The sequence below is a fragment of the Salvia hispanica genome, chromosome 2, assembly GCF_029641045.1.
Source record: "Salvia hispanica isolate PSC_SH4W2 chromosome 2, Shi_PSC_v1, whole genome shotgun sequence".
Classification (NCBI taxonomy): Eukaryota; Viridiplantae; Streptophyta; class Magnoliopsida; order Lamiales; family Lamiaceae; genus Salvia; species Salvia hispanica.
Window position 1 is genome coordinate 3,520,718 of NC_142693.1, and position 71,282 is coordinate 3,591,999.

Genomic DNA, 71,282 nt, shown 5'->3' on the forward strand with positions numbered 1-71,282 from the left:
CGTCACCTCTATGCGGGTCATTGACACCCTCATATGGGTTATCATTAGTAGATTGTCTAAGTATTTATGATTTGAGATAGAGTAATATGGTTGTTTATGATAAATGTGTGATGGTTCATGATATTATTGATTATAAAATTTTTTTTGACAATAAATGTGATGAAGTGAGTTTTGTGATAAAAATTTTCATTAGGCTCTTGTTTTGTGATATTTCTAATTGGATTGATCTCAATTCTTGGTTGGGGTGTTACATGATGTGTTACTCTACCGTAGAGGATCCGCACCCCAAAATTCCAATGATACATACTTCATCTTTTCACTGATTACCAATAATTTTCTTTTTCACTTATAACTATTGAATTTGAAATAATTATTATTAATTAGAATTAGGAAGACTGATTCAAATGAAACCTAATTGATAGCTAACAAACTCATTTAATAAATAAATCAATGGACTCCTTTCAACAACCTGCCCTAACCCTCCTCTATAGATTATGCTTACAAGGCTAGCCAAGTTTTTACCTTGTTATATTCATCTAGACTTGTTTGCATAAATGGCCGGAAAGGGGGAAGGACGGGCAATCGGGATCGATTTGGGCACGACGTATTCGTGCGTGGCAGCATGGCAACACAACCGCGTCGAGATCATAGTGAATGATCAGGGAAACCGCACCACACCCTCTTACGTCGCTTTCACCGATGACGAGCTTCTCATCGGAGAAGCTGCCAAGAATCAAGTCTCTAATGCTCCTTTATCTAACACTGTTTTTGGTCAGTTTTTGGATTTAGGGTTTTTTTAGAAATATAGGAAAATACAAGTTGTATACGAGTGATATTCTAATTATTATTTCCTAATTTGCTTCTCAGATGCAAAGAGGCTGATTGGCCGTGAATTCAATGATCCAATGGTTCAAAGTGACATAAAACTATGGCCATTCAAGGTCATTCCTCACACCACCGACAACAACAAGCCTATGATAGTAGTGACCTACAAAGGAGAGGAGAAACATTTTTCAGCTGAGGAGATCTCTTCAATGGTGCTCTCCAAGATGAAGGATATCGCCGAGGCTTATCTTGGGTCACCTGTCAAGATTGCTGTCGTGACTGTACCTGCTTATTTCAACGACTCTCAGCGTCAGGCAACCAAGGATGCTGGAACTATTGCTGGCATAAATGTTGTTAGGATCATCGATGAGCCTACTGCTGCAGCCATGGCATACGGTCTAGATAAAGGTGGTAACGTTGCTAAGAATGTGCTGATTTTCGACCTTGGTGGTGGCACGTTTGATGTGTCTGTGGCCACGATTGAGGCGGGTAACATTGAAGCGAAGGCTATAGCTGGAGATACTCATCTCGGGGGGCAAGACTTTGACAGTAGGATGGTTGATCATTTTGTGAAAGAGTTTGAAACGAAGAATGGTAAGGATATTAGTGGGAATCCGAGAGCTATGAGGAGATTGAGGAGTGCTTGTGAAAGAGCCAAGAGGATGCTTTCCTCCACTTCCCAAACTAATATTGAGATTGAGTCTTTGTTCGAGGGGATTGATCTGTTTTCGACCATCACTCGTGCTAGATTTAATGAGCTCAACATGGATTTGTTCAACAAGTGTATGGAACTGGTTGAGAAATGCCTGAGTGATGCAAAGATGGAGAAGAGCAACGTGGACGAGGTGGTGCTGGTGGGCGGGTCGAGTAGGATTCCAAAGGTGCAGGAGATGCTGAGGGAGTTTTTCAACGGGAAGGAGGCGTGCAAGAGCATTAATCCAGACGAAGCCGTGGCGTATGGTGCTGCAGTGCTGGCTGCCAAGTTGAGCGGCGAAGGCAATGAGAATGTGCAAAACGTCATTCTCTCTGATGTTACTCCGCTGTCACTTGGTCTTATACGTTCTAAAGATGTGATGGAAGTATATATTCCACGGAATACACCAATCCCAACAAGGGTGGAGCGTATTTACACGACGCCCCGTGACAATCTGACGAGTTTAGTGGTTATGGTGTGCGAGGGCGAAAGAAGCAGGTCCCTCGATAACAATCGGCTAGGTACATTCTTGCTCGACGGCTTTCCAGCTGCGCCCAGAGGTGTTGCTAAGTTCAAAATATGCTTCGACATCGACAAGAACGGGATCTTGAAAGTGTCGGTAGAGCACGTTGGATCCGGGTTGAAAAAGGAGATAACCATCGACAAGGACAAGGGGGGTAGGCTGTCCAAGAATCGAATTCGCAAGATGGTGAGAGATGCGGAGTTGCACAAGTTGGAGGACGCGGAGGTTTGGGATAAGGCTGACGCGGAGAGGGCTTTGGAGAGCTACGCCTACGACATGAGGGACGCCACCAGACGTGCAGCCGGGATGAGATCAGCCGACAAGAAGAAGGTGGAGAAGGCCTTCGAGTCTACTGTTGAATGGTTGAGTTCAAGCTTATTTGAAAATTCTTATGCTTTCAAAAAGAAGTTGGAGGAGCTCAAGGGGATTTACGAACCAATCGAAGCCAGGATGGCCCACAACGCCGAAAACATTTCAGAATATAAGCCTCGACTTGCTCACCTTTCAGAATATGCGATCAAGGCACGCGAATTTTTTTACAGCATGAGAGTTTTTTGGTTTTTTCTCTTTTTTTCTATCTTTTTCTTATTGTTTCCCTTGCAAAATATACGAATTGACCAAACTATCCCGCAGAAAATTCGAAATTCCAATTCTGAATTCTGAAGAGAATGCCTCGCGTATCAGATAAATAATTTGAAGGCATAGTTGTTTTGTTTTCTTGACGATGGTTTAAGTATTTATTCAATTTGTTGTACCTAATGATTATTAGCTATAGTGATGGCCATTTTATCCATCCCTATTGCCATTATTCTATACTAAAACGGTTTTTTTTTTTAATTGTGGAATGAAATGTTGTTTTTCTTTAAAACATATATTTACAACCTAATAGTATTCATGATTGAGGTTTTATTTGCTAGATTAGTTAAATCAAATAGTAATTTATTTGGAAGTGCAGTACTAGAATCAACATGGTAAAATAGAAGTGGGATGACCCTCTGAAACTGCATTCAGATGCCTAAATTTCCATTACAAGTTGGAGATATGTGACTTAAACTAAATATTGTTTTGGAGATTTAAATACACTCATATGGCTTATTTTTAAATATATTTCACAAATGAGTAGTTTGGTCCATTTATATATTTAGTGAGGAAAATAATAACAAAAAAAAAAGAGAAAAAGCCTTAAATAGTACTACCTCCGTCCCCCAAATTTTGACATGCTTTGACCCGGCATGAGTTTTAAGAAATGTAATGGAAAGTGAGTTGAAAAAGTTGGTGGGATGTAAGTCCTACTTTTAAAGTAGTTTTATAGTAAAATGTGAGTATGAATGAATTAGTGGAATATGAGGTCCACTACCAAATATGGTAAAAAGAAAAGTGTGTCAAAATTTAGGGACGGACCGAAATAATAAACTGTGTCAAAATTTGGGGGACGGAGATAGTAAAAATCCTTATTTTGAAAAATTCGGTTCTCTTGATCCTATCTTATGAAAGATCACTAAATTGAAACCTATATTTTGAAATTGATCGCGGCACCATGCCTAATCCACTATGGGTGAAGTGGATTTATTAAAATCATATCATACATGCTGTCGCAGCACATGTACCCTTCAATTCAATATATAAATTTTGTAGTTCCCATTTAATCTAAACGAAAGAATTAGTATTTGGCAAGTCGATCGTATAATGTTGCGACACTTTAACTTAATAAAGAGAGAAAGTAAAGAATACAAAAAATAGTAGTATAAAACAAAAAATTGTTATATGTTCAAAATAATTTAAATAGTTAGTCCGTCCTAATAAATAAAGAGAGTAAAATAAGAGGGAGAAAAAAATAGAAAGAGCGCATCACGTCAACAACATATTACAAATAAATAACTGAAATATTTCATAGAATAAAACAAATTATAAAATGTTAAATTCATGATTTATGAAAAGCAGAGACGAGAGACCGAGAGAGAATACTTAAATGTCATTTAATCCAATCTTTTAAGTACGGACAAAGTTTGATCAACATTTCTAAATTATTCATTGATATTGACTCCTAATATTATGGAACTTTTAAAAATTTGGGTTTTTCCCATGAAGTTTATATTTGACAAATATAATTTCACGAAAATTATCCGAGTTCGTTATTATTCATTAGCAAAAAAATTCCAGTTATATAAATAGATTGAAGAACAATTTTCGAGGATGTACTTTAAGAAAATCTATCCTCAAAGATTGAATAACTTGAAGCTCTTGAATTTATTGTCGAGAAATTACGAAAAAAAAAGTCCCCATCACGATACTCAATTGGACGCGTGCAATATCTAAATTGCATTTACTAACTTTTTATCAAATTAGATGAATCACCGACGATATAGTGTAATTTTGGAGGTTGCTTTTGAGGGGAAAAGAAAAACAAATTTATAAGCTGGCAAAGCAAGTATTAATCGATGATAAATATGCATATTTTTCGTCTCTCAATCAAACGAATCTCCCATTCCTTCATAAAAAATAAAACAAATTTAATAATTGACCAACTTATGTATAAAAAGCCAAAAAAGGACATATAAAGAAAAATTCGCAAGACCTTCATGTTTCATTTTTAGTTTTCTGATTAGAATTATAAACTTTTGTGCGTTATATACCAGTCCTATATGTTATTCATACATTCATTTACAATAAAATCATAGGAGTAAACAAAAACTAATTATACACAAACATGTACTTTTGTAAAAACTAATTAAAAGCAAGATTCAAAGCACATTATCACCTCAAATTACACACATTTGATTAAATACAAGGTAATTGGTTGAAAAAAAAAATATAAACTGTTGCTGAAATTTAGTATATTCCACGACTTTTAAAATTGGTAGAAAATATCACAAACTTTAACAACCGTGCGAATTTCCCATAGCGATTATTAATTGAAAATTAGGCCAAATAATATGGATTGTTACTTGGAAATTAATAATCTCACATGAGATTTGTTAATAAACATCTATTTTAGAATTGACAATGCCGCCACATGAGATTAATTAATTCACGTCAATATTAGTCATGACCGAAAATAGTTATTGTTGGAAATTCGCACAGTTGTAAAAGTTCGTGATCTATCCGACCAACTTTAAAGGATGTGGGAAATATCAAATTTCGCAATAGTTCATGATTTATCTGACTTATTACCCTTAAATATAACATCATTTTTTCCTCATTATAATTTGTCTTATTTTATTCTTATCCCCTCAATTCCTCATTTGATAATCCATCTTGTTCTATATATGGTATGCTAGTCCATCTTGTTCTATACATTTTTTTCTATATTTTATTTGGAATTAAGTACTCCACTAAATATTTTATTTTACTCCTGCTGTTCCATGGCAGTGGATGCATTTCTTTTCGGCATACTATTTAAGAAAAAATTTGTTAAATAAGTTAAGTAAGGATGAATAGAGTAAGAGATGAAAGAGGTAGAAAGATAAAAAGAGAATTGAGTAAGAGAAAGTAAAGTAAGAGAAAAGTATGTTGACTATTACTACAAAAGGGAATGGCTCAACTATTATGGAATATAACAAAATAGCAAAATGACTCCACTACTATGAGACGGAGGGAGTAGAAAGCAATACACAAACAATGCTAGTAAAAGGCAACCTCACACAATCACTCAAATGGATAGAATTATTTAATACACCCAAGGATGAACCTAAAAGCTAACAAACACTTTCTCTCTTGTGATTGTGGTTTTTGTCTCTTTTGGTGTTTTGATTCTATCTCACCCCACCAATCTCTCTTACATTTTTCACTTCAAATTCTAGCATTTTCTCACTCTCTTAGTTTTTACGCTCATTTTAATTCTCAAGTTTTTTTTCTCTCTCTTGCTCTCTGTACATTTCTTTCTTCCAATTGAAAAAGTCATGCACAATAATTTATAAGAAGTCTAAGATAAATGTGGTGTTAAACATCATGTTGCATTATTTATGTCCTTACTTGTTATCTTTTTAATATATAGTTATGCTTTCTCCATTTTATTTACATATTTATTTAAAATCTTAAAAAATTTATTTTAATCTCTTTTTGAGTTTCAATTTATGCCAAAAATTTCTTTATTTAAAATTAAGTATTTTCTATTTGTCTAATGTCATAGAATCATAATCTAGAGAAAACTAAAACCTTAAAATTGAAGTTTAAACTTTTAATAATAGTCAATACATAATTTTTAATAATTTCTATTCTCATCTCAATAGAATTTATATAAATAGAATAATTTTGAAATATAATAATTTTGGGTTTACGACTACCTGATCAGTTGGGTGCGAGTACCCATATCGAGTATTAGGGTACCCGAATTCACATACAGGTCAGGTATTGAGTATGATATTTTTGAGATTTCATGTTTGCTTACTTGAATTTTTTGGTTTGGCTACTCGCGAATACCTGAATTTGCAGGCCTACAGTTGATAGACACTCATACCTAGAATTAAATAAATAAACTTTCTCCATTTCCTATTTAAAGACTCCTTTTGATTTGAGACAGATTTTAAAAAATTGTTTGACTTTGTGAAACAAATAAAGGCAGAAAGTGACTGGAATGTAGGACCCAATTGTAATACTCCCTCTATCCCACTACAAGTGATCATGCGTTTCTTTTATATCACCGCTTTGCAAAAATGATACTAATAAATAGTTAAAGTGAAGAAAAAGTAAAGTAAGAGAGAGAATAATATAGAAGATAGTCGTAATAGGATGGAAGGAGTATTAGTTTTATAATAGATTGTGAGTGTAAAAAATTAGTGGAATATGTGGTCCATATATAAAAAATGGAATAGAGTAAATAATTTTATACTATAAATAATGGATAAACCAAAATGACTCGTTATATATAAACTTATGTCCCTTTTGAAGAAGATAACAGTTTAATTTAATTGAAGGAAATGTTTCCAAATTTCCCACCGGTCTACTTGGGCCACCGGATCCATGTTGTCTTTCGAGCCCATATACGTCCACCCCGGCCCATAGATATTTGGGCTTTCATATCCCCCACTCCTTGTTAGAAAGATGAGTGAAATATGCATTTAACCCCCAACTTTTTGAGTTCTATCACCAAAGAGTCTAGCAAAACCGATAACTCCTATCATTATATTTATTCATGAATGAAATCATTTTTCCACCTTTTCGAACATTTTTAGGACCTAAGAACATTTATATTTAAGTCAATCAAGTTTAATATATTATTTTGATTAATTGTCATTTGGGTTCATACTAAAATATAAATGAAAGTAATTATATTTCTATCATTTATAGTTTATCTCTTTCATAGTTACTAAATTTATTGTACAAGATTCATAAATTAGTAGTATGTAATCAATCCTAAAGTAATGGTTAGTTAAAACGGTTAAATTTTGAAATTGGTAATATATTTTTCAATTGATTAAAACAATTTAGTTTTGGTTAGCAAAAAAGAGTAAAATTTGGAAATATAATTTTGAAACTATCAGTATATAATAGGAGTATTAGGATTGATTATATACTAACACCAAACGGGTAAATTCTAAACCTTATAAACGTATAATACTCCTATATAATAAAAGTTTCATTTGGATTAAAAATAGTGTGTGCATTGTAAAATAAAACTACGAATTGATACTAACATATACATGTGGCATCGATTATTTAATACTCCTAAGTGTAAAACAAAAACGAGAAATGATACAGAAGAAATGTGTTACTCTACATACTTCATCTTCTTCACTGATTACCAATAAAATTTCTTTTTCACTTATAACTATTGAATTTGAAATAATTATTCTTAATTAGAATTAGGAAGACTGATTCAAATAAAACCTAATTGATAGCTAACAAACTCTGTCTATCCCATAATTAAGTAATAAATAAATCAATGGACTCCTTTCAACAAGGCTAGCTAAGTTTTTACCTTGTTATACGTATCGTGAATTCTAGTTCATCTAGACTTGTTTGCATAAATGGCCGGAAAGGGGGAAGGACGGGCGATCGGGATCGATTTGGGCACGACGTATTCGTGCGTGGCAGCATGGCAACACAACCGCGTCGAGATCATAGTCAATGATCAGGGCAACCGCACCACACCCTCTTACGTCGCTTTCACCGACGACGAGCGTCTCATCGGAGAAGCTGCCAAGAATCAAGTCTCTAATGCTCCATCTAACACTGTTTTTGGTCAGTTTTTGGATTTAGGGCTTTTTTAGAAATATAGGAAAATACAAGTTGTATACGAGTGATATTCTAATTAATTATTATTTCCTAATTTGCTTCTCAGATGCAAAGAGGCTGATTGGCCGTGAATTCAATGATCCAATGGTTCAAAGTGACATAAAACTATGGCCATTCAAGGTCATTCCTCACACCACCGACAACAACAAGCCTATGATAGTAGTGACCTACAAAGGAGAGGAGAAACATTTTTCAGCTGAGGAGATCTCTTCAATGGTGCTCTCCAAGATGAAGGATATCGCCGAGGCTTATCTTGGATCACCTGTCAAGATTGCTGTCGTGACTGTACCTGCTTATTTCAACGACTCTCAGCGTCAGGCAACCAAGGATGCTGGAACTATTGCTGGCATAAATGTTGTTAGGATCATCAATGAGCCTACTGCTGCAGCCATCGCATACGGTCTAGATAAAGGTGGTAATGTGCCTAAGAATGTGCTGATTTTCGACCTTGGTGGTGGCACGTTTGATGTGTCTGTGGCCACGATTGAGGCGGGTAACATTGAAGCGAAGGCTATAGCTGGAGATACTCATCTCGGGGGGCAAGACTTTGACAGTAGGATGGTTGATCATTTTGTGAAAGAGTTTGAAACGAAGAATGGTAAGGATATTAGTGGGAATCCGAGAGCTATGAGGAGATTGAGGAGTGCTTGTGAAAGAGCCAAGAGGATGCTTTCCTCCACTTCCCAAACTAATATTGAGATTGAGTCTTTGTTCGAGGGGATTGATCTGTTTTCGACCATCACTCGTGCTAGATTTAATGAGCTCAACATGGATTTGTTCAACAAGTGTATGGAACTGGTTGAGAAATGCCTGAGTGATGCAAAGATGGAGAAGAGCAACGTGGACGAGGTGGTGCTGGTGGGCGGGTCGAGTAGGATTCCAAAGGTGCAGGAGATGCTGAGGGAGTTTTTCAACGGGAAGGAGGCGTGCAAGAGCATTAATCCAGACGAAGCCGTGGCGTATGGTGCTGCAGTGCTGGCTGCCAAGTCGAGCGGTGAAGGCAATGAGAATGTGCAAAACCTCATTCTCTCAGATGTTACTCCGCTGTCACTTGGTCTTATAAATTCAAGAGATGTGATGGAAGTTTACATTCCACGGAATACACCAATCCCAACAAGGGTGGAGCGTATTGGCACGACGCCCCGTGACAATCTGACGAGTTTAGACTTTACGGTGTGCGAGGGCGAAAGAAGCAGGTCCCTTGATAACAATCGGCTAGGTAACTTCTTGCTCGACGGCTTTCCAGCTGCGCCCAGAGGCGTTGCTAAGTTCAAAATATGCTTCGACATCGATAAGAACGGGATCTTGAAAGTGTCGGTAGAGCACATTGGATCCGGGTTGAAAAAGGAGATAACCATCGACAAGGACAAGGGCGGTAGGCGGTCCAAGAATCGAATTCGCAAGATGGTGAGAGATGCGGAGTTGCACAAGTCGGAGGACGCGGAGGTTCGGGATAAGGCTGACGCGGAGAAGGCTTTGGAGAGCTACGCCTACAACATGAGGGACGCCACCAGACGTGCAGCCGGGATGAGATCAGCCGACAAGAAGAAGGTAGAGAAGGCCTTCGAGTCTACTAAGAAATGGTTGAGTTCAAGCTTATTTGAAAATTCTTATGCTTTCAAAATGAAGTTGGAGGAGCTCAAGGGGATTTACGAACCAATCGAAGCCAGGATGGCCCACAACGCCGAAAACATTTCAGAATATAAGCCTCGACTCGCTCACCTTTCAGAATATGCGATCAAGGCACGCGAATTTTTTTACAGCATGAGAGTTTTTTGGTTTTTTCTCTTTTTTTCTATCTTTTTCTTATTGTTTCCCTTGCAAAATATACGAATTGACCAAACTATCCCGCAGAAAATTCGAAATTCCAATTCTGAATTCTGAAGAGAATGCCTCGCGTATCAGATAAATAATTTGAAGGCATAGTTGTTTTGTTTTCTTGACGATGGTTTTAGTATTTATTCAATTTGTTGTACCTAATGATTATTAGCTATAGTGATGGCCATTTTATCCATCCCTATTGCCATTATTCTATACAAAATCGATTTTTTTTTAATTGTGGAATGAAATGTTGTTTCTCTTTAAAACATACTATATTACAGCCTAGTTTTCAAGATTGAGGTTTTATTTGTTAGATTAGTTAAATCAAATAGTAATTTATTTGGAAGTGCAGTACTAGAATCAACATGGTAAAATACACTACAAAAAAAAGTCAGTTTAGCGACGGAAAGTTTTCGCTACGAATTACCGACGAAATATTTTCGCTACGAATTACCGACGGAAAATAGATTAATTAAAAAAGGAATTAAATTACCAACGGAAAATTCAGTCGGTAATTACTAGCGAAAATTTTCCATCGGTAATCTGACATTTTTTTGTAGTGATATAAGTGGGATGACCCTCTGAAACTGCATTCAGATGCCTAAATTTCCATTACAAGTTGGAGATATGTGACTGAAATTAAATTTTGTTCTTTCAGATTTAAATACACTCATGTGGCTTGTTTTAAATAGATTTCACTAATGGAAGACCCGATGAGGCTGCTGGAACTGGTGAGGCAGCCGAGAGGAAGGGAGGCGGCGCATTTGGTGGTATCCGATTAGAGTTGTCAAACTCTAATCCCCAATTTAATTTGCACTTTAGCCCCTCTAAAACTCTAGATGCCCAAAATAAAACCCATTGCATGAATATATTAAAATCCAACCCCTGTGTTTCTAAGCATGTTCAAATAAGACCCTAAAATAAGAAAAATTGAAATAGGGCCCCTAAAGTTTCTGAAAAATCCTTTGTGAGCCCAAATCGTTTTGCACCTCTAGAACGGATCCCGATTGCTTGTGTTGCCCAAAGTAAAACTGACCCTAAGGAGAGTGGGTGGATTTTTGACTGTGGGGCAACTGATACTATGTCATATGATATGAAAGATTTTTCTGAATTTAATGGGGCAACTAAAAGCCAAATTCAAACTCCCGATGGAGAGTTGACCACTGTGGGTGGGAGTGGAACCATTAAAATTATCCCCAACCCTAAAACTTACAAATTGTCTCTATGTGCCCAAATTATCTCATAAACTCATGTCTATTAGTCACGTGATGAAATAATTAAACTGTACGTTACTGATGTATCCAAATTTTTGTGTATTACAGGATATCAGGACGAGGATAATTGGGCGTGGCACTGAGCGTCAAGATCTTTATTATGTGGATGAGATTACTCAACAAGGTGGCACCGCAATGCTTGCTCACGGATCTGCAAATCGGGAAGCTTGGCTGTGGCACCGCAGATTGGGGCATCCATCATCGGGTTATTTAAAATTGCTTTTTCCAAAGTTTTCTCATTTTAAGGATATTACATGCGAATCTTGTGTTTTGGCGAAAAACCACCGACAATCCTTTAGATCAAGTGATACTCGTGTTAAGACTATTTTTTCTCTAGTGCATGCCGATGTTTGGGGTCCGACTCCTATTGTTGGTGATCATGGTTTTAAATATTTTCTTATTTTTGTGGATAATTGCACTAGATTGACTTGGGTATATTTTTTGAAGCATAAATCTGAAGTTTTTGAAAAATTTACATGTTACTTTACAATGATCCAAACACAATTCCAAACCACAGTCAAAATTCTTAGATCTGATAATGGTAGGGAATTTGTCAACAAAGACATGACCGATTTTTTTAAAGAAAAAGGGTTAATTCATCGAACTACTTGTCCTTACACTCCCGAACAAAATGGGGTAGTTGAACGAAAGAATAGGATAATCCTAGAGGTCACGAGAGCCCTTTTTTTTTACTCCAGTGTTCCTAAATTTTTATGGCCCGAAGCTGTTGCCACTGCTGTCTACCTTATTAATCATTTGCCTACAAAAATTTTGGGTATGAAAACTCCTTTGCAGAATCTCGCATCCCTTACTGATATTCCCCCACCTCTCACACTTCCGCTCAAAATCTTTGGTTGTTCCGTTTATGTACATGTGCCGAAACACGAAGAGGAAAATTTTCTGCATGTGCAATAAAATGTGTTTTTTTTGGGTATGGGATAAATCAAAAGGTCTATCGATGCTATCACCCGGGGTCTAGGAAGGTTATAACAACCATGAATTGTAATTTTCTAGAAAGTGAATATTTCTATCACACCCAACCTCGGGGTCAGGGGGAGAGTGCTGTTCAGGGGGGGTATGATAAAATTCGACCCCTCAGTTTTTCGATGCCACATCCAAGTATCTCGACCGTGGAACCAACAGAACAATCTAGTGTCATCGCCGAGTCAATCACATCTGCTGTAGAGCCTCCTTAACCGCCTATGCCTTAATCTAGTCCTCCTCCAGTGATATCTGAGGTAATTCCTGAAACTAGCTCAGATAATACACTTATTACCCCTGACACTTCTGGTGTAGACAAGAATGAGAATGCAGCAATTGATGGTGATACCGGCCGCTATATACTCCCCAATAGAACTACTCGTGGGATCCCAGCTAAGAGATACAGTCCTGAGAGGATTAGTAAAAGACGATATTCTATGGCGAATCTAGCTAAAGCAAATCTGACAGAGATGGCTAGGGCTTTTGAAGCTGCACTTTACGAAGAAGAAGAAATCCCATATACGGCCGAGGAGGCTATGAAAATTCCTCACTGGCGAGAAGCAATGCTAGTAGAAATGCGGGCTCTGATGAAGAACAATACCTGGGAAGTATGCCTTAAACCTGATGGAGTTCGAACTGTGGGATGCAGATGGGTCTTCACTATTAAACGGAGGTCGGATGGTTCGATTGAAAGGTATAAGGCGAGACTTGTGGCCAAGGGATACACTCAGACTTATGGAGTTGATTATGCTGAAACATTCTCACCGGTGGCAAAGATGAGTACTATTCGAGTGCTCTTCTCAGTAGCGGCAGTCAGGAAATGACCACTACATTAGTTCGACGTGACAAACGCGTTCTTACATGGGGAACTGAAGAATCCCATTTACATGGAGCCACCACCTGGATTTGTTGGGGAATTCGAAGGAGGAAAGATTTGCAAATTAAAATGAACACTATATGGGCTAAAGCAGTCACCTAGAGCTTGGTTTGGGAGATTCTCTGAAGTAATGAAGAAGTACGGGTATGAACAAAGCAATTCTGATCACACATTATTCTTGAAGAAAAGAGAAGGAAAGATCACATGCCTCATCATCTATGTAGATGATATGATTCTCACGGGGGATGATGAAGAGGAAATAAGCAAGCTGAGGAAGAATTTATTTGCAGAGTTTGAAATGAAAGACTTGAGATTACTGAAGTACTTTCTGGGTATAGAAGTGCTAAGGTCAAAGAAGGGGATCTTCATCAGTCAGAGAAAATATGTACTTGACTTGTTAACCGAGACAGGACTACTGGACTTTAAGCCAGCAGATACTCCTATGGTTCAGAATCATGGTCTGCAGATAGTTGAAGGGGTCGAAGCCGTTTAGTTGGGAAATTGATATACTTGTCCCACACTAGACCCGACATAGCTTATGCAGTTGGAGTAGTTAGTCAGTTCATGCATGCACCTCAAGTAGCTCACTGGGAAGCAACACTGAGGATTGTTCGATATTTGAAAGGGACGGTGGGCCATGGGATTCTATTCGAGAATCATGGACATTTAGAGATTCATGGGTTCACAGAAGCTGATTGGGAAGGGAACCCAAATGACAGAAAATCGACTGCTGGATATTTTACCTTCGTGGGAGGAAATCTTTTCACCTGGAGAAGCAACAAACAGAAAGTGGTAGCCTTGTCAAGTGCAGAAGCTGAATTTCGAGGGATTAAGAGTGGGTTGACAGAGATCCTATGGCTGAGGAAATTGATGACTGAGTTGAACTTAAACTCACAGAAGTCATGTAAGTTGTTTTGTGATAATAAGGCAGCAATCAGAAAATCCAGTTCAGCATGATCGGACAAAACATGTCGAGGTGGATCGGCATTTCATCAAGGACAATATAGAGGCCAAGACAGTAGAACTTCCCTTTGTGAGATCTGAAGATCAGTTGGCGGATATACTCACGAAAGCTGTCGATGCAAGAACCTTCCATGAGGTATTGGGCAAGTTCAGTGTGGGTAATCCCATTACTTAACTTGAGGGGGAGTGTTAGAAAGGAAAATATGTAAGCAAGGAAAAAATTAATTAGGGGTGAAGAGATTGTGTATAATCACGTTAATTAGGGAATGATTATTAGGGAAAATCCTGCCATATTTATGTAATCCTTGGCCTATTTAACAGAGGCATGAACATTGTAATTCTTAGACAAGTTGAATGAATATAATACCAATCTTCAACAGAAATGACAAAATGCATACTATGATTTTATTAGATATTTGCAAAGATTGTTGACATATTTTGTTATATCTATTAGAATAATGGAGATAAAGGTTGAAGTAGTTATGGTAAACAATGGTATAAGGAGTCTACATAATTAAATTAAGAATTATTAAAAGTTATATGGTGGTTGTGTGTGAATTGAGTATGTGATACAAGTGGTGGTACGAAAAATATGGTATAAAATCATATGATACAAGTAGCATTTTGATAATTTGAAGTGATATGAGAACAATAATCTTACTAGTAATGTGTACTAATTATATGATCTTATAAGCTCTTATGTGTGACATTTATGTTTATGTGGTAAAGTATATGATTAATAAAGGATATATTGCAAATCTGAAGTATGGGTAAAAGTGATGATCGTGCACCATATATGGGTTTCGTCATCCCTATGTGGGTTATCGGCACTCTATATGGGTTATCGTCACCCCTATGCGGGTCATTGACACCATCGTATGGGTTATCGTCACCTCTATGCGGGTCATTGACACCCTCATATGGGTTATCATTAGTAGATTGTCTAAGTATTTATGATTTGAGATAGAGTAATATGGTTGTTTATGATAAATGTGTGATGGTTCATGATATTATTGATTATAAAATTTTTTTTGACAATAAATGTGATGAAGTGAGTTTTGTGATAAAAATTTTCATTAGGCTCTTGTTTTGTGATATTTCTAATTGGATTGATCTCAATTCTTGGTTGGGGTGTTACATGATGTGTTACTCTACCGTAGAGGATCCGCACCCCAAAATTCCAATGATACATACTTCATCTTTTCACTGATTACCAATAATTTTCTTTTTCACTTATAACTATTGAATTTGAAATAATTATTATTAATTAGAATTAGGAAGACTGATTCAAATGAAACCTAATTGATAGCTAACAAACTCATTTAATAAATAAATCAATGGACTCCTTTCAACAACCTGCCCTAACCCTCCTCTATAGATTATGCTTACAAGGCTAGCCAAGTTTTTACCTTGTTATATTCATCTAGACTTGTTTGCATAAATGGCCGGAAAGGGGGAAGGACGGGCAATCGGGATCGATTTGGGCACGACGTATTCGTGCGTGGCAGCATGGCAACACAACCGCGTCGAGATCATAGTGAATGATCAGGGAAACCGCACCACACCCTCTTACGTCGCTTTCACCGATGACGAGCTTCTCATCGGAGAAGCTGCCAAGAATCAAGTCTCTAATGCTCCTTTATCTAACACTGTTTTTGGTCAGTTTTTGGATTTAGGGTTTTTTTAGAAATATAGGAAAATACAAGTTGTATACGAGTGATATTCTAATTATTATTTCCTAATTTGCTTCTCAGATGCAAAGAGGCTGATTGGCCGTGAATTCAATGATCCAATGGTTCAAAGTGACATAAAACTATGGCCATTCAAGGTCATTCCTCACACCACCGACAACAACAAGCCTATGATAGTAGTGACCTACAAAGGAGAGGAGAAACATTTTTCAGCTGAGGAGATCTCTTCAATGGTGCTCTCCAAGATGAAGGATATCGCCGAGGCTTATCTTGGGTCACCTGTCAAGATTGCTGTCGTGACTGTACCTGCTTATTTCAACGACTCTCAGCGTCAGGCAACCAAGGATGCTGGAACTATTGCTGGCATAAATGTTGTTAGGATCATCGATGAGCCTACTGCTGCAGCCATGGCATACGGTCTAGATAAAGGTGGTAACGTTGCTAAGAATGTGCTGATTTTCGACCTTGGTGGTGGCACGTTTGATGTGTCTGTGGCCACGATTGAGGCGGGTAACATTGAAGCGAAGGCTATAGCTGGAGATACTCATCTCGGGGGGCAAGACTTTGACAGTAGGATGGTTGATCATTTTGTGAAAGAGTTTGAAACGAAGAATGGTAAGGATATTAGTGGGAATCCGAGAGCTATGAGGAGATTGAGGAGTGCTTGTGAAAGAGCCAAGAGGATGCTTTCCTCCACTTCCCAAACTAATATTGAGATTGAGTCTTTGTTCGAGGGGATTGATCTGTTTTCGACCATCACTCGTGCTAGATTTAATGAGCTCAACATGGATTTGTTCAACAAGTGTATGGAACTGGTTGAGAAATGCCTGAGTGATGCAAAGATGGAGAAGAGCAACGTGGACGAGGTGGTGCTGGTGGGCGGGTCGAGTAGGATTCCAAAGGTGCAGGAGATGCTGAGGGAGTTTTTCAACGGGAAGGAGGCGTGCAAGAGCATTAATCCAGACGAAGCCGTGGCGTATGGTGCTGCAGTGCTGGCTGCCAAGTCGAGCGGTGAAGGCAATGAGAATGTGCAAAACCTCATTCTCTCAGATGTTACTCCGCTGTCACTTGGTCTTATAAATTCAAGAGATGTGATGGAAGTTTACATTCCACGGAATACACCAATCCCAACAAGGGTGGAGCGTATTTACACGACGCCCCGTGACAATCTGACGAGTTTAGTGGTTATGGTGTGCGAGGGCGAAAGAAGCAGGTCCCTCGATAACAATCGGCTAGGTACATTCTTGCTCGACGGCTTTCCAGCTGCGCCCAGAGGTGTTGCTAAGTTCAAAATATGCTTCGACATCGACAAGAACGGGATCTTGAAAGTGTCGGTAGAGCACGTTGGATCCGGGTTGAAAAAGGAGATAACCATCGACAAGGACAAGGGGGTAGGCTGTCCAAGAATCGAATTCGCAAGATGGTGAGAGATGCGGAGTTGCACAAGTTGGAGGACGCGGAGGTTTGGGATAAGGCTGACGCGGAGAGGGCTTTGGAGAGCTACGCCTACGACATGAGGGACGCCACCAGACGTGCAGCCGGGATGAGATCAGCCGACAAGAAGAAGGTGGAGAAGGCCTTCGAGTCTACTGTTGAATGGTTGAGTTCAAGCTTATTTGAAAATTCTTATGCTTTCAAAAAGAAGTTGGAGGAGCTCAAGGGGATTTACGAACCAATCGAAGCCAGGATGGCCCACAACGCCGAAAACATTTCAGAATATAAGCCTCGACTTGCTCACCTTTCAGAATATGCGATCAAGGCACGCGAATTTTTTTACAGCATGAGAGTTTTTTGGTTTTTTCTCTTTTTTTCTATCTTTTTCTTATTGTTTCCCTTGCAAAATATACGAATTGACCAAACTATCCCGCAGAAAATTCGAAATTCCAATTCTGAATTCTGAAGAGAATGCCTCGCGTATCAGATAAATAATTTGAAGGCATAGTTGTTTTGTTTTCTTGACGATGGTTTAAGTATTTATTCAATTTGTTGTACCTAATGATTATTAGCTATAGTGATGGCCATTTTATCCATCCCTATTGCCATTATTCTATACTAAAACGGTTTTTTTTTTTAATTGTGGAATGAAATGTTGTTTTTCTTTAAAACATATATTTACAACCTAATAGTATTCATGATTGAGGTTTTATTTGCTAGATTAGTTAAATCAAATAGTAATTTATTTGGAAGTGCAGTACTAGAATCAACATGGTAAAATAGAAGTGGGATGACCCTCTGAAACTGCATTCAGATGCCTAAATTTCCATTACAAGTTGGAGATATGTGACTTAAACTAAATATTGTTTTGGAGATTTAAATACACTCATATGGCTTATTTTTAAATATATTTCACAAATGAGTAGTTTGGTCCATTTATATATTTAGTGAGGAAAATAATAACAAAAAAAAAAGAGAAAAAGCCTTAAATAGTACTACCTCCGTCCCCCAAATTTTGACATGCTTTGACCCGGCATGAGTTTTAAGAAATGTAATGGAAAGTGAGTTGAAAAAGTTGGTGGGATGTAAGTCCTACTTTTAAAGTAGTTTTATAGTAAAATGTGAGTATGAATGAATTAGTGGAATATGAGGTCCACTACCAAATATGGTAAAAAGAAAAGTGTGTCAAAATTTAGGGACGGACCGAAATAATAAACTGTGTCAAAATTTGGGGGACGGAGATAGTAAAAATCCTTATTTTGAAAAATTCGGTTCTCTTGATCCTATCTTATGAAAGATCACTAAATTGAAACCTATATTTTGAAATTGATCGCGGCACCATGCCTAATCCACTATGGGTGAAGTGGATTTATTAAAATCATATCATACATGCTGTCGCAGCACATGTACCCTTCAATTCAATATATAAATTTTGTAGTTCCCATTTAATCTAAACGAAAGAATTAGTATTTGGCAAGTCGATCGTATAATGTTGCGACACTTTAACTTAATAAAGAGAGAAAGTAAAGAATACAAAAAATAGTAGTATAAAACAAAAAATTGTTATATGTTCAAAATAATTTAAATAGTTAGTCCGTCCTAATAAATAAAGAGAGTAAAATAAGAGGGAGAAAAAAATAGAAAGAGCGCATCACGTCAACAACATATTACAAATAAATAACTGAAATATTTCATAGAATAAAACAAATTATAAAATGTTAAATTCATGATTTATGAAAAGCAGAGACGAGAGACCGAGAGAGAATACTTAAATGTCATTTAATCCAATCTTTTAAGTACGGACAAAGTTTGATCAACATTTCTAAATTATTCATTGATATTGACTCCTAATATTATGGAACTTTTAAAAATTTGGGTTTTTCCCATGAAGTTTATATTTGACAAATATAATTTCACGAAAATTATCCGAGTTCGTTATTATTCATTAGCAAAAAAATTCCAGTTATATAAATAGATTGAAGAACAATTTTCGAGGATGTACTTTAAGAAAATCTATCCTCAAAGATTGAATAACTTGAAGCTCTTGAATTTATTGTCGAGAAATTACGAAAAAAAAAGTCCCCATCACGATACTCAATTGGACGCGTGCAATATCTAAATTGCATTTACTAACTTTTTATCAAATTAGATGAATCACCGACGATATAGTGTAATTTTGGAGGTTGCTTTTGAGGGGAAAAGAAAAACAAATTTATAAGCTGGCAAAGCAAGTATTAATCGATGATAAATATGCATATTTTTCGTCTCTCAATCAAACGAATCTCCCATTCCTTCATAAAAAATAAAACAAATTTAATAATTGACCAACTTATGTATAAAAAGCCAAAAAAGGACATATAAAGAAAAATTCGCAAGACCTTCATGTTTCATTTTTAGTTTTCTGATTAGAATTATAAACTTTTGTGCGTTATATACCAGTCCTATATGTTATTCATACATTCATTTACAATAAAATCATAGGAGTAAACAAAAACTAATTATACACAAACATGTACTTTTGTAAAAACTAATTAAAAGCAAGATTCAAAGCACATTATCACCTCAAATTACACACATTTGATTAAATACAAGGTAATTGGTTGAAAAAAAAAATATAAACTGTTGCTGAAATTTAGTATATTCCACGACTTTTAAAATTGGTAGAAAATATCACAAACTTTAACAACCGTGCGAATTTCCCATAGCGATTATTAATTGAAAATTAGGCCAAATAATATGGATTGTTACTTGGAAATTAATAATCTCACATGAGATTTGTTAATAAACATCTATTTTAGAATTGACAATGCCGCCACATGAGATTAATTAATTCACGTCAATATTAGTCATGACCGAAAATAGTTATTGTTGGAAATTCGCACAGTTGTAAAAGTTCGTGATCTATCCGACCAACTTTAAAGGATGTGGGAAATATCAAATTTCGCAATAGTTCATGATTTATCTGACTTATTACCCTTAAATATAACATCATTTTTTCCTCATTATAATTTGTCTTATTTTATTCTTATCCCCTCAATTCCTCATTTGATAATCCATCTTGTTCTATATATGGTATGCTAGTCCATCTTGTTCTATACATTTTTTTCTATATTTTATTTGGAATTAAGTACTCCACTAAATATTTTATTTTACTCCTGCTGTTCCATGGCAGTGGATGCATTTCTTTTCGGCATACTATTTAAGAAAAAATTTGTTAAATAAGTTAAGTAAGGATGAATAGAGTAAGAGATGAAAGAGGTAGAAAGATAAAAAGAGAATTGAGTAAGAGAAAGTAAAGTAAGAGAAAAGTATGTTGACTATTACTACAAAAGGGAATGGCTCAACTATTATGGAATATAACAAAATAGCAAAATGACTCCACTACTATGAGACGGAGGGAGTAGAAAGCAATACACAAACAATGCTAGTAAAAGGCAACCTCACACAATCACTCAAATGGATAGAATTATTTAATACACCCAAGGATGAACCTAAAAGCTAACAAACACTTTCTCTCTTGTGATTGTGGTTTTTGTCTCTTTTGGTGTTTTGATTCTATCTCACCCCACCAATCTCTCTTACATTTTTCACTTCAAATTCTAGCATTTTCTCACTCTCTTAGTTTTTACGCTCATTTTAATTCTCAAGTTTTTTTTCTCTCTCTTGCTCTCTGTACATTTCTTTCTTCCAATTGAAAAAGTCATGCACAATAATTTATAAGAAGTCTAAGATAAATGTGGTGTTAAACATCATGTTGCATTATTTATGTCCTTACTTGTTATCTTTTTAATATATAGTTATGCTTTCTCCATTTTATTTACATATTTATTTAAAATCTTAAAAAATTTATTTTAATCTCTTTTTGAGTTTCAATTTATGCCAAAAATTTCTTTATTTAAAATTAAGTATTTTCTATTTGTCTAATGTCATAGAATCATAATCTAGAGAAAACTAAAACCTTAAAATTGAAGTTTAAACTTTTAATAATAGTCAATACATAATTTTTAATAATTTCTATTCTCATCTCAATAGAATTTATATAAATAGAATAATTTTGAAATATAATAATTTTGGGTTTACGACTACCTGATCAGTTGGGTGCGAGTACCCATATCGAGTATTAGGGTACCCGAATTCACATACAGGTCAGGTATTGAGTATGATATTTTTGAGATTTCATGTTTGCTTACTTGAATTTTTTGGTTTGGCTACTCGCGAATACCTGAATTTGCAGGCCTACAGTTGATAGACACTCATACCTAGAATTAAATAAATAAACTTTCTCCATTTCCTATTTAAAGACTCCTTTTGATTTGAGACAGATTTTAAAAAATTGTTTGACTTTGTGAAACAAATAAAGGCAGAAAGTGACTGGAATGTAGGACCCAATTGTAATACTCCCTCTATCCCACTACAAGTGATCATGCGTTTCTTTTATATCACCGCTTTGCAAAAATGATACTAATAAATAGTTAAAGTGAAGAAAAAGTAAAGTAAGAGAGAGAATAATATAGAAGATAGTCGTAATAGGATGGAAGGAGTATTAGTTTTATAATAGATTGTGAGTGTAAAAAATTAGTGGAATATGTGGTCCATATATAAAAAATGGAATAGAGTAAATAATTTTATACTATAAATAATGGATAAACCAAAATGACTCGTTATATATAAACTTATGTCCCTTTTGAAGAAGATAACAGTTTAATTTAATTGAAGGAAATGTTTCCAAATTTCCCACCGGTCTACTTGGGCCACCGGATCCATGTTGTCTTTCGAGCCCATATACGTCCACCCCGGCCCATAGATATTTGGGCTTTCATATCCCCCACTCCTTGTTAGAAAGATGAGTGAAATATGCATTTAACCCCCAACTTTTTGAGTTCTATCACCAAAGAGTCTAGCAAAACCGATAACTCCTATCATTATATTTATTCATGAATGAAATCATTTTTCCACCTTTTCGAACATTTTTAGGACCTAAGAACATTTATATTTAAGTCAATCAAGTTTAATATATTATTTTGATTAATTGTCATTTGGGTTCATACTAAAATATAAATGAAAGTAATTATATTTCTATCATTTATAGTTTATCTCTTTCATAGTTACTAAATTTATTGTACAAGATTCATAAATTAGTAGTATGTAATCAATCCTAAAGTAATGGTTAGTTAAAACGGTTAAATTTTGAAATTGGTAATATATTTTTCAATTGATTAAAACAATTTAGTTTTGGTTAGCAAAAAAGAGTAAAATTTGGAAATATAATTTTGAAACTATCAGTATATAATAGGAGTATTAGGATTGATTATATACTAACACCAAACGGGTAAATTCTAAACCTTATAAACGTATAATACTCCTATATAATAAAAGTTTCATTTGGATTAAAAATAGTGTGTGCATTGTAAAATAAAACTACGAATTGATACTAACATATACATGTGGCATCGATTATTTAATACTCCTAAGTGTAAAACAAAAACGAGAAATGATACAGAAGAAATGTGTTACTCTACATACTTCATCTTCTTCACTGATTACCAATAAAATTTCTTTTTCACTTATAACTATTGAATTTGAAATAATTATTCTTAATTAGAATTAGGAAGACTGATTCAAATAAAACCTAATTGATAGCTAACAAACTCTGTCTATCCCATAATTAAGTAATAAATAAATCAATGGACTCCTTTCAACAAGGCTAGCTAAGTTTTTACCTTGTTATACGTATCGTGAATTCTAGTTCATCTAGACTTGTTTGCATAAATGGCCGGAAAGGGGGAAGGACGGGCGATCGGGATCGATTTGGGCACGACGTATTCGTGCGTGGCAGCATGGCAACACAACCGCGTCGAGATCATAGTCAATGATCAGGGCAACCGCACCACACCCTCTTACGTCGCTTTCACCGACGACGAGCGTCTCATCGGAGAAGCTGCCAAGAATCAAGTCTCTAATGCTCCATCTAACACTGTTTTTGGTCAGTTTTTGGATTTAGGGCTTTTTTAGAAATATAGGAAAATACAAGTTGTATACGAGTGATATTCTAATTAATTATTATTTCCTAATTTGCTTCTCAGATGCAAAGAGGCTGATTGGCCGTGAATTCAATGATCCAATGGTTCAAAGTGACATAAAACTATGGCCATTCAAGGTCATTCCTCACACCACCGACAACAACAAGCCTATGATAGTAGTGACCTACAAAGGAGAGGAGAAACATTTTTCAGCTGAGGAGATCTCTTCAATGGTGCTCTCCAAGATGAAGGATATCGCCGAGGCTTATCTTGGATCACCTGTCAAGATTGCTGTCGTGACTGTACCTGCTTATTTCAACGACTCTCAGCGTCAGGCAACCAAGGATGCTGGAACTATTGCTGGCATAAATGTTGTTAGGATCATCAATGAGCCTACTGCTGCAGCCATCGCATACGGTCTAGATAAAGGTGGTAATGTGCCTAAGAATGTGCTGATTTTCGACCTTGGTGGTGGCACGTTTGATGTGTCTGTGGCCACGATTGAGGCGGGTAACATTGAAGCGAAGGCTATAGCTGGAGATACTCATCTCGGGGGGCAAGACTTTGACAGTAGGATGGTTGATCATTTTGTGAAAGAGTTTGAAACGAAGAATGGTAAGGATATTAGTGGGAATCCGAGAGCTATGAGGAGATTGAGGAGTGCTTGTGAAAGAGCCAAGAGGATGCTTTCCTCCACTTCCCAAACTAATATTGAGATTGAGTCTTTGTTCGAGGGGATTGATCTGTTTTCGACCATCACTCGTGCTAGATTTAATGAGCTCAACATGGATTTGTTCAACAAGTGTATGGAACTGGTTGAGAAATGCCTGAGTGATGCAAAGATGGAGAAGAGCAACGTGGACGAGGTGGTGCTGGTGGGCGGGTCGAGTAGGATTCCAAAGGTGCAGGAGATGCTGAGGGAGTTTTTCAACGGGAAGGAGGCGTGCAAGAGCATTAATCCAGACGAAGCCGTGGCGTATGGTGCTGCAGTGCTGGCTGCCAAGTCGAGCGGTGAAGGCAATGAGAATGTGCAAAACCTCATTCTCTCAGATGTTACTCCGCTGTCACTTGGTCTTATAAATTCAAGAGATGTGATGGAAGTTTACATTCCACGGAATACACCAATCCCAACAAGGGTGGAGCGTATTGGCACGACGCCCCGTGACAATCTGACGAGTTTAGACTTTACGGTGTGCGAGGGCGAAAGAAGCAGGTCCCTTGATAACAATCGGCTAGGTAACTTCTTGCTCGACGGCTTTCCAGCTGCGCCCAGAGGCGTTGCTAAGTTCAAAATATGCTTCGACATCGATAAGAACGGGATCTTGAAAGTGTCGGTAGAGCACATTGGATCCGGGTTGAAAAAGGAGATAACCATCGACAAGGACAAGGGCGGTAGGCGGTCCAAGAATCGAATTCGCAAGATGGTGAGAGATGCGGAGTTGCACAAGTCGGAGGACGCGGAGGTTCGGGATAAGGCTGACGCGGAGAAGGCTTTGGAGAGCTACGCCTACAACATGAGGGACGCCACCAGACGTGCAGCCGGGATGAGATCAGCCGACAAGAAGAAGGTAGAGAAGGCCTTCGAGTCTACTAAGAAATGGTTGAGTTCAAGCTTATTTGAAAATTCTTATGCTTTCAAAATGAAGTTGGAGGAGCTCAAGGGGATTTACGAACCAATCGAAGCCAGGATGGCCCACAACGCCGAAAACATTTCAGAATATAAGCCTCGACTCGCTCACCTTTCAGAATATGCGATCAAGGCACGCGAATTTTTTTACAGCATGAGAGTTTTTTGGTTTTTTCTCTTTTTTTCTATCTTTTTCTTATTGTTTCCCTTGCAAAATATACGAATTGACCAAACTATCCCGCAGAAAATTCGAAATTCCAATTCTGAATTCTGAAGAGAATGCCTCGCGTATCAGATAAATAATTTGAAGGCATAGTTGTTTTGTTTTCTTGACGATGGTTTTAGTATTTATTCAATTTGTTGTACCTAATGATTATTAGCTATAGTGATGGCCATTTTATCCATCCCTATTGCCATTATTCTATACAAAATCGATTTTTTTTTAATTGTGGAATGAAATGTTGTTTCTCTTTAAAACATACTATATTACAGCCTAGTTTTCAAGATTGAGGTTTTATTTGTTAGATTAGTTAAATCAAATAGTAATTTATTTGGAAGTGCAGTACTAGAATCAACATGGTAAAATACACTACAAAAAAAAGTCAGTTTAGCGACGGAAAGTTTTCGCTACGAATTACCGACGAAATATTTTCGCTACGAATTACCGACGGAAAATAGATTAATTAAAAAAGGAATTAAATTACCAACGGAAAATTCAGTCGGTAATTACTAGCGAAAATTTTCCATCGGTAATCTGACATTTTTTTGTAGTGATATAAGTGGGATGACCCTCTGAAACTGCATTCAGATGCCTAAATTTCCATTACAAGTTGGAGATATGTGACTGAAATTAAATTTTGTTCTTTCAGATTTAAATACACTCATGTGGCTTGTTTTAAATAGATTTCACTAATGGAAGACCCGATGAGGCTGCTGGAACTGGTGAGGCAGCCGAGAGGAAGGGAGGCGGCGCATTTGGTGGTATCCGATTAGAGTTGTCAAACTCTAATCCCCAATTTAATTTGCACTTTAGCCCCTCTAAAACTCTAGATGCCCAAAATAAAACCCATTGCATGAATATATTAAAATCCAACCCCTGTGTTTCTAAGCATGTTCAAATAAGACCCTAAAATAAGAAAAATTGAAATAGGGCCCCTAAAGTTTCTGAAAAATCCTTTGTGAGCCCAAATCGTTTTGCACCTCTAGAACGGATCCCGATTGCTTGTGTTGCCCAAAGTAAAACTGACCCTAAGGAGAGTGGGTGGATTTTTGACTGTGGGGCAACTGATACTATGTCATATGATATGAAAGATTTTTCTGAATTTAATGGGGCAACTAAAAGCCAAATTCAAACTCCCGATGGAGAGTTGACCACTGTGGGTGGGAGTGGAACCATTAAAATTATCCCCAACCCTAAAACTTACAAATTGTCTCTATGTGCCCAAATTATCTCATAAACTCATGTCTATTAGTCACGTGATGAAATAATTAAACTGTACGTTACTGATGTATCCAAATTTTTGTGTATTACAGGATATCAGGACGAGGATAATTGGGCGTGGCACTGAGCGTCAAGATCTTTATTATGTGGATGAGATTACTCAACAAGGTGGCACCGCAATGCTTGCTCACGGATCTGCAAATCGGGAAGCTTGGCTGTGGCACCGCAGATTGGGGCATCCATCATCGGGTTATTTAAAATTGCTTTTTCCAAAGTTTTCTCATTTTAAGGATATTACATGCGAATCTTGTGTTTTGGCGAAAAACCACCGACAATCCTTTAGATCAAGTGATACTCGTGTTAAGACTATTTTTTCTCTAGTGCATGCCGATGTTTGGGGTCCGACTCCTATTGTTGGTGATCATGGTTTTAAATATTTTCTTATTTTTGTGGATAATTGCACTAGATTGACTTGGGTATATTTTTTGAAGCATAAATCTGAAGTTTTTGAAAAATTTACATGTTACTTTACAATGATCCAAACACAATTCCAAACCACAGTCAAAATTCTTAGATCTGATAATGGTAGGGAATTTGTCAACAAAGACATGACCGATTTTTTTAAAGAAAAAGGGTTAATTCATCGAACTACTTGTCCTTACACTCCCGAACAAAATGGGGTAGTTGAACGAAAGAATAGGATAATCCTAGAGGTCACGAGAGCCCTTTTTTTTTACTCCAGTGTTCCTAAATTTTTATGGCCCGAAGCTGTTGCCACTGCTGTCTACCTTATTAATCATTTGCCTACAAAAATTTTGGGTATGAAAACTCCTTTGCAGAATCTCGCATCCCTTACTGATATTCCCCCACCTCTCACACTTCCGCTCAAAATCTTTGGTTGTTCCGTTTATGTACATGTGCCGAAACACGAAGAGGAAAATTTTCTGCATGTGCAATAAAATGTGTTTTTTTTGGGTATGGGATAAATCAAAAGGTCTATCGATGCTATCACCCGGGGTCTAGGAAGGTTATAACAACCATGAATTGTAATTTTCTAGAAAGTGAATATTTCTATCACACCCAACCTCGGGGTCAGGGGGAGAGTGCTGTTCAGGGGGGGTATGATAAAATTCGACCCCTCAGTTTTTCGATGCCACATCCAAGTATCTCGACCGTGGAACCAACAGAACAATCTAGTGTCATCGCCGAGTCAATCACATCTGCTGTAGAGCCTCCTTAACCGCCTATGCCTTAATCTAGTCCTCCTCCAGTGATATCTGAGGTAATTCCTGAAACTAGCTCAGATAATACACTTATTACCCCTGACACTTCTGGTGTAGACAAGAATGAGAATGCAGCAATTGATGGTGATACCGGCCGCTATATACTCCCCAATAGAACTACTCGTGGGATCCCAGCTAAGAGATACAGTCCTGAGAGGATTAGTAAAAGACGATATTCTATGGCGAATCTAGCTAAAGCAAATCTGACAGAGATGGCTAGGGCTTTTGAAGCTGCACTTTACGAAGAAGAAGAAATCCCATATACGGCCGAGGAGGCTATGAAAATTCCTCACTGGCGAGAAGCAATGCTAGTAGAAATGCGGGCTCTGATGAAGAACAATACCTGGGAAGTATGCCTTAAACCTGATGGAGTTCGAACTGTGGGATGCAGATGGGTCTTCACTATTAAACGGAGGTCGGATGGTTCGATTGAAAGGTATAAGGCGAGACTTGTGGCCAAGGGATACACTCAGACTTATGGAGTTGATTATGCTGAAACATTCTCACCGGTGGCAAAGATGAGTACTATTCGAGTGCTCTTCTCAGTAGCGGCAGTCAGGAAATGACCACTACATTAGTTCGACGTGACAAACGCGTTCTTACATGGGGAACTGAAGAATCCCATTTACATGGAGCCACCACCTGGATTTGTTGGGGAATTCGAAGGAGGAAAGATTTGCAAATTAAAATGAACACTATATGGGCTAAAGCAGTCACCTAGAGCTTGGTTTGGGAGATTCTCTGAAGTAATGAAGAAGTACGGGTATGAACAAAGCAATTCTGATCACACATTATTCTTGAAGAAAAGAGAAGGAAAGATCACATGCCTCATCATCTATGTAGATGATATGATTCTCACGGGGGATGATGAAGAGGAAATAAGCAAGCTGAGGAAGAATTTATTTGCAGAGTTTGAAATGAAAGACTTGAGATTACTGAAGTACTTTCTGGGTATAGAAGTGCTAAGGTCAAAGAAGGGGATCTTCATCAGTCAGAGAAAATATGTACTTGACTTGTTAACCGAGACAGGACTACTGGACTTTAAGCCAGCAGATACTCCTATGGTTCAGAATCATGGTCTGCAGATAGTTGAAGGGGTCGAAGCCGTTTAGTTGGGAAATTGATATACTTGTCCCACACTAGACCCGACATAGCTTATGCAGTTGGAGTAGTTAGTCAGTTCATGCATGCACCTCAAGTAGCTCACTGGGAAGCAACACTGAGGATTGTTCGATATTTGAAAGGGACGGTGGGCCATGGGATTCTATTCGAGAATCATGGACATTTAGAGATTCATGGGTTCACAGAAGCTGATTGGGAAGGGAACCCAAATGACAGAAAATCGACTGCTGGATATTTTACCTTCGTGGGAGGAAATCTTTTCACCTGGAGAAGCAACAAACAGAAAGTGGTAGCCTTGTCAAGTGCAGAAGCTGAATTTCGAGGGATTAAGAGTGGGTTGACAGAGATCCTATGGCTGAGGAAATTGATGACTGAGTTGAACTTAAACTCACAGAAGTCATGTAAGTTGTTTTGTGATAATAAGGCAGCAATCAGAAAATCCAGTTCAGCATGATCGGACAAAACATGTCGAGGTGGATCGGCATTTCATCAAGGACAATATAGAGGCCAAGACAGTAGAACTTCCCTTTGTGAGATCTGAAGATCAGTTGGCGGATATACTCACGAAAGCTGTCGATGCAAGAACCTTCCATGAGGTATTGGGCAAGTTCAGTGTGGGTAATCCCATTACTTAACTTGAGGGGGAGTGTTAGAAAGGAAAATATGTAAGCAAGGAAAAAATTAATTAGGGGTGAAGAGATTGTGTATAATCACGTTAATTAGGGAATGATTATTAGGGAAAATCCTGCCATATTTATGTAATCCTTGGCCTATTTAACAGAGGCATGAACATTGTAATTCTTAGACAAGTTGAATGAATATAATACCAATCTTCAACAGAAATGACAAAATGCATACTATGATTTTATTAGATATTTGCAAAGATTGTTGACATATTTTGTTATATCTATTAGAATAATGGAGATAAAGGTTGAAGTAGTTATGGTAAACAATGGTATAAGGAGTCTACATAATTAAATTAAGAATTATTAAAAGTTATATGGTGGTTGTGTGTGAATTGAGTATGTGATACAAGTGGTGGTACGAAAAATATGGTATAAAATCATATGATACAAGTAGCATTTTGATAATTTGAAGTGATATGAGAACAATAATCTTACTAGTAATGTGTACTAATTATATGATCTTATAAGCTCTTATGTGTGACATTTATGTTTATGTGGTAAAGTATATGATTAATAAAGGATATATTGCAAATCTGAAGTATGGGTAAAAGTGATGATCGTGCACCATATATGGGTTTCGTCATCCCTATGTGGGTTATCGGCACTCTATATGGGTTATCGTCACCCCTATGCGGGTCATTGACACCATCGTATGGGTTATCGTCACCTCTATGCGGGTCATTGACACCCTCATATGGGTTATCATTAGTAGATTGTCTAAGTATTTATGATTTGAGATAGAGTAATATGGTTGTTTATGATAAATGTGTGATGGTTCATGATATTATTGATTATAAAATTTTTTTTGACAATAAATGTGATGAAGTGAGTTTTGTGATAAAAATTTTCATTAGGCTCTTGTTTTGTGATATTTCTAATTGGATTGATCTCAATTCTTGGTTGGGGTGTTACATGATGTGTTACTCTACCGTAGAGGATCCGCACCCCAAAATTCCAATGATACATACTTCATCTTTTCACTGATTACCAATAATTTTCTTTTTCACTTATAACTATTGAATTTGAAATAATTATTATTAATTAGAATTAGGAAGACTGATTCAAATGAAACCTAATTGATAGCTAACAAACTCATTTAATAAATAAATCAATGGACTCCTTTCAACAACCTGCCCTAACCCTCCTCTATAGATTATGCTTACAAGGCTAGCCAAGTTTTTACCTTGTTATATTCATCTAGACTTGTTTGCATAAATGGCCGGAAAGGGGGAAGGACGGGCAATCGGGATCGATTTGGGCACGACGTATTCGTGCGTGGCAGCATGGCAACACAACCGCGTCGAGATCATAGTGAATGATCAGGGAAACCGCACCACACCCTCTTACGTCGCTTTCACCGATGACGAGCTTCTCATCGGAGAAGCTGCCAAGAATCAAGTCTCTAATGCTCCTTTATCTAACACTGTTTTTGGTCAGTTTTTGGATTTAGGGTTTTTTTAGAAATATAGGAAAATACAAGTTGTATACGAGTGATATTCTAATTATTATTTCCTAATTTGCTTCTCAGATGCAAAGAGGCTGATTGGCCGTGAATTCAATGATCCAATGGTTCAAAGTGACATAAAACTATGGCCATTCAAGGTCATTCCTCACACCACCGACAACAACAAGCCTATGATAGTAGTGACCTACAAAGGAGAGGAGAAACATTTTTCAGCTGAGGAGATCTCTTCAATGGTGCTCTCCAAGATGAAGGATATCGCCGAGGCTTATCTTGGGTCACCTGTCAAGATTGCTGTCGTGACTGTACCTGCTTATTTCAACGACTCTCAGCGTCAGGCAACCAAGGATGCTGGAACTATTGCTGGCATAAATGTTGTTAGGATCATCGATGAGCCTACTGCTGCAGCCATGGCATACGGTCTAGATAAAGGTGGTAACGTTGCTAAGAATGTGCTGATTTTCGACCTTGGTGGTGGCACGTTTGATGTGTCTGTGGCCACGATTGAGGCGGGTAACATTGAAGCGAAGGCTATAGCTGGAGATACTCATCTCGGGGGGCAAGACTTTGACAGTAGGATGGTTGATCATTTTGTGAAAGAGTTTGAAACGAAGAATGGTAAGGATATTAGTGGGAATCCGAGAGCTATGAGGAGATTGAGGAGTGCTTGTGAAAGAGCCAAGAGGATGCTTTCCTCCACTTCCCAAACTAATATTGAGATTGAGTCTTTGTTCGAGGGGATTGATCTGTTTTCGACCATCACTCGTGCTAGATTTAATGAGCTCAACATGGATTTGTTCAACAAGTGTATGGAACTGGTTGAGAAATGCCTGAGTGATGCAAAGATGGAGAAGAGCAACGTGGACGAGGTGGTGCTGGTGGGCGGGTCGAGTAGGATTCCAAAGGTGCAGGAGATGCTGAGGGAGTTTTTCAACGGGAAGGAGGCGTGCAAGAGCATTAATCCAGACGAAGCCGTGGCGTATGGTGCTGCAGTGCTGGCTGCCAAGTTGAGCGGCGAAGGCAATGAGAATGTGCAAAACGTCATTCTCTCTGATGTTACTCCGCTGTCACTTGGTCTTATACGTTCTAAAGATGTGATGGAAGTATATATTCCACGGAATACACCAATCCCAACAAGGGTGGAGCGTATTTACACGACGCCCCGTGACAATCTGACGAGTTTAGTGGTTATGGTGTGCGAGGGCGAAAGAAGCAGGTCCCTCGATAACAATCGGCTAGGTACATTCTTGCTCGACGGCTTTCCAGCTGCGCCCAGAGGTGTTGCTAAGTTCAAAATATGCTTCGACATCGACAAGAACGGGATCTTGAAAGTGTCGGTAGAGCACGTTGGATCCGGGTTGAAAAAGGAGATAACCATCGACAAGGACAAGGGGGTAGGCTGTCCAAGAATCGAATTCGCAAGATGGTGAGAGATGCGGAGTTGCACAAGTTGGAGGACGCGGAGGTTTGGGATAAGGCTGACGCGGAGAGGGCTTTGGAGAGCTACGCCTACGACATGAGGGACGCCACCAGACGTGCAGCCGGGATGAGATCAGCCGACAAGAAGAAGGTGGAGAAGGCCTTCGAGTCTACTGTTGAATGGTTGAGTTCAAGCTTATTTGAAAATTCTTATGCTTTCAAAAAGAAGTTGGAGGAGCTCAAGGGGATTTACGAACCAATCGAAGCCAGGATGGCCCACAACGCCGAAAACATTTCAGAATATAAGCCTCGACTTGCTCACCTTTCAGAATATGCGATCAAGGCACGCGAATTTTTTTACAGCATGAGAGTTTTTTGGTTTTTTCTCTTTTTTTCTATCTTTTTCTTATTGTTTCCCTTGCAAAATATACGAATTGACCAAACTATCCCGCAGAAAATTCGAAATTCCAATTCTGAATTCTGAAGAGAATGCCTCGCGTATCAGATAAATAATTTGAAGGCATAGTTGTTTTGTTTTCTTGACGATGGTTTAAGTATTTATTCAATTTGTTGTACCTAATGATTATTAGCTATAGTGATGGCCATTTTATCCATCCCTATTGCCATTATTCTATACTAAAACGGTTTTTTTTTTTAATTGTGGAATGAAATGTTGTTTTTCTTTAAAACATATATTTACAACCTAATAGTATTCATGATTGAGGTTTTATTTGCTAGATTAGTTAAATCAAATAGTAATTTATTTGGAAGTGCAGTACTAGAATCAACATGGTAAAATAGAAGTGGGATGACCCTCTGAAACTGCATTCAGATGCCTAAATTTCCATTACAAGTTGGAGATATGTGACTTAAACTAAATATTGTTTTGGAGATTTAAATACACTCATATGGCTTATTTTTAAATATATTTCACAAATGAGTAGTTTGGTCCATTTATATATTTAGTGAGGAAAATAATAACAAAAAAAAAAGAGAAAAAGCCTTAAATAGTACTACCTCCGTCCCCCAAATTTTGACATGCTTTGACCCGGCATGAGTTTTAAGAAATGTAATGGAAAGTGAGTTGAAAAAGTTGGTGGGATGTAAGTCCTACTTTTAAAGTAGTTTTATAGTAAAATGTGAGTATGAATGAATTAGTGGAATATGAGGTCCACTACCAAATATGGTAAAAAGAAAAGTGTGTCAAAATTTAGGGACGGACCGAAATAATAAACTGTGTCAAAATTTGGGGGACGGAGATAGTAAAAATCCTTATTTTGAAAAATTCGGTTCTCTTGATCCTATCTTATGAAAGATCACTAAATTGAAACCTATATTTTGAAATTGATCGCGGCACCATGCCTAATCCACTATGGGTGAAGTGGATTTATTAAAATCATATCATACATGCTGTCGCAGCACATGTACCCTTCAATTCAATATATAAATTTTGTAGTTCCCATTTAATCTAAACGAAAGAATTAGTATTTGGCAAGTCGATCGTATAATGTTGCGACACTTTAACTTAATAAAGAGAGAAAGTAAAGAATACAAAAAATAGTAGTATAAAACAAAAAATTGTTATATGTTCAAAATAATTTAAATAGTTAGTCCGTCCTAATAAATAAAGAGAGTAAAATAAGAGGGAGAAAAAAATAGAAAGAGCGCATCACGTCAACAACATATTACAAATAAATAACTGAAATATTTCATAGAATAAAACAAATTATAAAATGTTAAATTCATGATTTATGAAAAGCAGAGACGAGAGACCGAGAGAGAATACTTAAATGTCATTTAATCCAATCTTTTAAGTACGGACAAAGTTTGATCAACATTTCTAAATTATTCATTGATATTGACTCCTAATATTATGGAACTTTTAAAAATTTGGGTTTTTCCCATGAAGTTTATATTTGACAAATATAATTTCACGAAAATTATCCGAGTTCGTTATTATTCATTAGCAAAAAAATTCCAGTTATATAAATAGATTGAAGAACAATTTTCGAGGATGTACTTTAAGAAAATCTATCCTCAAAGATTGAATAACTTGAAGCTCTTGAATTTATTGTCGAGAAATTACGAAAAAAAAAGTCCCCATCACGATACTCAATTGGACGCGTGCAATATCTAAATTGCATTTACTAACTTTTTATCAAATTAGATGAATCACCGACGATATAGTGTAATTTTGGAGGTTGCTTTTGAGGGGAAAAGAAAAACAAATTTATAAGCTGGCAAAGCAAGTATTAATCGATGATAAATATGCATATTTTTCGTCTCTCAATCAAACGAATCTCCCATTCCTTCATAAAAAATAAAACAAATTTAATAATTGACCAACTTATGTATAAAAAGCCAAAAAAGGACATATAAAGAAAAATTCGCAAGACCTTCATGTTTCATTTTTAGTTTTCTGATTAGAATTATAAACTTTTGTGCGTTATATACCAGTCCTATATGTTATTCATACATTCATTTACAATAAAATCATAGGAGTAAACAAAAACTAATTATACACAAACATGTACTTTTGTAAAAACTAATTAAAAGCAAGATTCAAAGCACATTATCACCTCAAATTACACACATTTGATTAAATACAAGGTAATTGGTTGAAAAAAAAAATATAAACTGTTGCTGAAATTTAGTATATTCCACGACTTTTAAAATTGGTAGAAAATATCACAAACTTTAACAACCGTGCGAATTTCCCATAGCGATTATTAATTGAAAATTAGGCCAAATAATATGGATTGTTACTTGGAAATTAATAATCTCACATGAGATTTGTTAATAAACATCTATCTTAGAATTGACAATGCCGCCACATGAGATTAATTAATTCACGTCAATATTAGTCATGACCGAAAATAGTTATTGTTGGAAATTCGCACAGTTGTAAAAGTTCGTGATCTATCCGACCAACTTTAAAGGATGTGGGAAATATCAAATTTCGCAATAGTTCATGATTTATCTGACTTATTACCCTTAAATATAACATCATTTTTTCCTCATTATAATTTGTCTTATTTTATTCTTATCCCCTCAATTCCTCATTTGATAATCCATCTTGTTCTATATATGGTATGCTAGTCCATCTTGTTCTATACATTTTTTTCTATATTTTATTTGGAATTAAGTACTCCACTAAATATTTTATTTGGTACGAAGATTTTAGAAATGCCGTTTGCAAGACATTTCAATCACTATGCCAAATATGAGGAATTTCATCCAACCTTTGAGAATTCACCGAAATTAACTAAAAACAAATCTATGCAGCTAATCCAATTAGGGCTAGCATATCTAGAGCAGCGTAAGAATGCCACTTTCTTTTCCAACTGTGATGGGTTTCACAAGAAGCTTTTGGATGAATTTACGGAATCTAACGGAAAAGATTCATATGATTGTCTAAGTAAAGGTTTATTAGTCATATGGCACCAATTATCTTCACAAGTATGGATAAGCAATCTGATATTTTACTTAAAAATAATAGATTCTCAAATCTATTGGAATAAATATATTAGACTTGGCTGGCGGACCTACGTTGTATGTCAAAAGACCAACTTGTAATAGTCGGAGTCTAGAATTAGTATCGGCATTCCACGTAGGCAAAATTTACGTCGGAAACTTTAGTGTGAGAAATCCGCACAATTTGAAAAGTTGGTGATTTTTAAGATCACTTTTAAATATTGATCGAAAATATCAATTTTTGTGAAAGTTCACGATTTTTCTACCAATTTCCCAAAAATAGAAAGGTTATTAAATGATGGTCCCTCCCATGTCAGTAAATTGACAGCCGTATATAAAACTTCATACACCATATATAGGGTAAGTGGTTGGAAAAATTATAAACTGTTGTTGAAATTTAGATATTTTCCATAACTTTTTAAGACTGGTTAAATAAATCACGAACTTTAACAACCGTGCGAATTTCGCATAGTGATAAATAATATGGATTGTTACTTGGAAATTAATTAGCTCACATGAAATTTATTAATACACATCTATTTTAGAATTGACAATGCCGCCACATGAGATTAATTAATTCACGTCAGTATTATTTATGAACGAAAATAATCATTGCTGGAAATTCGCACAGTTATTATCCGACTAACTTTAAAGGTTGTAGGAAATATCAAATTTTGCAATATGTAATGATTTCTCTGACCAATTACCCTTAAATATAAGAGTGAAGTATAAAAATGGTCCATGGACTATGGGTTTATCTCGCCCATAGTCCATGGAATTTAAAACTATCGCCAGACATCCCTAGACTAAGGGTCTATTTCGAAATTGGTCTCACAACTGTTTGTTTTATCATTTCATTCCGTATTTTTCATCTTATTTAATTTTTATCATTCCATCTTAATGTTAAGTATCAGACTCACAAACTTGCGGATGCTTTGTCGTGGAGGGAGATATATGTCAATTCTGAGAAATTTCTTACACGAATGCGCTCTCAAGCTAAGTGGCATATATTCTATAGACTCCTCATATTTTCACTAATTTTTGGTGTATTTTCATGACTTAGAATTCCCATACAAGGGTCATCATAGTACACAAGGTTAAGCTTAGCATTCAAAGACTTAAGTACACACTGTTACATACCAACAAATTCACAAGTTATAAAACCATCAACACAAATGAGTATCTCAAAATCGCTCACATTCACATGTTTCATCCTGGAACTCGCAAAATCAGGGTTCAATACCCAAGTTGGTGACAATCCTCCAGTGAATCCACTGAAACTTATGCATCTGGTTTCCTGCATCATAAGCTCAAAAATATTACTCCTGCTGTTCCATGGCAGTGGATGCATTTCTTTTCGGCATACTATTTAAGAAAAAATTTGTTAAATAAGTTAAGTAAGGATGAATAGAGTAAGAGATGAAAGAGGTAGAAAGATAAAAAGAGAATTGAGTAAGAGAAAGTAAAGTAAGAGAAAAGTATGTTGACTATTACTACAAAAGGGAATGGCTCAACTATTATGGAATATAACAAAATAGCAAAATGACTCCACTACTATGAGACGGAGGGAGTAGAAAGCAATACACAAACAATGCTAGTAAAAGGCAACCTCACACAATCACTCAAATGGATAGAATTATTTAATACACCCAAGGATGAACCTAAAAGCTAACAAACACTTTCTCTCTTGTGATTGTGGTTTTTGTCTCTTTTGGTGTTTTGATTCTATCTCACCCCACCAATCTCTCTTACATTTTTCACTTCAAATTCTAGCATTTTCTCACTCTCTTAGTTTTTACGCTCATTTTAATTCTCAAGTTTTTTTTCTCTCTCTTGCTCTCTGTACATTTCTTTCTTCCAATTGAAAAAGTCATGCACAATAATTTATAAGAAGTCTAAGATAAATGTGGTGTTAAACATCATGTTGCATTATTTATGTCCTTACTTGTTATCTTTTTAATATATAGTTATGCTTTCTCCATTTTATTTACATATTTATTTAAAATCTTAAAAAATTTATTTTAATCTCTTTTTGAGTTTCAATTTATGCCAAAAATTTCTTTATTTAAAATTAAGTATTTTCTATTTGTCTAATGTCATAGAATCATAATCTAGAGAAAACTAAAACCTTAAAATTGAAGTTTAAACTTTTAATAATAGTCAATACATAATTTTTAATAATTTCTATTCTCATCTCAATAGAATTTATATAAATAGAATAATTTTGAAATATAATAATTTTGGGTTTACGACTACCTGATCAGTTGGGTGCGAGTACCCATATCGAGTATTAGGGTACCCGAATTCACATACAGGTCAGGTATTGAGTATGATATTTTTGAGATTTCATGTTTGCTTACTTGAATTTTTTGGTTTGGCTACTCGCGAATACCTGAATTTGCAGGCCTACAGTTGATAGACACTCATACCTAGAATTAAATAAATAAACTTTCTCCATTTCCTATTTAAAGACTCCTTTTGATTTGAGACAGATTTTAAAAAATTGTTTGACTTTGTGAAACAAATAAAGGCAGAAAGTGACTGGAATGTAGGACCCAATTGTAATACTCCCTCTATCCCACTACAAGTGATCATGCGTTTCTTTTATATCACCGCTTTGCAAAAATGATACTAATAAATAGTTAAAGTGAAGAAAAAGTAAAGTAAGAGAGAGAATAATATAGAAGATAGTCGTAATAGGATGGAAGGAGTATTAGTTTTATAATAGATTGTGAGTGTAAAAAATTAGTGGAATATGTGGTCCATATATAAAAAATGGAATAGAGTAAATAATTTTATACTATAAATAATGGATAAACCAAAATGACTCGTTATATATAAACTTATGTCCCTTTTGAAGAAGATAACAGTTTAATTTAATTGAAGGAAATGTTTCCAAATTTCCCACCGGTCTACTTGGGCCACCGGATCCATGTTGTCTTTCGAGCCCATATACGTCCACCCCGGCCCATAGATATTTGGGCTTTCATATCCCCCACTCCTTGTTAGAAAGATGAGTGAAATATGCATTTAACCCCCAACTTTTTGAGTTCTATCACCAAAGAGTCTAGCAAAACCGATAACTCCTATCATTATATTTATTCATGAATGAAATCATTTTTCCACCTTTTCGAACATTTTTAGGACCTAAGAACATTTATATTTAAGTCAATCAAGTTTAATATATTATTTTGATTAATTGTCATTTGGGTTCATACTAAAATATAAATGAAAGTAATTATATTTCTATCATTTATAGTTTATCTCTTTCATAGTTACTAAATTTATTGTACAAGATTCATAAATTAGTAGTATGTAATCAATCCTAAAGTAATGGTTAGTTAAAACGGTTAAATTTTGAAATTGGTAATATATTTTTCAATTGATTAAAACAATTTAGTTTTGGTTAGCAAAAAAGAGTAAAATTTGGAAATATAATTTTGAAACTATCAGTATATAATAGGAGTATTAGGATTGATTATATACTAACACCAAACGGGTAAATTCTAAACCTTATAAACGTATAATACTCCTATATAATAAAAGTTTCATTTGGATTAAAAATAGTGTGTGCATTGTAAAATAAAACTACGAATTGATACTAACATATACATGTGGCATCGATTATTTAATACTCCTAAGTGTAAAACAAAAACGAGAAATGATACAGAAGAAATGTGTTACTCTACATACTTCATCTTCTTCACTGATTACCAATAAAATTTCTTTTTCACTTATAACTATTGAATTTGAAATAATTATTCTTAATTAGAATTAGGAAGACTGATTCAAATAAAACCTAATTGATAGCTAACAAACTCTGTCTATCCCATAATTAAGTAATAAATAAATCAATGGACTCCTTTCAACAAGGCTAGCTAAGTTTTTACCTTGTTATACGTATCGTGAATTCTAGTTCATCTAGACTTGTTTGCATAAATGGCCGGAAAGGGGGAAGGACGGGCGATCGGGATCGATTTGGGCACGACGTATTCGTGCGTGGCAGCATGGCAACACAACCGCGTCGAGATCATAGTCAATGATCAGGGCAACCGCACCACACCCTCTTACGTCGCTTTCACCGACGACGAGCGTCTCATCGGAGAAGCTGCCAAGAATCAAGTCTCTAATGCTCCATCTAACACTGTTTTTGGTCAGTTTTTGGATTTAGGGCTTTTTTAGAAATATAGGAAAATACAAGTTGTATACGAGTGATATTCTAATTAATTATTATTTCCTAATTTGCTTCTCAGATGCAAAGAGGCTGATTGGCCGTGAATTCAATGATCCAATGGTTCAAAGTGACATAAAACTATGGCCATTCAAGGTCATTCCTCACACCACCGACAACAACAAGCCTATGATAGTAGTGACCTACAAAGGAGAGGAGAAACATTTTTCAGCTGAGGAGATCTCTTCAATGGTGCTCTCCAAGATGAAGGATATCGCCGAGGCTTATCTTGGATCACCTGTCAAGATTGCTGTCGTGACTGTACCTGCTTATTTCAACGACTCTCAGCGTCAGGCAACCAAGGATGCTGGAACTATTGCTGGCATAAATGTTGTTAGGATCATCAATGAGCCTACTGCTGCAGCCATCGCATACGGTCTAGATAAAGGTGGTAATGTGCCTAAGAATGTGCTGATTTTCGACCTTGGTGGTGGCACGTTTGATGTGTCTGTGGCCACGATTGAGGCGGGTAACATTGAAGCGAAGGCTATAGCTGGAGATACTCATCTCGGGGGGCAAGACTTTGACAGTAGGATGGTTGATCATTTTGTGAAAGAGTTTGAAACGAAGAATGGTAAGGATATTAGTGGGAATCCGAGAGCTATGAGGAGATTGAGGAGTGCTTGTGAAAGAGCCAAGAGGATGCTTTCCTCCACTTCCCAAACTAATATTGAGATTGAGTCTTTGTTCGAGGGGATTGATCTGTTTTCGACCATCACTCGTGCTAGATTTAATGAGCTCAACATGGATTTGTTCAACAAGTGTATGGAACTGGTTGAGAAATGCCTGAGTGATGCAAAGATGGAGAAGAGCAACGTGGACGAGGTGGTGCTGGTGGGCGGGTCGAGTAGGATTCCAAAGGTGCAGGAGATGCTGAGGGAGTTTTTCAACGGGAAGGAGGCGTGCAAGAGCATTAATCCAGACGAAGCCGTGGCGTATGGTGCTGCAGTGCTGGCTGCCAAGTCGAGCGGTGAAGGCAATGAGAATGTGCAAAACCTCATTCTCTCAGATGTTACTCCGCTGTCACTTGGTCTTATAAATTCAAGAGATGTGATGGAAGTTTACATTCCACGGAATACACCAATCCCAACAAGGGTGGAGCGTATTGGCACGACGCCCCGTGACAATCTGACGAGTTTAGACTTTACGGTGTGCGAGGGCGAAAGAAGCAGGTCCCTTGATAACAATCGGCTAGGTAACTTCTTGCTCGACGGCTTTCCAGCTGCGCCCAGAGGCGTTGCTAAGTTCAAAATATGCTTCGACATCGATAAGAACGGGATCTTGAAAGTGTCGGTAGAGCACATTGGATCCGGGTTGAAAAAGGAGATAACCATCGACAAGGACAAGGGCGGTAGGCGGTCCAAGAATCGAATTCGCAAGATGGTGAGAGATGCGGAGTTGCACAAGTCGGAGGACGCGGAGGTTCGGGATAAGGCTGACGCGGAGAAGGCTTTGGAGAGCTACGCCTACAACATGAGGGACGCCACCAGACGTGCAGCCGGGATGAGATCAGCCGACAAGAAGAAGGTAGAGAAGGCCTTCGAGTCTACTAAGAAATGGTTGAGTTCAAGCTTATTTGAAAATTCTTATGCTTTCAAAATGAAGTTGGAGGAGCTCAAGGGGATTTACGAACCAATCGAAGCCAGGATGGCCCACAACGCCGAAAACATTTCAGAATATAAGCCTCGACTCGCTCACCTTTCAGAATATGCGATCAAGGCACGCGAATTTTTTTACAGCATGAGAGTTTTTTGGTTTTTTCTCTTTTTTTCTATCTTTTTCTTATTGTTTCCCTTGCAAAATATACGAATTGACCAAACTATCCCGCAGAAAATTCGAAATTCCAATTCTGAATTCTGAAGAGAATGCCTCGCGTATCAGATAAATAATTTGAAGGCATAGTTGTTTTGTTTTCTTGACGATGGTTTTAGTATTTATTCAATTTGTTGTACCTAATGATTATTAGCTATAGTGATGGCCATTTTATCCATCCCTATTGCCATTATTCTATACAAAATCGATTTTTTTTTAATTGTGGAATGAAATGTTGTTTCTCTTTAAAACATACTATATTACAGCCTAGTTTTCAAGATTGAGGTTTTATTTGTTAGATTAGTTAAATCAAATAGTAATTTATTTGGAAGTGCAGTACTAGAATCAACATGGTAAAATACACTAAAAAAAAAAGTCAGTTTAGCGACGGAAAGTTTTCGCTACGAATTACCGACGAAATATTTTCGCTACGAATTACCGACGGAAAATAGATTAATTAAAAAAGGAATTAAATTACCAACGGAAAATTCAGTCGGTAATTACTAGCGAAAATTTTCCATCGGTAATCTGACATTTTTTTGTAGTGATATAAGTGGGATGACCCTCTGAAACTGCATTCAGATGCCTAAATTTCCATTACAAGTTGGAGATATGTGACTGAAATTAAATTTTGTTCTTTCAGATTTAAATACACTCATGTGGCTTGTTTTAAATAGATTTCACTAATGGAAGACCCGATGAGGCTGCTGGAACTGGTGAGGCAGCCGAGAGGAAGGGAGGCGGCGCATTTGGTGGTATCCGATTAGAGTTGTCAAACTCTAATCCCCAATTTAATTTGCACTTTAGCCCCTCTAAAACTCTAGATGCCCAAAATAAAACCCATTGCATGAATATATTAAAATCCAACCCCTGTGTTTCTAAGCATGTTCAAATAAGACCCTAAAATAAGAAAAATTGAAATAGGGCCCCTAAAGTTTCTGAAAAATCCTTTGTGAGCCCAAATCGTTTTGCACCTCTAGAACGGATCCCGATTGCTTGTGTTGCCCAAAGTAAAACTGACCCTAAGGAGAGTGGGTGGATTTTTGACTGTGGGGCAACTGATACTATGTCATATGATATGAAAGATTTTTCTGAATTTAATGGGGCAACTAAAAGCCAAATTCAAACTCCCGATGGAGAGTTGACCACTGTGGGTGGGAGTGGAACCATTAAAATTATCCCCAACCCTAAAACTTACAAATTGTCTCTATGTGCCCAAATTATCTCATAAACTCATGTCTATTAGTCACGTGATGAAATAATTAAACTGTACGTTACTGATGTATCCAAATTTTTGTGTATTACAGGATATCAGGACGAGGATAATTGGGCGTGGCACTGAGCGTCAAGATCTTTATTATGTGGATGAGATTACTCAACAAGGTGGCACCGCAATGCTTGCTCACGGATCTGCAAATCGGGAAGCTTGGCTGTGGCACCGCAGATTGGGGCATCCATCATCGGGTTATTTAAAATTGCTTTTTCCAAAGTTTTCTCATTTTAAGGATATTACATGCGAATCTTGTGTTTTGGCGAAAAACCACCGACAATCCTTTAGATCAAGTGATACTCGTGTTAAGACTATTTTTTCTCTAGTGCATGCCGATGTTTGGGGTCCGACTCCTATTGTTGGTGATCATGGTTTTAAATATTTTCTTATTTTTGTGGATAATTGCACTAGATTGACTTGGGTATATTTTTTGAAGCATAAATCTGAAGTTTTTGAAAAATTTACATGTTACTTTACAATGATCCAAACACAATTCCAAACCACAGTCAAAATTCTTAGATCTGATAATGGTAGGGAATTTGTCAACAAAGACATGACCGATTTTTTTAAAGAAAAAGGGTTAATTCATCGAACTACTTGTCCTTACACTCCCGAACAAAATGGGGTAGTTGAACGAAAGAATAGGATAATCCTAGAGGTCACGAGAGCCCTTTTTTTTTACTCCAGTGTTCCTAAATTTTTATGGCCCGAAGCTGTTGCCACTGCTGTCTACCTTATTAATCATTTGCCTACAAAAATTTTGGGTATGAAAACTCCTTTGCAGAATCTCGCATCCCTTACTGATATTCCCCCACCTCTCACACTTCCGCTCAAAATCTTTGGTTGTTCCGTTTATGTACATGTGCCGAAACACGAAGAGGAAAATTTTCTGCATGTGCAATAAAATGTGTTTTTTTTGGGTATGGGATAAATCAAAAGGTCTATCGATGCTATCACCCGGGGTCTAGGAAGGTTATAACAACCATGAATTGTAATTTTCTAGAAAGTGAATATTTCTATCACACCCAACCTCGGGGTCAGGGGGAGAGTGCTGTTCAGGGGGGGTATGATAAAATTCGACCCCTCAGTTTTTCGATGCCACATCCAAGTATCTCGACCGTGGAACCAACAGAACAATCTAGTGTCATCGCCGAGTCAATCACATCTGCTGTAGAGCCTCCTTAACCGCCTATGCCTTAATCTAGTCCTCCTCCAGTGATATCTGAGGTAATTCCTGAAACTAGCTCAGATAATACACTTATTACCCCTGACACTTCTGGTGTAGACAAGAATGAGAATGCAGCAATTGATGGTGATACCGGCCGCTATATACTCCCCAATAGAACTACTCGTGGGATCCCAGCTAAGAGATACAGTCCTGAGAGGATTAGTAAAAGACGATATTCTATGGCGAATCTAGCTAAAGCAAATCTGACAGAGATGGCTAGGGCTTTTGAAGCTGCACTTTACGAAGAAGAAGAAATCCCATATACGGCCGAGGAGGCTATGAAAATTCCTCACTGGCGAGAAGCAATGCTAGTAGAAATGCGGGCTCTGATGAAGAACAATACCTGGGAAGTATGCCTTAAACCTGATGGAGTTCGAACTGTGGGATGCAGATGGGTCTTCACTATTAAACGGAGGTCGGATGGTTCGATTGAAAGGTATAAGGCGAGACTTGTGGCCAAGGGATACACTCAGACTTATGGAGTTGATTATGCTGAAACATTCTCACCGGTGGCAAAGATGAGTACTATTCGAGTGCTCTTCTCAGTAGCGGCAGTCAGGAAATGACCACTACATTAGTTCGACGTGACAAACGCGTTCTTACATGGGGAACTGAAGAATCCCATTTACATGGAGCCACCACCTGGATTTGTTGGGGAATTCGAAGGAGGAAAGATTTGCAAATTAAAATGAACACTATATGGGCTAAAGCAGTCACCTAGAGCTTGGTTTGGGAGATTCTCTGAAGTAATGAAGAAGTACGGGTATGAACAAAGCAATTCTGATCACACATTATTCTTGAAGAAAAGAGAAGGAAAGATCACATGCCTCATCATCTATGTAGATGATATGATTCTCACGGGGGATGATGAAGAGGAAATAAGCAAGCTGAGGAAGAATTTATTTGCAGAGTTTGAAATGAAAGACTTGAGATTACTGAAGTACTTTCTGGGTATAGAAGTGCTAAGGTCAAAGAAGGGGATCTTCATCAGTCAGAGAAAATATGTACTTGACTTGTTAACCGAGACAGGACTACTGGACTTTAAGCCAGCAGATACTCCTATGGTTCAGAATCATGGTCTGCAGATAGTTGAAGGGGTCGAAGCCGTTTAGTTGGGAAATTGATATACTTGTCCCACACTAGACCCGACATAGCTTATGCAGTTGGAGTAGTTAGTCAGTTCATGCATGCACCTCAAGTAGCTCACTGGGAAGCAACACTGAGGATTGTTCGATATTTGAAAGGGACGGTGGGCCATGGGATTCTATTCGAGAATCATGGACATTTAGAGATTCATGGGTTCACAGAAGCTGATTGGGAAGGGAACCCAAATGACAGAAAATCGACTGCTGGATATTTTACCTTCGTGGGAGGAAATCTTTTCACCTGGAGAAGCAACAAACAGAAAGTGGTAGCCTTGTCAAGTGCAGAAGCTGAATTTCGAGGGATTAAGAGTGGGTTGACAGAGATCCTATGGCTGAGGAAATTGATGACTGAGTTGAACTTAAACTCACAGAAGTCATGTAAGTTGTTTTGTGATAATAAGGCAGCAATCAGAAAATCCAGTTCAGCATGATCGGACAAAACATGTCGAGGTGGATCGGCATTTCATCAAGGACAATATAGAGGCCAAGACAGTAGAACTTCCCTTTGTGAGATCTGAAGATCAGTTGGCGGATATACTCACGAAAGCTGTCGATGCAAGAACCTTCCATGAGGTATTGGGCAAGTTCAGTGTGGGTAATCCCATTACTTAACTTGAGGGGGAGTGTTAGAAAGGAAAATATGTAAGCAAGGAAAAAATTAATTAGGGGTGAAGAGATTGTGTATAATCACGTTAATTAGGGAATGATTATTAGGGAAAATCCTGCCATATTTATGTAATCCTTGGCCTATTTAACAGAGGCATGAACATTGTAATTCTTAGACAAGTTGAATGAATATAATACCAATCTTCAACAGAAATGACAAAATGCATACTATGATTTTATTAGATATTTGCAAAGATTGTTGACATATTTTGTTATATCTATTAGAATAATGGAGATAAAGGTTGAAGTAGTTATGGTAAACAATGGTATAAGGAGTCTACATAATTAAATTAAGAATTATTAAAAGTTATATGGTGGTTGTGTGTGAATTGAGTATGTGATACAAGTGGTGGTACGAAAAATATGGTATAAAATCATATGATACAAGTAGCATTTTGATAATTTGAAGTGATATGAGAACAATAATCTTACTAGTAATGTGTACTAATTATATGATCTTATAAGCTCTTATGTGTGACATTTATGTTTATGTGGTAAAGTATATGATTAATAAAGGATATATTGCAAATCTGAAGTATGGGTAAAAGTGATGATCGTGCACCATATATGGGTTTCGTCATCCCTATGTGGGTTATCGGCACTCTATATGGGTTATCGTCACCCCTATGCGGGTCATTGACACCATCGTATGGGTTATCGTCACCTCTATGCGGGTCATTGACACCCTCATATGGGTTATCATTAGTAGATTGTCTAAGTATTTATGATTTGAGATAGAGTAATATGGTTGTTTATGATAAATGTGTGATGGTTCATGATATTATTGATTATAAAATTTTTTTTGACAATAAATGTGATGAAGTGAGTTTTGTGATAAAAATTTTCATTAGGCTCTTGTTTTGTGATATTTCTAATTGGATTGATCTCAATTCTTGGTTGGGGTGTTACATGATGTGTTACTCTACCGTAGAGGATCCGCACCCCAAAATTCCAATGATACATACTTCATCTTTTCACTGATTACCAATAATTTTCTTTTTCACTTATAACTATTGAATTTGAAATAATTATTATTAATTAGAATTAGGAAGACTGATTCAAATGAAACCTAATTGATAGCTAACAAACTCATTTAATAAATAAATCAATGGACTCCTTTCAACAACCTGCCCTAACCCTCCTCTATAGATTATGCTTACAAGGCTAGCCAAGTTTTTACCTTGTTATATTCATCTAGACTTGTTTGCATAAATGGCCGGAAAGGGGGAAGGACGGGCAATCGGGATCGATTTGGGCACGACGTATTCGTGCGTGGCAGCATGGCAACACAACCGCGTCGAGATCATAGTGAATGATCAGGGAAACCGCACCACACCCTCTTACGTCGCTTTCACCGATGACGAGCTTCTCATCGGAGAAGCTGCCAAGAATCAAGTCTCTAATGCTCCTTTATCTAACACTGTTTTTGGTCAGTTTTTGGATTTAGGGTTTTTTTAGAAATATAGGAAAATACAAGTTGTATACGAGTGATATTCTAATTATTATTTCCTAATTTGCTTCTCAGATGCAAAGAGGCTGATTGGCCGTGAATTCAATGATCCAATGGTTCAAAGTGACATAAAACTATGGCCATTCAAGGTCATTCCTCACACCACCGACAACAACAAGCCTATGATAGTAGTGACCTACAAAGGAGAGGAGAAACATTTTTCAGCTGAGGAGATCTCTTCAATGGTGCTCTCCAAGATGAAGGATATCGCCGAGGCTTATCTTGGGTCACCTGTCAAGATTGCTGTCGTGACTGTACCTGCTTATTTCAACGACTCTCAGCGTCAGGCAACCAAGGATGCTGGAACTATTGCTGGCATAAATGTTGTTAGGATCATCGATGAGCCTACTGCTGCAGCCGCATACGGTCTAGATAAAGGTGGTAACGTTGCTAAGAATGTGCTGATTTTCGACCTTGGTGGTGGCACGTTTGATGTGTCTGTGGCCACGATTGAGGCGGGTAACATTGAAGCGAAGGCTATAGCTGGAGATACTCATCTCGGGGGGCAAGACTTTGACAGTAGGATGGTTGATCATTTTGTGAAAGAGTTTGAAACGAAGAATGGTAAGGATATTAGTGGGAATCCGAGAGCTATGAGGAGATTGAGGAGTGCTTGTGAAAGAGCCAAGAGGATGCTTTCCTCCACTTCCCAAACTAATATTGAGATTGAGTCTTTGTTCGAGGGGATTGATCTGTTTTCGACCATCACTCGTGCTAGATTTAATGAGCTCAACATGGATTTGTTCAACAAGTGTATGGAACTGGTTGAGAAATGCCTGAGTGATGCAAAGATGGAGAAGAGCAACGTGGACGAGGTGGTGCTGGTGGGCGGGTCGAGTAGGATTCCAAAGGTGCAGGAGATGCTGAGGGAGTTTTTCAACGGGAAGGAGGCGTGCAAGAGCATTAATCCAGACGAAGCCGTGGCGTATGGTGCTGCAGTGCTGGCTGCCAAGTTGAGCGGCGAAGGCAATGAGAATGTGCAAAACGTCATTCTCTCTGATGTTACTCCGCTGTCACTTGGTCTTATACGTTCTAAAGATGTGATGGAAGTATATATTCCACGGAATACACCAATCCCAACAAGGGTGGAGCGTATTTACACGACGCCCCGTGACAATCTGACGAGTTTAGTGGTTATGGTGTGCGAGGGCGAAAGAAGCAGGTCCCTCGATAACAATCGGCTAGGTACATTCTTGCTCGACGGCTTTCCAGCTGCGCCCAGAGGTGTTGCTAAGTTCAAAATATGCTTCGACATCGACAAGAACGGGATCTTGAAAGTGTCGGTAGAGCACGTTGGATCCGGGTTGAAAAAGGAGATAACCATCGACAAGGACAAGGGGGGTAGGCTGTCCAAGAATCGAATTCGCAAGATGGTGAGAGATGCGGAGTTGCACAAGTTGGAGGACGCGGAGGTTTGGGATAAGGCTGACGCGGAGAGGGCTTTGGAGAGCTACGCCTACGACATGAGGGACGCCACCAGACGTGCAGCCGGGATGAGATCAGCCGACAAGAAGAAGGTGGAGAAGGCCTTCGAGTCTACTGTTGAATGGTTGAGTTCAAGCTTATTTGAAAATTCTTATGCTTTCAAAAAGAAGTTGGAGGAGCTCAAGGGGATTTACGAACCAATCGAAGCCAGGATGGCCCACAACGCCGAAAACATTTCAGAATATAAGCCTCGACTTGCTCACCTTTCAGAATATGCGATCAAGGCACGCGAATTTTTTTACAGCATGAGAGTTTTTTGGTTTTTTCTCTTTTTTTCTATCTTTTTCTTATTGTTTCCCTTGCAAAATATACGAATTGACCAAACTATCCCGCAGAAAATTCGAAATTCCAATTCTGAATTCTGAAGAGAATGCCTCGCGTATCAGATAAATAATTTGAAGGCATAGTTGTTTTGTTTTCTTGACGATGGTTTAAGTATTTATTCAATTTGTTGTACCTAATGATTATTAGCTATAGTGATGGCCATTTTATCCATCCCTATTGCCATTATTCTATACTAAAACGGTTTTTTTTTTTAATTGTGGAATGAAATGTTGTTTTTCTTTAAAACATATATTTACAACCTAATAGTATTCATGATTGAGGTTTTATTTGCTAGATTAGTTAAATCAAATAGTAATTTATTTGGAAGTGCAGTACTAGAATCAACATGGTAAAATAGAAGTGGGATGACCCTCTGAAACTGCATTCAGATGCCTAAATTTCCATTACAAGTTGGAGATATGTGACTTAAACTAAATATTGTTTTGGAGATTTAAATACACTCATATGGCTTATTTTTAAATATATTTCACAAATGAGTAGTTTGGTCCATTTATATATTTAGTGAGGAAAATAATAACAAAAAAAAAAGAGAAAAAGCCTTAAATAGTACTACCTCCGTCCCCCAAATTTTGACATGCTTTGACCCGGCATGAGTTTTAAGAAATGTAATGGAAAGTGAGTTGAAAAAGTTGGTGGGATGTAAGTCCTACTTTTAAAGTAGTTTTATAGTAAAATGTGAGTATGAATGAATTAGTGGAATATGAGGTCCACTACCAAATATGGTAAAAAGAAAAGTGTGTCAAAATTTAGGGACGGACCGAAATAATAAACTGTGTCAAAATTTGGGGGACGGAGATAGTAAAAATCCTTATTTTGAAAAATTCGGTTCTCTTGATCCTATCTTATGAAAGATCACTAAATTGAAACCTATATTTTGAAATTGATCGCGGCACCATGCCTAATCCACTATGGGTGAAGTGGATTTATTAAAATCATATCATACATGCTGTCGCAGCACATGTACCCTTCAATTCAATATATAAATTTTGTAGTTCCCATTTAATCTAAACGAAAGAATTAGTATTTGGCAAGTCGATCGTATAATGTTGCGACACTTTAACTTAATAAAGAGAGAAAGTAAAGAATACAAAAAATAGTAGTATAAAACAAAAAATTGTTATATGTTCAAAATAATTTAAATAGTTAGTCCGTCCTAATAAATAAAGAGAGTAAAATAAGAGGGAGAAAAAAATAGAAAGAGCGCATCACGTCAACAACATATTACAAATAAATAACTGAAATATTTCATAGAATAAAACAAATTATAAAATGTTAAATTCATGATTTATGAAAAGCAGAGACGAGAGACCGAGAGAGAATACTTAAATGTCATTTAATCCAATCTTTTAAGTACGGACAAAGTTTGATCAACATTTCTAAATTATTCATTGATATTGACTCCTAATATTATGGAACTTTTAAAAATTTGGGTTTTTCCCATGAAGTTTATATTTGACAAATATAATTTCACGAAAATTATCCGAGTTCGTTATTATTCATTAGCAAAAAAATTCCAGTTATATAAATAGATTGAAGAACAATTTTCGAGGATGTACTTTAAGAAAATCTATCCTCAAAGATTGAATAACTTGAAGCTCTTGAATTTATTGTCGAGAAATTACGAAAAAAAAAGTCCCCATCACGATACTCAATTGGACGCGTGCAATATCTAAATTGCATTTACTAACTTTTTATCAAATTAGATGAATCACCGACGATATAGTGTAATTTTGGAGGTTGCTTTTGAGGGGAAAAGAAAAACAAATTTATAAGCTGGCAAAGCAAGTATTAATCGATGATAAATATGCATATTTTTCGTCTCTCAATCAAACGAATCTCCCATTCCTTCATAAAAAATAAAACAAATTTAATAATTGACCAACTTATGTATAAAAAGCCAAAAAAGGACATATAAAGAAAAATTCGCAAGACCTTCATGTTTCATTTTTAGTTTTCTGATTAGAATTATAAACTTTTGTGCGTTATATACCAGTCCTATATGTTATTCATACATTCATTTACAATAAAATCATAGGAGTAAACAAAAACTAATTATACACAAACATGTACTTTTGTAAAAACTAATTAAAAGCAAGATTCAAAGCACATTATCACCTCAAATTACACACATTTGATTAAATACAAGGTAATTGGTTGAAAAAAAAAATATAAACTGTTGCTGAAATTTAGTATATTCCACGACTTTTAAAATTGGTAGAAAATATCACAAACTTTAACAACCGTGCGAATTTCCCATAGCGATTATTAATTGAAAATTAGGCCAAATAATATGGATTGTTACTTGGAAATTAATAATCTCACATGAGATTTGTTAATAAACATCTATTTTAGAATTGACAATGCCGCCACATGAGATTAATTAATTCACGTCAATATTAGTCATGACCGAAAATAGTTATTGTTGGAAATTCGCACAGTTGTAAAAGTTCGTGATCTATCCGACCAACTTTAAAGGATGTGGGAAATATCAAATTTCGCAATAGTTCATGATTTATCTGACTTATTACCCTTAAATATAACATCATTTTTTCCTCATTATAATTTGTCTTATTTTATTCTTATCCCCTCAATTCCTCATTTGATAATCCATCTTGTTCTATATATGGTATGCTAGTCCATCTTGTTCTATACATTTTTTTCTATATTTTATTTGGAATTAAGTACTCCACTAAATATTTTATTTGGTACGAAGATTTTAGAAATGCCGTTTGCAAGACATTTCAATCACTATGCCAAATATGAGGAATTTCATCCAACCTTTGAGAATTCACCGAAATTAACTAAAAACAAATCTATGCAGCTAATCCAATTAGGGCTAGCATATCTAGAGCAGCGTAAGAATGCCACTTTCTTTTCCAACTGTGATGGGTTTCACAAGAAGCTTTTGGATGAATTTACGGAATCTAACGGAAAAGATTCATATGATTGTCTAAGTAAAGGTTTATTAGTCATATGGCACCAATTATCTTCACAAGTATGGATAAGCAATCTGATATTTTACTTAAAAATAATAGATTCTCAAATCTATTGGAATAAATATATTAGACTTGGCTGGCGGACCTACGTTGTATGTCAAAAGACCAACTTGTAATAGTCGGAGTCTAGAATTAGTATCGGCATTCCACGTAGGCAAAATTTACGTCGGAAACTTTAGTGTGAGAAATCCGCACAATTTGAAAAGTTGGTGATTTTTAAGATCACTTTTAAATATTGATCGAAAATATCAATTTTTGTGAAAGTTCACGATTTTTCTACCAATTTCCCAAAAATAGAAAGGTTATTAAATGATGGTCCCTCCCATGTCAGTAAATTGACAGCCGTATATAAAACTTCATACACCATATATAGGGTAAGTGGTTGGAAAAATTATAAACTGTTGTTGAAATTTAGATATTTTCCATAACTTTTTAAGACTGGTTAAATAAATCACGAACTTTAACAACCGTGCGAATTTCGCATAGTGATAAATAATATGGATTGTTACTTGGAAATTAATTAGCTCACATGAAATTTATTAATACACATCTATTTTAGAATTGACAATGCCGCCACATGAGATTAATTAATTCACGTCAGTATTATTTATGAACGAAAATAATCATTGCTGGAAATTCGCACAGTTATTATCCGACTAACTTTAAAGGTTGTAGGAAATATCAAATTTTGCAATATGTAATGATTTCTCTGACCAATTACCCTTAAATATAAGAGTGAAGTATAAAAATGGTCCATGGACTATGGGTTTATCTCGCCCATAGTCCATGGAATTTAAAACTATCGCCAGACATCCCTAGACTAAGGGTCTATTTCGAAATTGGTCTCACAACTGTTTGTTTTATCATTTCATTCCGTATTTTTCATCTTATTTAATTTTTATCATTCCATCTTAATGTTAAGTATCAGACTCACAAACTTGCGGATGCTTTGTCGTGGAGGGAGATATATGTCAATTCTGAGAAATTTCTTACACGAATGCGCTCTCAAGCTAAGTGGCATATATTCTATAGACTCCTCATATTTTCACTAATTTTTGGTGTATTTTCATGACTTAGAATTCCCATACAAGGGTCATCATAGTACACAAGGTTAAGCTTAGCATTCAAAGACTTAAGTACACACTGTTACATACCAACAAATTCACAAGTTATAAAACCATCAACACAAATGAGTATCTCAAAATCGCTCACATTCACATGTTTCATCCTGGAACTCGCAAAATCAGGGTTCAATACCCAAGTTGGTGACAATCCTCCAGTGAATCCACTGAAACTTATGCATCTGGTTTCCTGCATCATAAGCTCAAAAATATTACTCCTGCTGTTCCATGGCAGTGGATGCATTTCTTTTCGGCATACTATTTAAGAAAAAATTTGTTAAATAAGTTAAGTAAGGATGAATAGAGTAAGAGATGAAAGAGGTAGAAAGATAAAAAGAGAATTGAGTAAGAGAAAGTAAAGTAAGAGAAAAGTATGTTGACTATTACTACAAAAGGGAATGGCTCAACTATTATGGAATATAACAAAATAGCAAAATGACTCCACTACTATGAGACGGAGGGAGTAGAAAGCAATACACAAACAATGCTAGTAAAAGGCAACCTCACACAATCACTCAAATGGATAGAATTATTTAATACACCCAAGGATGAACCTAAAAGCTAACAAACACTTTCTCTCTTGTGATTGTGGTTTTTGTCTCTTTTGGTGTTTTGATTCTATCTCACCCCACCAATCTCTCTTACATTTTTCACTTCAAATTCTAGCATTTTCTCACTCTCTTAGTTTTTACGCTCATTTTAATTCTCAAGTTTTTTTTCTCTCTCTTGCTCTCTGTACATTTCTTTCTTCCAATTGAAAAAGTCATGCACAATAATTTATAAGAAGTCTAAGATAAATGTGGTGTTAAACATCATGTTGCATTATTTATGTCCTTACTTGTTATCTTTTTAATATATAGTTATGCTTTCTCCATTTTATTTACATATTTATTTAAAATCTTAAAAAATTTATTTTAATCTCTTTTTGAGTTTCAATTTATGCCAAAAATTTCTTTATTTAAAATTAAGTATTTTCTATTTGTCTAATGTCATAGAATCATAATCTAGAGAAAACTAAAACCTTAAAATTGAAGTTTAAACTTTTAATAATAGTCAATACATAATTTTTAATAATTTCTATTCTCATCTCAATAGAATTTATATAAATAGAATAATTTTGAAATATAATAATTTTGGGTTTACGACTACCTGATCAGTTGGGTGCGAGTACCCATATCGAGTATTAGGGTACCCGAATTCACATACAGGTCAGGTATTGAGTATGATATTTTTGAGATTTCATGTTTGCTTACTTGAATTTTTTGGTTTGGCTACTCGCGAATACCTGAATTTGCAGGCCTACAGTTGATAGACACTCATACCTAGAATTAAATAAATAAACTTTCTCCATTTCCTATTTAAAGACTCCTTTTGATTTGAGACAGATTTTAAAAAATTGTTTGACTTTGTGAAACAAATAAAGGCAGAAAGTGACTGGAATGTAGGACCCAATTGTAATACTCCCTCTATCCCACTACAAGTGATCATGCGTTTCTTTTATATCACCGCTTTGCAAAAATGATACTAATAAATAGTTAAAGTGAAGAAAAAGTAAAGTAAGAGAGAGAATAATATAGAAGATAGTCGTAATAGGATGGAAGGAGTATTAGTTTTATAATAGATTGTGAGTGTAAAAAATTAGTGGAATATGTGGTCCATATATAAAAAATGGAATAGAGTAAATAATTTTATACTATAAATAATGGATAAACCAAAATGACTCGTTATATATAAACTTATGTCCCTTTTGAAGAAGATAACAGTTTAATTTAATTGAAGGAAATGTTTCCAAATTTCCCACCGGTCTACTTGGGCCACCGGATCCATGTTGTCTTTCGAGCCCATATACGTCCACCCCGGCCCATAGATATTTGGGCTTTCATATCCCCCACTCCTTGTTAGAAAGATGAGTGAAATATGCATTTAACCCCCAACTTTTTGAGTTCTATCACCAAAGAGTCTAGCAAAACCGATAACTCCTATCATTATATTTATTCATGAATGAAATCATTTTTCCACCTTTTCGAACATTTTTAGGACCTAAGAACATTTATATTTAAGTCAATCAAGTTTAATATATTATTTTGATTAATTGTCATTTGGGTTCATACTAAAATATAAATGAAAGTAATTATATTTCTATCATTTATAGTTTATCTCTTTCATAGTTACTAAATTTATTGTACAAGATTCATAAATTAGTACTCCCTCCGTCCCAAGGTATTAGACCAACTTTCCTTTTTGGGATGTCCCAACATATTAGACTCGTTTTCTTTTTTAGCAAAAAGCATCTATCTTATTTTATTCTCCACCTACTTTTTTCTCTCTTCTCTCCTCTACTTTTTCCCTCTCTCATACTTTACTCTCTCCACTTTAACTATTTAAATATTAATTCCTTAAATCATGTGCCCAAAAGAAGTGAGTCTAATACTCTGGGACGGAGGGAGTAGTATGTAATCAATCCTAAAGTAATGGTTAGTTAAAACGGTTAAATTTTGAAATTGGTAATATATTTTTCAATTGATTAAAACAATTTAGTTTTGGTTAGCAAAAAAGAGTAAAATTTGGAAATATAATTTTGAAACTATCAGTATATAATAGGAGTATTAGGATTGATTATATACTAACACCAAACGGGTAAATTCTAAACCTTATAAACGTATAATACTCCTATATAATAAAAGTTTCATTTGGATTAAAAATAGTGTGTGCATTGTAAAATAAAACTACGAATTGATACTAACATATACATGTGGCATCGATTATTTAATACTCCTAAGTGTAAAACAAAAACGAGAAATGATACAGAAGAAATGTGTTACTCTACATACTTCATCTTCTTCACTGATTACCAATAAAATTTCTTTTTCACTTATAACTATTGAATTTGAAATAATTATTCTTAATTAGAATTAGGAAGACTGATTCAAATAAAACCTAATTGATAGCTAACAAACTCTGTCTATCCCATAATTAAGTAATAAATAAATCAATGGACTCCTTTCAACAAGGCTAGCTAAGTTTTTACCTTGTTATACGTATCGTGAATTCTAGTTCATCTAGACTTGTTTGCATAAATGGCCGGAAAGGGGGAAGGACGGGCGATCGGGATCGATTTGGGCACGACGTATTCGTGCGTGGCAGCATGGCAACACAACCGCGTCGAGATCATAGTCAATGATCAGGGCAACCGCACCACACCCTCTTACGTCGCTTTCACCGACGACGAGCGTCTCATCGGAGAAGCTGCCAAGAATCAAGTCTCTAATGCTCCATCTAACACTGTTTTTGGTCAGTTTTTGGATTTAGGGCTTTTTTAGAAATATAGGAAAATACAAGTTGTATACGAGTGATATTCTAATTAATTATTATTTCCTAATTTGCTTCTCAGATGCAAAGAGGCTGATTGGCCGTGAATTCAATGATCCAATGGTTCAAAGTGACATAAAACTATGGCCATTCAAGGTCATTCCTCACACCACCGACAACAACAAGCCTATGATAGTAGTGACCTACAAAGGAGAGGAGAAACATTTTTCAGCTGAGGAGATCTCTTCAATGGTGCTCTCCAAGATGAAGGATATCGCCGAGGCTTATCTTGGATCACCTGTCAAGATTGCTGTCGTGACTGTACCTGCTTATTTCAACGACTCTCAGCGTCAGGCAACCAAGGATGCTGGAACTATTGCTGGCATAAATGTTGTTAGGATCATCAATGAGCCTACTGCTGCAGCCATCGCATACGGTCTAGATAAAGGTGGTAATGTGCCTAAGAATGTGCTGATTTTCGACCTTGGTGGTGGCACGTTTGATGTGTCTGTGGCCACGATTGAGGCGGGTAACATTGAAGCGAAGGCTATAGCTGGAGATACTCATCTCGGGGGGCAAGACTTTGACAGTAGGATGGTTGATCATTTTGTGAAAGAGTTTGAAACGAAGAATGGTAAGGATATTAGTGGGAATCCGAGAGCTATGAGGAGATTGAGGAGTGCTTGTGAAAGAGCCAAGAGGATGCTTTCCTCCACTTCCCAAACTAATATTGAGATTGAGTCTTTGTTCGAGGGGATTGATCTGTTTTCGACCATCACTCGTGCTAGATTTAATGAGCTCAACATGGATTTGTTCAACAAGTGTATGGAACTGGTTGAGAAATGCCTGAGTGATGCAAAGATGGAGAAGAGCAACGTGGACGAGGTGGTGCTGGTGGGCGGGTCGAGTAGGATTCCAAAGGTGCAGGAGATGCTGAGGGAGTTTTTCAACGGGAAGGAGGCGTGCAAGAGCATTAATCCAGACGAAGCCGTGGCGTATGGTGCTGCAGTGCTGGCTGCCAAGTCGAGCGGTGAAGGCAATGAGAATGTGCAAAACCTCATTCTCTCAGATGTTACTCCGCTGTCACTTGGTCTTATAAATTCAAGAGATGTGATGGAAGTTTACATTCCACGGAATACACCAATCCCAACAAGGGTGGAGCGTATTGGCACGACGCCCCGTGACAATCTGACGAGTTTAGACTTTACGGTGTGCGAGGGCGAAAGAAGCAGGTCCCTTGATAACAATCGGCTAGGTAACTTCTTGCTCGACGGCTTTCCAGCTGCGCCCAGAGGCGTTGCTAAGTTCAAAATATGCTTCGACATCGATAAGAACGGGATCTTGAAAGTGTCGGTAGAGCACATTGGATCCGGGTTGAAAAAGGAGATAACCATCGACAAGGACAAGGGCGGTAGGCGGTCCAAGAATCGAATTCGCAAGATGGTGAGAGATGCGGAGTTGCACAAGTCGGAGGACGCGGAGGTTCGGGATAAGGCTGACGCGGAGAAGGCTTTGGAGAGCTACGCCTACAACATGAGGGACGCCACCAGACGTGCAGCCGGGATGAGATCAGCCGACAAGAAGAAGGTAGAGAAGGCCTTCGAGTCTACTAAGAAATGGTTGAGTTCAAGCTTATTTGAAAATTCTTATGCTTTCAAAATGAAGTTGGAGGAGCTCAAGGGGATTTACGAACCAATCGAAGCCAGGATGGCCCACAACGCCGAAAACATTTCAGAATATAAGCCTCGACTCGCTCACCTTTCAGAATATGCGATCAAGGCACGCGAATTTTTTTACAGCATGAGAGTTTTTTGGTTTTTTCTCTTTTTTTCTATCTTTTTCTTATTGTTTCCCTTGCAAAATATACGAATTGACCAAACTATCCCGCAGAAAATTCGAAATTCCAATTCTGAATTCTGAAGAGAATGCCTCGCGTATCAGATAAATAATTTGAAGGCATAGTTGTTTTGTTTTCTTGACGATGGTTTTAGTATTTATTCAATTTGTTGTACCTAATGATTATTAGCTATAGTGATGGCCATTTTATCCATCCCTATTGCCATTATTCTATACAAAATCGATTTTTTTTTAATTGTGGAATGAAATGTTGTTTCTCTTTAAAACATACTATATTACAGCCTAGTTTTCAAGATTGAGGTTTTATTTGTTAGATTAGTTAAATCAAATAGTAATTTATTTGGAAGTGCAGTACTAGAATCAACATGGTAAAATACACTACAAAAAAAAGTCAGTTTAGCGACGGAAAGTTTTCGCTACGAATTACCGACGAAATATTTTCGCTACGAATTACCGACGGAAAATAGATTAATTAAAAAAGGAATTAAATTACCAACGGAAAATTCAGTCGGTAATTACTAGCGAAAATTTTCCATCGGTAATCTGACATTTTTTTGTAGTGATATAAGTGGGATGACCCTCTGAAACTGCATTCAGATGCCTAAATTTCCATTACAAGTTGGAGATATGTGACTGAAATTAAATTTTGTTCTTTCAGATTTAAATACACTCATGTGGCTTGTTTTAAATAGATTTCACTAATGGAAGACCCGATGAGGCTGCTGGAACTGGTGAGGCAGCCGAGAGGAAGGGAGGCGGCGCATTTGGTGGTATCCGATTAGAGTTGTCAAACTCTAATCCCCAATTTAATTTGCACTTTAGCCCCTCTAAAACTCTAGATGCCCAAAATAAAACCCATTGCATGAATATATTAAAATCCAACCCCTGTGTTTCTAAGCATGTTCAAATAAGACCCTAAAATAAGAAAAATTGAAATAGGGCCCCTAAAGTTTCTGAAAAATCCTTTGTGAGCCCAAATCGTTTTGCACCTCTAGAACGGATCCCGATTGCTTGTGTTGCCCAAAGTAAAACTGACCCTAAGGAGAGTGGGTGGATTTTTGACTGTGGGGCAACTGATACTATGTCATATGATATGAAAGATTTTTCTGAATTTAATGGGGCAACTAAAAGCCAAATTCAAACTCCCGATGGAGAGTTGACCACTGTGGGTGGGAGTGGAACCATTAAAATTATCCCCAACCCTAAAACTTACAAATTGTCTCTATGTGCCCAAATTATCTCATAAACTCATGTCTATTAGTCACGTGATGAAATAATTAAACTGTACGTTACTGATGTATCCAAATTTTTGTGTATTACAGGATATCAGGACGAGGATAATTGGGCGTGGCACTGAGCGTCAAGATCTTTATTATGTGGATGAGATTACTCAACAAGGTGGCACCGCAATGCTTGCTCACGGATCTGCAAATCGGGAAGCTTGGCTGTGGCACCGCAGATTGGGGCATCCATCATCGGGTTATTTAAAATTGCTTTTTCCAAAGTTTTCTCATTTTAAGGATATTACATGCGAATCTTGTGTTTTGGCGAAAAACCACCGACAATCCTTTAGATCAAGTGATACTCGTGTTAAGACTATTTTTTCTCTAGTGCATGCCGATGTTTGGGGTCCGACTCCTATTGTTGGTGATCATGGTTTTAAATATTTTCTTATTTTTGTGGATAATTGCACTAGATTGACTTGGGTATATTTTTTGAAGCATAAATCTGAAGTTTTTGAAAAATTTACATGTTACTTTACAATGATCCAAACACAATTCCAAACCACAGTCAAAATTCTTAGATCTGATAATGGTAGGGAATTTGTCAACAAAGACATGACCGATTTTTTTAAAGAAAAAGGGTTAATTCATCGAACTACTTGTCCTTACACTCCCGAACAAAATGGGGTAGTTGAACGAAAGAATAGGATAATCCTAGAGGTCACGAGAGCCCTTTTTTTTTACTCCAGTGTTCCTAAATTTTTATGGCCCGAAGCTGTTGCCACTGCTGTCTACCTTATTAATCATTTGCCTACAAAAATTTTGGGTATGAAAACTCCTTTGCAGAATCTCGCATCCCTTACTGATATTCCCCCACCTCTCACACTTCCGCTCAAAATCTTTGGTTGTTCCGTTTATGTACATGTGCCGAAACACGAAGAGGAAAATTTTCTGCATGTGCAATAAAATGTGTTTTTTTTGGGTATGGGATAAATCAAAAGGTCTATCGATGCTATCACCCGGGGTCTAGGAAGGTTATAACAACCATGAATTGTAATTTTCTAGAAAGTGAATATTTCTATCACACCCAACCTCGGGGTCAGGGGGAGAGTGCTGTTCAGGGGGGGTATGATAAAATTCGACCCCTCAGTTTTTCGATGCCACATCCAAGTATCTCGACCGTGGAACCAACAGAACAATCTAGTGTCATCGCCGAGTCAATCACATCTGCTGTAGAGCCTCCTTAACCGCCTATGCCTTAATCTAGTCCTCCTCCAGTGATATCTGAGGTAATTCCTGAAACTAGCTCAGATAATACACTTATTACCCCTGACACTTCTGGTGTAGACAAGAATGAGAATGCAGCAATTGATGGTGATACCGGCCGCTATATACTCCCCAATAGAACTACTCGTGGGATCCCAGCTAAGAGATACAGTCCTGAGAGGATTAGTAAAAGACGATATTCTATGGCGAATCTAGCTAAAGCAAATCTGACAGAGATGGCTAGGGCTTTTGAAGCTGCACTTTACGAAGAAGAAGAAATCCCATATACGGCCGAGGAGGCTATGAAAATTCCTCACTGGCGAGAAGCAATGCTAGTAGAAATGCGGGCTCTGATGAAGAACAATACCTGGGAAGTATGCCTTAAACCTGATGGAGTTCGAACTGTGGGATGCAGATGGGTCTTCACTATTAAACGGAGGTCGGATGGTTCGATTGAAAGGTATAAGGCGAGACTTGTGGCCAAGGGATACACTCAGACTTATGGAGTTGATTATGCTGAAACATTCTCACCGGTGGCAAAGATGAGTACTATTCGAGTGCTCTTCTCAGTAGCGGCAGTCAGGAAATGACCACTACATTAGTTCGACGTGACAAACGCGTTCTTACATGGGGAACTGAAGAATCCCATTTACATGGAGCCACCACCTGGATTTGTTGGGGAATTCGAAGGAGGAAAGATTTGCAAATTAAAATGAACACTATATGGGCTAAAGCAGTCACCTAGAGCTTGGTTTGGGAGATTCTCTGAAGTAATGAAGAAGTACGGGTATGAACAAAGCAATTCTGATCACACATTATTCTTGAAGAAAAGAGAAGGAAAGATCACATGCCTCATCATCTATGTAGATGATATGATTCTCACGGGGGATGATGAAGAGGAAATAAGCAAGCTGAGGAAGAATTTATTTGCAGAGTTTGAAATGAAAGACTTGAGATTACTGAAGTACTTTCTGGGTATAGAAGTGCTAAGGTCAAAGAAGGGGATCTTCATCAGTCAGAGAAAATATGTACTTGACTTGTTAACCGAGACAGGACTACTGGACTTTAAGCCAGCAGATACTCCTATGGTTCAGAATCATGGTCTGCAGATAGTTGAAGGGGTCGAAGCCGTTTAGTTGGGAAATTGATATACTTGTCCCACACTAGACCCGACATAGCTTATGCAGTTGGAGTAGTTAGTCAGTTCATGCATGCACCTCAAGTAGCTCACTGGGAAGCAACACTGAGGATTGTTCGATATTTGAAAGGGACGGTGGGCCATGGGATTCTATTCGAGAATCATGGACATTTAGAGATTCATGGGTTCACAGAAGCTGATTGGGAAGGGAACCCAAATGACAGAAAATCGACTGCTGGATATTTTACCTTCGTGGGAGGAAATCTTTTCACCTGGAGAAGCAACAAACAGAAAGTGGTAGCCTTGTCAAGTGCAGAAGCTGAATTTCGAGGGATTAAGAGTGGGTTGACAGAGATCCTATGGCTGAGGAAATTGATGACTGAGTTGAACTTAAACTCACAGAAGTCATGTAAGTTGTTTTGTGATAATAAGGCAGCAATCAGAAAATCCAGTTCAGCATGATCGGACAAAACATGTCGAGGTGGATCGGCATTTCATCAAGGACAATATAGAGGCCAAGACAGTAGAACTTCCCTTTGTGAGATCTGAAGATCAGTTGGCGGATATACTCACGAAAGCTGTCGATGCAAGAACCTTCCATGAGGTATTGGGCAAGTTCAGTGTGGGTAATCCCATTACTTAACTTGAGGGGGAGTGTTAGAAAGGAAAATATGTAAGCAAGGAAAAAATTAATTAGGGGTGAAGAGATTGTGTATAATCACGTTAATTAGGGAATGATTATTAGGGAAAATCCTGCCATATTTATGTAATCCTTGGCCTATTTAACAGAGGCATGAACATTGTAATTCTTAGACAAGTTGAATGAATATAATACCAATCTTCAACAGAAATGACAAAATGCATACTATGATTTTATTAGATATTTGCAAAGATTGTTGACATATTTTGTTATATCTATTAGAATAATGGAGATAAAGGTTGAAGTAGTTATGGTAAACAATGGTATAAGGAGTCTACATAATTAAATTAAGAATTATTAAAAGTTATATGGTGGTTGTGTGTGAATTGAGTATGTGATACAAGTGGTGGTACGAAAAATATGGTATAAAATCATATGATACAAGTAGCATTTTGATAATTTGAAGTGATATGAGAACAATAATCTTACTAGTAATGTGTACTAATTATATGATCTTATAAGCTCTTATGTGTGACATTTATGTTTATGTGGTAAAGTATATGATTAATAAAGGATATATTGCAAATCTGAAGTATGGGTAAAAGTGATGATCGTGCACCATATATGGGTTTCGTCATCCCTATGTGGGTTATCGGCACTCTATATGGGTTATCGTCACCCCTATGCGGGTCATTGACACCATCGTATGGGTTGTCGTCACCTCTATGCGGGTCATTGACACCCTCATATGGGTTATCATTAGTAGATTGTCTAAGTATTTATGATTTGAGATAGAGTAATATGGTTGTTTATGATAAATGTGTGATGGTTCATGATATTATTGATTATAAAATTTTTTTTGACAATAAATGTGATGAAGTGAGTTTTGTGATAAAAATTTTCATTAGGCTCTTGTTTTGTGATATTTCTAATTGGATTGATCTCAATTCTTGGTTGGGGTGTTACATGATGTGTTACTCTACCGTAGAGGATCCGCACCCCAAAATTCCAATGATACATACTTCATCTTTTCACTGATTACCAATAATTTTCTTTTTCACTTATAACTATTGAATTTGAAATAATTATTATTAATTAGAATTAGGAAGACTGATTCAAATGAAACCTAATTGATAGCTAACAAACTCATTTAATAAATAAATCAATGGACTCCTTTCAACAACCTGCCCTAACCCTCCTCTATAGATTATGCTTACAAGGCTAGCCAAGTTTTTACCTTGTTATATTCATCTAGACTTGTTTGCATAAATGGCCGGAAAGGGGGAAGGACGGGCAATCGGGATCGATTTGGGCACGACGTATTCGTGCGTGGCAGCATGGCAACACAACCGCGTCGAGATCATAGTGAATGATCAGGGAAACCGCACCACACCCTCTTACGTCGCTTTCACCGATGACGAGCTTCTCATCGGAGAAGCTGCCAAGAATCAAGTCTCTAATGCTCCTTTATCTAACACTGTTTTTGGTCAGTTTTTGGATTTAGGGTTTTTTTAGAAATATAGGAAAATACAAGTTGTATACGAGTGATATTCTAATTATTATTTCCTAATTTGCTTCTCAGATGCAAAGAGGCTGATTGGCCGTGAATTCAATGATCCAATGGTTCAAAGTGACATAAAACTATGGCCATTCAAGGTCATTCCTCACACCACCGACAACAACAAGCCTATGATAGTAGTGACCTACAAAGGAGAGGAGAAACATTTTTCAGCTGAGGAGATCTCTTCAATGGTGCTCTCCAAGATGAAGGATATCGCCGAGGCTTATCTTGGGTCACCTGTCAAGATTGCTGTCGTGACTGTACCTGCTTATTTCAACGACTCTCAGCGTCAGGCAACCAAGGATGCTGGAACTATTGCTGGCATAAATGTTGTTAGGATCATCGATGAGCCTACTGCTGCAGCCATGGCATACGGTCTAGATAAAGGTGGTAACGTTGCTAAGAATGTGCTGATTTTCGACCTTGGTGGTGGCACGTTTGATGTGTCTGTGGCCACGATTGAGGCGGGTAACATTGAAGCGAAGGCTATAGCTGGAGATACTCATCTCGGGGGGCAAGACTTTGACAGTAGGATGGTTGATCATTTTGTGAAAGAGTTTGAAACGAAGAATGGTAAGGATATTAGTGGGAATCCGAGAGCTATGAGGAGATTGAGGAGTGCTTGTGAAAGAGCCAAGAGGATGCTTTCCTCCACTTCCCAAACTAATATTGAGATTGAGTCTTTGTTCGAGGGGATTGATCTGTTTTCGACCATCACTCGTGCTAGATTTAATGAGCTCAACATGGATTTGTTCAACAAGTGTATGGAACTGGTTGAGAAATGCCTGAGTGATGCAAAGATGGAGAAGAGCAACGTGGACGAGGTGGTGCTGGTGGGCGGGTCGAGTAGGATTCCAAAGGTGCAGGAGATGCTGAGGGAGTTTTTCAACGGGAAGGAGGCGTGCAAGAGCATTAATCCAGACGAAGCCGTGGCGTATGGTGCTGCAGTGCTGGCTGCCAAGTCGAGCGGTGAAGGCAATGAGAATGTGCAAAACCTCATTCTCTCAGATGTTACTCCGCTGTCACTTGGTCTTATAAATTCAAGAGATGTGATGGAAGTTTACATTCCACGGAATACACCAATCCCAACAAGGGTGGAGCGTATTGGCACGACGCCCCGTGACAATCTGACGAGTTTAGACTTTACGGTGTGCGAGGGCGAAAGAAGCAGGTCCCTTGATAACAATCGGCTAGGTAACTTCTTGCTCGACGGCTTTCCAGCTGCGCCCAGAGGCGTTGCTAAGTTCAAAATATGCTTCGACATCGATAAGAACGGGATCTTGAAAGTGTCGGTAGAGCACATTGGATCCGGGTTGAAAAAGGAGATAACCATCGACAAGGACAAGGGCGGTAGGCGGTCCAAGAATCGAATTCGCAAGATGGTGAGAGATGCGGAGTTGCACAAGTCGGAGGACGCGGAGGTTCGGGATAAGGCTGACGCGGAGAAGGCTTTGGAGAGCTACGCCTACAACATGAGGGACGCCACCAGACGTGCAGCCGGGATGAGATCAGCCGACAAGAAGAAGGTAGAGAAGGCCTTCGAGTCTACTAAGAAATGGTTGAGTTCAAGCTTATTTGAAAATTCTTATGCTTTCAAAATGAAGTTGGAGGAGCTCAAGGGGATTTACGAACCAATCGAAGCCAGGATGGCCCACAACGCCGAAAACATTTCAGAATATAAGCCTCGACTCGCTCACCTTTCAGAATATGCGATCAAGGCACGCGAATTTTTTTACAGCATGAGAGTTTTTTGGTTTTTTCTCTTTTTTTCTATCTTTTTCTTATTGTTTCCCTTGCAAAATATACGAATTGACCAAACTATCCCGCAGAAAATTCGAAATTCCAATTCTGAATTCTGAAGAGAATGCCTCGCGTATCAGATAAATAATTTGAAGGCATAGTTGTTTTGTTTTCTTGACGATGGTTTTAGTATTTATTCAATTTGTTGTACCTAATGATTATTAGCTATAGTGATGGCCATTTTATCCATCCCTATTGCCATTATTCTATACAAAATCGATTTTTTTTTAATTGTGGAATGAAATGTTGTTTCTCTTTAAAACATACTATATTACAGCCTAGTTTTCAAGATTGAGGTTTTATTTGTTAGATTAGTTAAATCAAATAGTAATTTATTTGGAAGTGCAGTACTAGAATCAACATGGTAAAATCACTACAAAAAAAAGTCAGTTTAGCGACGGAAAGTTTTCGCTACGAATTACCGACGAAATATTTTCGCTACGAATTACCGACGGAAAATAGATTAATTAAAAAAGGAATTAAATTACCAACGGAAAATTCAGTCGGTAATTACTAGCGAAAATTTTCCATCGGTAATCTGACATTTTTTTGTAGTGATATAAGTGGGATGACCCTCTGAAACTGCATTCAGATGCCTAAATTTCCATTACAAGTTGGAGATATGTGACTGAAATTAAATTTTGTTCTTTCAGATTTAAATACACTCATGTGGCTTGTTTTAAATAGATTTCACTAATGGATAATTTAGTCTATTTATATATTCTGTGCGGAAATTAAAATAATAACTAAAGAGAAAAATCCCCCTAAATTATATTGTGATAAGAATATAAATTATTAAAAATAACACAATACTACTATTTATTGACTATTATTAATAGTTTAATCTATAATTTTAATGCTTTAGCTTTCTCTAGATTATGATTCGACGACATTATACAAATAGACACTACTTAATTTTAAATTAAAGAAATTTTTGGCATAAATTGAACTCAAAGGAGACTAAAATAAATTTTAAGATTTTAAATAAATATGTAAATAAAATAGAGAAAGCACAACTACATATTGAAAAGATAATATGTAAGCACATAAATAATGCAACATGATGTTTAAATAAAACAAAACGCAAATGTAAAGAAATATTAAAGCCTAGATAATAGAACAATAAACAGTCAAAGCAACCCTAAATCGGGTTGCATTATACTAAAAACATTCACAAATCTGAATGTACAAACAAATTTACTCTACGGGACGTAGGCACTATGCTAAATTAAATTATTTATCACAAATACATAACTAATCAGATTTAATCGGGTACCGTAATATGAGTTTCAGGTACCCTAAATCCAAAAAATCCTAACATTAACTACCCAAATCTGTACCAGAACCCATAATTTCAGGTTTCGGGTACCCAAAATCCGCCGGGTATTGGGTCGGGATCAGGTATACCCGAAACCCGAAAACTAAATTTGCACCCCTACTTCTGAAACTTCATAATATCTTTGCAGATTTTCTTTGTTTACTTTTTCTTAAAAATGGAAAGGTTATTAAATGATGGTCCCTCCCATGTCCTCCCAAATTTTAGTTGCCCAAATGAATGTTAATTAGCTTCAATTCAGAATACATATAAGTGGAGAAATTCGATTTTGGAGTGAATTTAAGAGTTGATTCACTAAAAGGTATACTATTTTCTCCGTCCGTCAATAGTAAGATTAGTAACCATTCCCACTTTAAGTTGATTTCTCCAAGCATAGAAAAATCGACTAGTATGAATATAAATGAATCCACTAATTTTTAATACATTAATAAAAAATAAAAATATTTGTTTTTTACTTACTGTATCTGCCAAAAATTTAAATTGTTCGAAGTGTAATTAAAACTACCAAAAATCGTAAAGTGACGTCACAATCCACCAACTCATTCTACTCACGTATCATTTAAAATTAATATATAGAAGTGAGACTCAAATTAAACTAACTTTCTCCATCCACTTTTTTTAACATTGCTTAAAACATTTGTCAAAAAGAAATTAGACTCCTATTCACGGATGGGGGAAGTACTACATTGTTTATAAAAAAGAGTGAACTTCAAAAATGGTCCCTGGACTATAGGTTTATCTCTAAAATGGTCCCTGGACTTTAAAAATATCACCAGTAGTCCTTGGACTAAGGGTTAATATCAAAAACGATATTTTGAGACAAAAATGCCCTTTTGAGGGGTTTTGGGGGTTTGGGCAATTTAGTCTTTTTACACTTTTAAAATTTTAAATCTGATATTATTTTAGTTATGTACTAAATCTGATATTATTTCAAAATTATCATTCTTCTTCCCTATTGTCATCCTTCACTTTGTTTCTTTATTTCAATATTAGATTTAATTTTACAAAATTAAATTTTAAATTTCAGTTTTTAAATATCAATAAATTTTTTTTATTATAAAATTATTAAATAACAAAAATTATTAGTCATAATCAATATTTGATAGTGTCTAATATTTAATCAATAAGATATAACAACGTCTTAGTTTTAATCAATATTTAATAGCGTTAATCATAAATAGACAATATAACACGATTTATTCTGAAATAAATATGCGTCTAATGTAAGACTTATATAATTTTCGTTTATTAATTTGAAAACAGTCAATCAAAATGACTAGAAAATTTCAACAAAAATACTCCTATACAAAATTTTTAGTCGACTTCATAATATTCAATCACAAACAATTATAACAACCGAACGAAGGCTAAATAGAATAGCTCTTATTTTTCCATCACGATTAATATTATTTTTCTGTACTTCTTCAATTCAGCTTAATATTATATTAAATAACAAAAAGTAATAGTTTTAATCAATATTTATAGTTTCCATGAATTAATAGTTTTAATTAAAAAAATTTATTGATATTTAAAAATTGAAATTTAAAATTTAATTTTGTAAAATTAAATCTAATATTGAAATAAAGAAACAAAGTGAAGGATGACAAAAGGGAAGAAGAATGATAATTTTGAAATAATATCAGATTTAGTACATAACTAAAATAATATCAGATTTAAAATGTTAAAAGTGTAAAAAGACCAAATTGCCCAAACCCCTCAAAACCCCTCAAAAGGGCATTTTCGTCTCAAAATACCGTTTTTGATATTAACCCTTAGTCCAGGGACTACTAGTGATATTTTTAAAGTCCAGGGACCATTTTCGAGATAAACCCATAGTCCAGGGACCATTTTTAAAGTTCACTCCGTAAAAAAAACACAATTCAATGTACACGGTCGTCGCGTACAATAGCAAAGTGCATTTGATGTAGTCCTGAATTAATAACTTTATCTCAAATTAGAGGAATAATTAGGATTTCTCAATTATTTTGGAAGTTTGTTTATGAGAGTAAAGAAAAACAAACACCTAAAAATCTAACGTGGTCCCGGCCATTACAGAAGATAGGACTGCAATATATGCTTACATAAGTTGTTAAAAATTTACTCCCTCCGTCCCACATTTGGAGTCACTTATTGTTATGACTCGGATTTTAAAAAAGATTTGAAACGTGTAATAAATGAAGTGAAATGGTGGACTGTGTAATAAATGAAGTAAGATGATAGAGTGTTTAATAAATGAAGTGAGATGGTGAAGTTGGTTGAAGGTGGGTCCCTTTTAACTTTTGATTTTTGTTTTGATTTATTTTAATGTAGATAATGACATTTTTATGTACTTTTGATGAAGAATGGGGTAAAATTGTATGACCAAACATGAAAAATTCTAAAAGTAACTCTTAAACTGGGACGGACTTTTATAGCAAAAAATGACTCTTAATCTGGGACGGAGAGAGTATTTAACAATCAAATGCTCACCTGATAATGACATTTTTACATATACCCTATTAATGCTAAACATGTACTATACAACATATAAATTAATTGAATCCTATGACATGTGTGTATGTTTTGATATAAAAAAAACTGCATGGATTTTAAATTTTTAATTACACTACCAGTCTACCCAGTGGCGGAGCCAATGTAGAACCTCCAAACATTGGCTCCTTTAGTATATATTTTCACACAAATATGTCATTAAAATGGTAGTGGCACAGCGGCTGAATACGTGTTATGTATACTTGAATGCTCAAGTACGATTCCCAATATATGCGGTTGTTTCAAATTTTTGTTTCTTCATGTTTTATTCATTAAAAATCAAATCTTTAACAAATAATTTAGGTTAGTCGTTTGTATTATTATTATTATTTTTTTTTTTTATTATTATTTCTAATCATATAGAACTTCTAAACATTTATCATTTCCAAGTATTTCTCTTCTAAACATTTATCATTTCCAAGTATTTCTCTAAACCTCAATTACAAGTATTTCTCTAAACCTCTACAAATATCGCATCCCGTAATCAAAATTCTGAATCCGGCAACTGTGTCTACCTCCATTGGAAAAAAATATCAAAACCTATAACAATTTAACTATCAAAAAAAAAAATTTAAATTATTTTTATCTTTATATATATAAAAAAATATTTGGTCTGGCAATTAATTGGATAGCGACAGCGTGGCCATATTTGTGTATGAATGCATCACAATTGACAGGCGGTTAAAAGGTGATTGACTCCAAGCATAGAAAGATGGACTGAATTAGATTCAGAATTATTGAAGAAGTAGATTGAAATGTGGAACCGGAACCGAACCGTGAGGCTATTTCACGGTTCCGGTTTCGGTTTGGAACCGCCGGTTTTCCGACAATTTTAAATGGTTTTTCACGGTTCCGAACTGTCGGTTTCCGGCAGTTTTTCGCGATTCCGGCTCGGTTTTTCGACGGTTTTTCACGGTTCCGGTTTGGAACCGATGGTTCCGCCGTTCCGGCACAGTTTCGGTT

The 71,282-nt window shown here is 36.7% G+C and overlaps 9 protein-coding genes across 9 annotated transcripts; all 9 read left to right on the plus strand.

Annotated features, from left to right (window-relative positions):
• The first annotated feature begins 503 nt into the window (after positions 1–503).
• LOC148931402 (heat shock 70 kDa protein 18-like) lies at positions 504–2,879 on the plus strand. The gene is made up of 2 exons (XM_089063367.1): positions 504–771; positions 868–2,879. The coding sequence occupies exons 1-2, from the start codon at positions 555–557 to the stop codon at positions 2,703–2,705; spliced, it is 2,055 nt and encodes a 684-aa protein (XP_088919493.1). The 5' UTR covers positions 504–554; the 3' UTR covers positions 2,706–2,879.
• Positions 2,880–7,991: 5,112 nt separating this feature from the next.
• LOC148931403 (heat shock 70 kDa protein 18-like) lies at positions 7,992–10,166 on the plus strand. Its single transcript, XM_089063387.1, has 2 exons — positions 7,992–8,222; positions 8,323–10,166. The coding sequence occupies exons 1-2, from the start codon at positions 8,009–8,011 to the stop codon at positions 10,158–10,160; spliced, it is 2,052 nt and encodes a 683-aa protein (XP_088919513.1). The 5' UTR covers positions 7,992–8,008; the 3' UTR covers positions 10,161–10,166.
• Positions 10,167–15,582: 5,416 nt separating this feature from the next.
• LOC148931404 (heat shock cognate 70 kDa protein-like) lies at positions 15,583–17,957 on the plus strand. Its single transcript, XM_089063386.1, has 2 exons — positions 15,583–15,850; positions 15,947–17,957. Exons 1-2 carry the CDS (start codon positions 15,634–15,636, stop codon positions 17,308–17,310), a joined length of 1,581 nt encoding a protein of 526 aa, XP_088919512.1. The 5' UTR covers positions 15,583–15,633; the 3' UTR covers positions 17,311–17,957.
• Positions 17,958–23,069: 5,112 nt separating this feature from the next.
• On the plus strand, positions 23,070–25,244 carry LOC148931405 (heat shock 70 kDa protein 18-like). Its single transcript, XM_089063403.1, has 2 exons — positions 23,070–23,300; positions 23,401–25,244. Exons 1-2 carry the CDS (start codon positions 23,087–23,089, stop codon positions 25,236–25,238), a joined length of 2,052 nt encoding a protein of 683 aa, XP_088919529.1. The 5' UTR covers positions 23,070–23,086; the 3' UTR covers positions 25,239–25,244.
• A 5,416-nt stretch (positions 25,245–30,660) lies between these two features.
• LOC125202100 (heat shock cognate 70 kDa protein-like) lies at positions 30,661–33,035 on the plus strand. Its single transcript, XM_048100438.2, has 2 exons — positions 30,661–30,928; positions 31,025–33,035. The coding sequence occupies exons 1-2, from the start codon at positions 30,712–30,714 to the stop codon at positions 32,386–32,388; spliced, it is 1,581 nt and encodes a 526-aa protein (XP_047956395.2). The 5' UTR covers positions 30,661–30,711; the 3' UTR covers positions 32,389–33,035.
• Positions 33,036–39,773: 6,738 nt separating this feature from the next.
• Positions 39,774–41,948, plus strand: LOC125214156 (heat shock 70 kDa protein 18-like). The gene is made up of 2 exons (XM_048115062.2): positions 39,774–40,004; positions 40,105–41,948. Exons 1-2 carry the CDS (start codon positions 39,791–39,793, stop codon positions 41,940–41,942), a joined length of 2,052 nt encoding a protein of 683 aa, XP_047971019.2. The 5' UTR covers positions 39,774–39,790; the 3' UTR covers positions 41,943–41,948.
• Positions 41,949–47,364: 5,416 nt separating this feature from the next.
• Positions 47,365–49,737, plus strand: LOC148931406 (heat shock 70 kDa protein 18-like). Its single transcript, XM_089063374.1, has 2 exons — positions 47,365–47,632; positions 47,729–49,737. Exons 1-2 carry the CDS (start codon positions 47,416–47,418, stop codon positions 49,561–49,563), a joined length of 2,052 nt encoding a protein of 683 aa, XP_088919500.1. The 5' UTR covers positions 47,365–47,415; the 3' UTR covers positions 49,564–49,737.
• A 7,000-nt stretch (positions 49,738–56,737) lies between these two features.
• Positions 56,738–58,895, plus strand: LOC148931407 (heat shock 70 kDa protein 18-like). Its single transcript, XM_089064774.1, has 2 exons — positions 56,738–56,951; positions 57,052–58,895. The coding sequence occupies exons 1-2, from the start codon at positions 56,738–56,740 to the stop codon at positions 58,887–58,889; spliced, it is 2,052 nt and encodes a 683-aa protein (XP_088920900.1). The 3' UTR covers positions 58,890–58,895.
• Positions 58,896–64,311: 5,416 nt separating this feature from the next.
• Positions 64,312–66,519, plus strand: LOC148931408 (heat shock 70 kDa protein 18-like). Its single transcript, XM_089063397.1, has 2 exons — positions 64,312–64,579; positions 64,676–66,519. The coding sequence occupies exons 1-2, from the start codon at positions 64,363–64,365 to the stop codon at positions 66,511–66,513; spliced, it is 2,055 nt and encodes a 684-aa protein (XP_088919523.1). The 5' UTR covers positions 64,312–64,362; the 3' UTR covers positions 66,514–66,519.
• The last annotated feature ends 4,763 nt before the right edge of the window (positions 66,520–71,282 follow it).

Coding starts and splice junctions, on each gene's coding strand:
- LOC148931406 (XM_089063374.1), top strand. CDS start 47,416: ATGGCCGGAAAGGGGGAAGGACGGGCAATCGGGATCGATTTGGGCACG. Junction 47,633..47,728: donor TTTATCTAACACTGTTTTTG/GTCAGTTTTTGG, acceptor TTTGCTTCTCAG/ATGCAAAGAGGCTGATTGGC.
- LOC148931403 (XM_089063387.1), top strand. CDS start 8,009: ATGGCCGGAAAGGGGGAAGGACGGGCGATCGGGATCGATTTGGGCACG. Junction 8,223..8,322: donor TCCATCTAACACTGTTTTTG/GTCAGTTTTTGG, acceptor TTTGCTTCTCAG/ATGCAAAGAGGCTGATTGGC.
- LOC148931402 (XM_089063367.1), top strand. CDS start 555: ATGGCCGGAAAGGGGGAAGGACGGGCAATCGGGATCGATTTGGGCACG. Junction 772..867: donor TTTATCTAACACTGTTTTTG/GTCAGTTTTTGG, acceptor TTTGCTTCTCAG/ATGCAAAGAGGCTGATTGGC.
- LOC125214156 (XM_048115062.2), top strand. CDS start 39,791: ATGGCCGGAAAGGGGGAAGGACGGGCGATCGGGATCGATTTGGGCACG. Junction 40,005..40,104: donor TCCATCTAACACTGTTTTTG/GTCAGTTTTTGG, acceptor TTTGCTTCTCAG/ATGCAAAGAGGCTGATTGGC.
- LOC148931404 (XM_089063386.1), top strand. CDS start 15,634: ATGGCCGGAAAGGGGGAAGGACGGGCAATCGGGATCGATTTGGGCACG. Junction 15,851..15,946: donor TTTATCTAACACTGTTTTTG/GTCAGTTTTTGG, acceptor TTTGCTTCTCAG/ATGCAAAGAGGCTGATTGGC.
- LOC148931405 (XM_089063403.1), top strand. CDS start 23,087: ATGGCCGGAAAGGGGGAAGGACGGGCGATCGGGATCGATTTGGGCACG. Junction 23,301..23,400: donor TCCATCTAACACTGTTTTTG/GTCAGTTTTTGG, acceptor TTTGCTTCTCAG/ATGCAAAGAGGCTGATTGGC.
- LOC148931407 (XM_089064774.1), top strand. CDS start 56,738: ATGGCCGGAAAGGGGGAAGGACGGGCGATCGGGATCGATTTGGGCACG. Junction 56,952..57,051: donor TCCATCTAACACTGTTTTTG/GTCAGTTTTTGG, acceptor TTTGCTTCTCAG/ATGCAAAGAGGCTGATTGGC.
- LOC148931408 (XM_089063397.1), top strand. CDS start 64,363: ATGGCCGGAAAGGGGGAAGGACGGGCAATCGGGATCGATTTGGGCACG. Junction 64,580..64,675: donor TTTATCTAACACTGTTTTTG/GTCAGTTTTTGG, acceptor TTTGCTTCTCAG/ATGCAAAGAGGCTGATTGGC.
- LOC125202100 (XM_048100438.2), top strand. CDS start 30,712: ATGGCCGGAAAGGGGGAAGGACGGGCAATCGGGATCGATTTGGGCACG. Junction 30,929..31,024: donor TTTATCTAACACTGTTTTTG/GTCAGTTTTTGG, acceptor TTTGCTTCTCAG/ATGCAAAGAGGCTGATTGGC.